Genomic DNA, 69,880 nt, shown 5'->3' with positions numbered 1-69,880 from the left:
AGAGCATAGTATTATAGAATATTATTAGTATAGAATTAGTATAGCATATTATTAGTATAGTAGAGCATAGTATTGGTATAGTATAGCATAGTATTAGTATAGCAGAGCATAGTATTATAGAATATTATTAGTATAGTATTAGTATAGCATATTATTAGTATAGTAGAGCATAGTATTGGTATAGTATAGCATAGTATTAGTATAGCAGAGCATCGTATTATAGAATATTATTAGTATAGTATTAGTATAGTATTAGTATAGCTCAGTATTAGTATAGTACAGCATAGTATTGGTATAGTATAGCATAGTATAGTATAGCATAGTATTAGTATAGCATAGCATAGTATTAGTATAGTATAGCATAGTATTAGTATAGCATAGCATAGTATTAATAGTAGAGCATAGTATTAATATAGCATAGTATTAGTATAGCTTAGTATAAGTATAGTACAGCATAGTATTAGTATAGTATAGCATAGTATTAGTATAGTAGAGCATAGTATTAATATAGTAGAGCATAGTATTAGTATCCACGATTCGGTTCAGGATTCGGCCTTTTTCAGCAGGATTCGGCCGAATCCTTCTGCCCGGCCGAACCGAATCCTAATATGCATATGCAAATTAGGGGCGGGAGGGAAATTGCATGACTTTTTGTCACAAAACAATGAATTAAAAAATGTTTTCCCCTTCCCACCCCTAATTTGCATATGCAAATTAAGGTTCGGATTCGGTTCGGTATTCGGGCGAATCCAAAATAGTGGATTTGGTGCATCCCTAATAGTATAGCATAGTATTAGTATAGTATAGCATAATTATATCTTAATTTGGATCAAGTACAAGGTACTGTTTTATTATTACAAAGAAAAAAGGAAAAAAAATTTGGATTATTTATAATGGAGTCTATGGGAGACGGCCATTCCGTAATTCTGAGCTTTCTAGATAACTGGTTTCTGGATAACGGATCCCATACCTGTACCTAATTTGTTAATTAAGAACGCTAAAGTTGAGGATATACTTCAGCAAGGTAAGTTACAGGAATCACATTCAGGGGTAATTACTGCATACTGCCCACACGCAAGAAGGATTATTTACGAATCAGGTCTGGACTGGGATTCAAAATAGGCCCTGGCATTTCAACTACCCAGAGGTCCAAACAGTCCCCCATCAGCCCACCAAATAGTGGTGGGATTGCAATTTACAGCAGCCCCTCTGGCATTTGCCAGAACCCACAGATTGCCAGTTCGGGCTTGTTATGAATGCAGTGCTTTTGGCAAAGTGCAATATTCAGCGCAAATGTACATTTTCATTATGAAGTATTTTTCCCAGAGTTTGAAGATCATTGCATAAATATTGTACTCTGCCACTTGAAAATTAGTTATAGCCAAGGGCACTGCGTCAGTCAGTGGGGCAAGTTGGGAAATGCCCCGCAAGTTGCAGGGTGACAAGTAGCCTCTCTTGGTAACTTTAAGAGTCAAATTTCCAGTATTCAAATTCAGAAATTTTGCTCTTCTAGTGCAGAGAGCCCAATTGCGTTAGGGGGTCCACATTGCTAGTGCAGAGTCCAATTAAGTCGGAGGGGGGTCCACATTGCTAGTGAGAGTGCAATTGCGCTCTCTGCACTTATGATGTAGACCCCCCTCTGGTGCTGGAAAGGTGAGCTTAGGGGTGGCAGCAGCACAAAACCACCTCAAGGTGCCAGAGGGTTAGGCATGTTTTTTGCTTATTTCATTTGTGTATGATGATTGTCACTTCTAGCACATGGCATCAGTTATGAGATTAGCGTCCAGTTCACTGAACACACGTCAGTTGTGCAGCTAGACGCAACCCACTGAGGGAGTAGTGCAGTCACTGGCAGGTCAAGGCTGGTGTTATTTCTGACTGAATGGTCATCTTTATGGGTTGCTTGCTCTGACAATGTGTCTGACGTTTCTGTAGCTTATAGAAATACTTTAGGGAAGAGCGTGGTGTACAAGCTTTCCTTTCTTATCACCTTGAGCGCATCTCAGGTCTCAGTGCTCCATGTGTATATGTGCATCTATTAAATGGGTGAGTGTAAAGACATGGTGCATTGATCACAAGATTCTCCGTAGCTCACAAGGAGTATAGCCGCTTAGAATGTGACGATACAAATGTATCTTCCGACAAAGCTCATAGGTATCACACTAAGGAACAATCTGCACTATTGTGATTGCCAAGCCAATTTGCATGACTGCTACAAAAATGACACTGCAACTGCTCAGCAGCAGAGAGAATTATCATTTCCCCTCCATGCACATGAACAAAATGGAATAAGTCAGCATTCACTAAAAGCTTTTCTACCATGCTTACACATGGAGTTGAACTATCACTGTTTTTAGTAAAGTTGATGCCAAAAAAAAAAACACCAGCAAAATGTACATCAGTAAAGCAGTCCAACTGCTGCTGCCCACCTCAATCATTATTTTGTTTGTAGAACTGCCATCAAGTAGATTGGGGCCCTAATAAAAATATATGCCCTTCCCTCACTCCTTATGCAGAAACCCAGCTCCTATCCACCCAAAACCCTTGTAAGCCCCACCACTTTTGCAAGGTACAAACTGCATCAAGTTTACATATTAAAGAGATACTGTCATGGGAAAACGTGTTTTTTTCTTTTCAAAATGCAGCCGTTAATAGTGCTGCTCCAGCAGACTTCTGCACTGAAATCCGTTTTTCAAAAGAGCAAACAGATTTTTGAATTTTGAGATCTGACATGGGGCTAGACATACTGTCCGTTTCACAAGTGCCCCCAGTCATGTGACTTGTGAGACATGTGAGATGGCGCCTACACACCAATATTACAACTAAAAAAAATACACCTGTTCGGAATTAAATTTTACATGGTAGAGTGGATTATATGCAGTGTAAACAGAGTCATTTAGAAATTAAAAACTACACCATAAAAATCATAACAGAATCCCTTTGAGTGCATTTTATATTCTGATGACAATATCCATTTAAAGGGTGTGTAGTTTAGTGGTTAGTGTTGGACTGGGTGTCCAGGGCCCATCAAGGCTGACTCTTTAAAGGGCATGTAAAGGCAAAAAAATAAAATCACATTTTTACTTTCTTTAATGAAAAAGAAACCTATCTCCAATATACTTTAATTAAAAAATGTGTACCGCTTTTATAAGAAACCTGACTGTATGCAGTGAAATTCTCCCTTCATTTACTGCTGTGGATAGGAATGGTCAGATGGTCCCTAACTGCTGAGCAGGGAAACAATCATACTTATGAACAGCAGGGGGAGCCCCCGCCTTACTTCCCAGCCATGCAGAACTCAAGCAGCTTTGTTTATGATGATCCCTATGCAGCCCAGACCACACTGAGCATGTGCACAGTCTTAGTCTTGCAAAGATGTTTAACAAAGTTACAAGATGGTGACCCCCTGTAGCCAACTTTGAAAGCATAAATTATTTGTTTGATTAGGCTTGTGGTGCAGTAAGTTCATGTTTATATTTAGTATACAAAATACAGCATTTCTAGCCTTATTCTATTTTAGACTTTACATGCCCTTTAAGGCCCACCTCCCTCACCCCCTTTTTGAACACCCACCCTCCTTCCCCACCAAATATATCACCTCTCTCCTCTTGGGCCGTAGCTCTCAGCTAGGGTGAGGGGGCAATGACCAAGCTGCAAATCTCAGACAGCAAAGTTGTCCACAGGTGTTTAGGGGCCCAGAAGGGGCTGGGGCCCGCAGGGTTTTATCCAGGTCCCACCCCAGTCCAAACCTGGTTAGTACCTTCTGTGTAACCCCAAAACGTCAGTCTGCAATGTGTTTTTGATACAATAAAGGAAAACATTTCCAGAGTGCCCTTGACTTTATTTTGAATACCTGGATTTGGGAATTTGGCCATTTCCTACAGTGAGCACCAGATGACAGTACTTCTACTTTGCAACGCTGGTGTCCTGAGTTCAATTCCTGCCAGTGTACTATCTGCAAGGAGTTTGTATGTTCTCACTGTGTCTGTATAGGGGTAATCTGCTGTGATTATAATTGCTAGCCTTAGAACCCAGGCAGCACTCTTTGTTGTAGAAAAGCTGACCCAGGGTACTAATCAAATGAGTGCTGCGCTCGTGCATGCACCTCCAGGGCAGCAACAAGAAAACCCTGGGATGAGAGAAAAGATGATGGAGTTGTTCTCAGTACTCAATGGTGGCAAGTGCACACTAGTGCTCCAATCAGGGGGTGCAACAAGTTCCCTCTATGAGAGACAGGTAAAATTCAGGGGTGGTGAGGTCCATTGTGGGCAAAGAAAAGACTGATGAACACATTTTAATAAGTCCTGTAGTCAATTATTTACCTGAAAGTGTATTGCCTCTAGTAATCACCTGATGAAGGATATGTTTATCCGAAACATTTTGTGTGAAATAAAGACACATTGAATTGTTGTGGTTATTTGAAGCTGATTTGGAAGGTTTGTGGCTGGATGGGGCTGCTACTCTGTTGGAGATACCCTGAATACAGTGAGTGAGGGATCCCCAAAATATTTGAAAAAGATTTGCCTCTAGTAATGACATATCAATAAGACAGTCAAGGTATACTTTCAGTGTGATAACAAAACCTAATTCTGTGTAATATTTCAGCTCGTGTGATGAGCTCTAAGCAGAATCAACATGCTGCAGAGAATGGCAGTTTCCAAACTATCACTGGTGGGATAATAGCATGTCATGAGTCCAGCTGAGCCTTTCTTGTGCTCCAGCCATTATTCTGCTTCTTATTTGAATGCCTTTCTAAATGCTTTAAATCATTGAGCACTGCAGGTCTACCCAGCATGAACCAGGACACTATCAAAGATCTAAAAGAAACAGGGAGAAGAAAATGCTAAATGGGTAGAAAAGATCTTTTATTTTTTTACGTTAATGGGACATGGGGCCTTTTGAAGAGTTATGCCTTTTGCAGGAAAAGCTTCCAAGATAAAAAAAAATCCAAGAAGTGTCTCCGAAACATGACGACCGCTGGGACTAATGCACAGGGGCAAGGTAAAAACACAGAAACTAATAGCGATAATTATAGGCATTCATGTCATATATATATATATATATATATATATATATATATATATGAAGATTCCTCTGTGTTCCTTGCTTTATCATAGCTGATAACAACTCCACAGGCCACAAGAAAATTCCAGCAAATATGAAATGTAAGGTAGCGAGATCTCACCGACAACTTTGCCAATGTATTCACTGGTGTTTTTCTGCACCTCTGCTTTTAGTCATGATGAAGTGGAGCTCTGTAGGTGGGAAATCACAGATGAGTCACTGATTTGTAATGTAGCAGTGAAAATAAATAGGATGACAAGCTCTTGAGGGCCTGTTAAGTCTGAATTTGTGATACTTTATAATCAAGGCTGGGAAATGAACAGAACATTTGGACGCGCATTGGTACACTTAAAGGCATGCTGGTGCTTTATTGCAAATATTTGTCATTGTATCAGTAAATAAATGGATGATAGAACTTAAATGAAAAATCGAAATAACAAAACAGGGCCCTTACAGTGGAAATATGGATATGTTCAGGAATATTAATTAAAGAAGGACAAAAGTTTTAAAGAGAATCTGGCTAGAAATTCTGTATTTTATATATATTTATTTATATATATATATATATATATAAAAACATCGTAGGAATTCCGCACACCATTACTGAACTCGATTGACCCGAGTGCTACTCACAAATTAGGAATAGATACGAAGCTTGGATACGTGGGTGCACATCAGGAGCCTTTAGACAAAAAAATAATGATAAATTAAAAATATAAACTTTTATTAGAACATTTTAAAATAGGTCAACGTTTCGGTCTCCACCTAAGACCTTTGTCAAGACCATAACAAATGTTAAAATGTAGCTAATTAAATAAAGAAAGTATACTTATATATATATATACACAGAATTACTGCACCAGCCTAAAGGCAGGCCTGGATTTACTATCCAGGTGCCCCTAGGACGACTCTGCTTGCTCCCTCCCCTTCCCCTTCCCTTCCCTGTCTCCTTCCCTTCCCCAAGTATTTGATTGACGTACAGCACCAAAACAAGAAGATTTTTGTACGCAACGGACCTGGACCTGGATAAGCGACGTTTCAGGCTACACAGAGCCTTTTTTCAAGCTTGAAAAAAGGCTCTGTGTAGCCTGAAACGTCGCTTATCCAGGTAATGCCAAATGTTCTAATAAAGGCATTTTTATCTACAAAAATCTTCTTGTTTTGGTGCTGTACGTCAGTCAAATACTTTGAAGAGGATTGGAAGGTGGCCAATCAGGGTACGTGCACCAGGCTCTATAAGTTGACAAAGTTTGGGAGCTGATTCTACTATACAAGCAAGTATCCTTCCCTTCCCCTTCCATGTCCCCTTCCCCTACCTGTCCCCTACCCTTTCCCCTCCCCTTTCCTGTCCCCTGCCTTTATGTACACGCATGCACACATGTAGAATGCGTTAATGACCCATGGCTCCAAAGTTGTCCACAAAAACTCCTTAGCCTATCACCTTGTTACGCCTTTATTTGAGTGTCAGTGGCACTAGGTTTAAAGGGGACCCGTCACCCAAAAAAAATATTCAAAATCCTATTTTATCACATTAGTCAAGCAAAATGAACTTTAATTACACTATATAAATTATCTGAATCTTGTTTCCTTCAGTCTGGGAATTCAAAATGATAGCAAACAGGCAGGAGCCATTTTGTGGACACTGTTATTAAGACAAGCCTTGTATCACCTCAGAATCTTGTTTGTGCACCAGAATGGGGGACCTGATGTCCATCCCCATGTACTGGCTACACAATTAAATGGTGAAGAGAACGGGGGAATGTGGGGAGAGCAGTGACATCTAGGAAGTGCTGAATGGAAAGTGAAAGTAATTGCTTTCCTCGCCTCTATGCCTAAGGCAGACAATATTTGATTGACAGTTGAGATTTTTAAATGAGTTTACAGCTATGAATGCTTTAATAAAAATTTTTTAGATTTCATGGTTAATTTTCATGTTTAATTTTAATATACAGTTTTTTGTGTCTGGGTGACAAGTCCACTTTAAAGTTCAGCTTTTCGATCTACTTCTTCTACTGTATCTTCTGAGTATCTCCAGTATTTCTGAACCAATGTGGGTGTGGTTGGGCAGCATGCCGCCCCCCTAAAATCCTAACGCCCTAGGCCCGGGCCTTGGTGGCCTCTCCACAAATCCGGGCCTGGTGGTGCTCACTGGTATAACCCGGGGGCCAGTGCAGTTTTCTGCTGATAGGAGCACCAGCCTGGGGTGTGAGTTAAATATATAGAAAAAAAATGTTAGGCATTTGAGGGTGCCTAACTTTTGGCACCCCCAAGTAAAGAGCACCTTCTCCTTTAATAGAAGTTCTATATATGAAAGAATGATGAGCAGGCCCAGATTTGTGGAGAGGCCACCAAGGCCCGGGCCTATGGCGGCATGATTTTAGGGGGCGGCATGCTGCCCAACCACACCCACATTGGTTCAGAAACACTGGGGATGTGCAGGAGATACACTCGTTTTTTTTAATTTCCTGTGCGCCAATTCCCATTGCTTCGGTCCTGATGATGGAAATTTTAGCAAATAAAAAGGAGGGGACAGGGGCGAGGAATGACAGTGGACCTAGGGGCGCGCACTATGTAAATCCGGCCCTGATCATGACAGACAACTTTGCAATGCCCTACAATGGGGAACTTTCTGTGTTTTTGGTGCACTGTGAGATGCACTGCAGAGGGGAAACGAGAGAGCACTGATGATTTGCAGAGAACTGTCATCTTGTAATGGAAATGAACACGGGTAACACTTGACTACAGAGTCTCTGTGGGATTGATATCAGCGACAAGGTGAAGCTCTCTCTCTTAATGCAGTGAATTAGGCCTATGATATGAGAACTGTATATTTTGCTGCACTGGGCACTGTGGGTGATGAATAAAGTTACATTGTGCAAGTCTTTGGCATAATCTATAGTTAATTCTTCCCAATCTAATACAAGTCTGAAATGCTGAACTGAAAGTGGTTAACTGGTGGCCTAAAGCAAGACATTTCACTACTTGCATTCCAGTCAATCTTCTGTAGCCTACAATAAATGTATCACCTTTTCAACCGCACCCACAGCAAATATGTCAATCTTCATTTTCCCAATGCATTGCAATAATAATGTTAAGGTACAAAGGGGATGAGATGATTGCAGGGAGCTTGATTTAAAGGGATATTGAAGCATTTTTGAAAATGATCAATGCCCCTTAAAGGCCCAACCTTTGGCCAAGTACAGGTAGTACAGAAAGGCTGTTTCCCATAGACTCCATTTTAACCAAATAATTCAGATTTTTAAAAATGATTTAATTTGTATCTGTAATAATAAAACAGTACATTGTACTTGATCCAAATTAAGAACAGCCATTCAAGCTGAAAAAGGAGAAAAGGCACAGGATACACAGCAGATAACAGATAAGCTCTGTAGTATACAATGGGATTCTTCAGAACTTATCTACTGTGTATCCTGTGCTTGAATGGCTGCCCCCATGGCTACACAGCAGCTTGTTTATATAAACTATAGTAGTACTTATCTGTTATCTACTGTGTATCCTGTGCTTGAATGGCTGCCCCCATGGCTACACAGCAGCTTGTTTATATAAACTATAGTAGTACTTATCTGTTATCTACTGTGTATCCTGTGCTTGAATGGCTGCCCCCATGGATACACAGCAGCTTGTTTATATAAACTATAGTAGTAATTATCTGTTATCTATTGTATATCCTGTGCTTGAATGGCTGCCCCCATGGCTACACAGCAGCTTGTTTATATAAACTATAGTAGTAATTATCTGTTATCTACAGTGTATCCTGTGCTTGAATGGCTGCCCCCATGGCTACACAGCAGCTTGTTTATATAAACTATAGTAGTACTTATCTGTTATCTACAGTGTATCCTGTGCTTCAATGGCTGCCCCCATGGCTACAAAGCAGCTTGTTTATATGAACTATAGTAGTGTTTCTGAAGCAAACACACCAGTTTTACCAGTGCAGGGCAACACTACTAATTTGGAGTGTTTGGTCATTTTTCCAAAGTATTCTAAAGAGTTTTTCATCAGCACAGATAGCTACACATGTCCCCTGCACAGAGTAGATGTGATTTGATTTTGCACACAGTTCAATAATTATAAATGGTTCATTTTCTCAGGGAAGGGTGTGTGGATTTTTTTTTTAATACAGATCATTGCTAGAAGCTAAGGCGTAAAGCTTGATACCACGGACCTGTGTGATGAATAAGAGAAAATCTATTAATCGAATTATTTTAATAGGAGATGTCACTTGACATCCCCACGCACCCCTGCAAGAAAGTTGTCTCTTCCCAGCCCCCCCTGACAGCCATTGTGTCTGCTCCCACTATTGTTATAGCGTTGACTTCAAACTCCACAACTGTAACAGCAGTTTTGCTTTCACATCTGTTCATGTTTGATACACGTGCGGATGATGCAACATATAGTAACAAATATACATGTAAGAATTCTTTATCCATTTGCTTGTGAAAAGTTTCATGAAAGAGATGAACTAGAAAATAACCACGATGATGATGATGATGCTGGTTACATGAAATAAAAGGAGATCTAGGCTTTCCCTGTATGTTAGACATCAGTTACTGGATTATTATGTTGGTCTGAAAAAAAACAAAAAAATGTTCGTCGACTTCAGCTTATTCTTACGCTTCTTACTCTTAATGCCCCCATTTTCTAAATGCATCTTCTCCTATTGGTGGGAGGAGCCAACAACAGCCAATCAAATGTCACCCATTGCCTTTGAAAGGGGAAATTTAAGTTGGTGTCACCCTTACAGTTTTGAGGCTACACTCACCAAACTTGAATCACATAGTTATGGGGTCAACCCAAATGAAAAGGTGATATTGGTTGGAGGCCCAAAAGTGGGAGGAGCCAACATCTGCATTGACAGTGAATGTGGAAATTTTAATTGCTGTCACTTTTACAGCATTGAGGCCACACTCACCAAACTTGAATCTCATAGTCATGGGGTCAACCAGAATGAAAAAGCAATATTGCGTGGCTGCCCAAAGGTGGGAGTAGCCAACAACAGCATTGACTTTGAATGGGGAAATTTAAATTGCTGCCATGTTTACAGTTTTGAGGCTACACTCACAAAACTTGAATCACATAGTCATGGGGTCAACCCAAATGAAAAAGGCGATATTGGTTGGACGCCCAAAGTGGGAGAAGCCAACAAGAGCATTAAATTTGAATGGGGAAATGTAAACTACTGCCATTCTCACATGTTTGATGCCAGTGTCCGCAAACTTTTCACAGTTGGTCACTGGAGGACTAAGGTTAAAGGTTGTAAAAAGTGGGCAGAGCCAACAACAGCCAATCAGATTTTAGTGAGTTCAAACCAACATGAAGTTAGTTCTAAAACTTCCCTTTCTAGTTACCTTTATTCTGGGACCATATTCAGAATTCTCCAGATGTAGTGGGGTCCCAGTCCCGATTACAATTTTTGGTATTAGTGCCTGTAGGATATTGTGATTAGATGATTGTTTTTTTGGGAAAGGTGCAATGTGCACAGAATGCACTTTATCTCATTCAAATTTGCAGCCTGCGCCTGAAACACAGCTCTTTGCAGTCCTAGAAAAGAGAACCTCACTATGGGGCAAATTTATTAACCTCCAAAAAATCGCCAGCGACGGCTTCGATCACATCACAACACTTTGCCAGGCGTAGATTCGCCAGGACAATGCTAAATCACTAAAATCCAAAGTTGCGTCCAGGGCGCCGAATGCTGTCGAAGTAGCGCTAGTTACTGCAGCAAGCAAATCTACGTTGCGCTAGCGTTGCATACACCAGGAAGTTAAAGTTGAATGGACGTATATGTTGCAGCAAATACATTACATTACACAAGCCTGGGAAACCTTAATAAAATAAGATAGAGTTGTTATAATGCCCTACACATGAGCCCAGTGTATAGTTTATGTCCCATATGTAAGGAAATGTAGGGGGGAAGCCAGTTACCCCCCAAAAAATTAAGCTCTTTTTCAACCTATTGACCTGAAAAAGGAAAAGACGCCAGCGTTTTTTGGGACTTAGAAAAATTTTCAACTATTTTTTGAGGAACTCCCATCTACTCTATTGCACTTCACCTGGTCTGAGGTGGTGAAGGCAAGTCTGGCGCAAAAGGTAATGTTCAGTAAAATCTGCATCTTAGTGAATTTGAGTAGTTACGTTCCTTCGCCAGAGCACAAATTCCCCAGGCGTAAGGGAGCAAAGTACCACTAGAGCCTATCTCTTTCGCTAGCGAAATTACGCCGGCGACCATTAGTAAATCAGCAAAGTTCCGAAATGACGTCACGCTGGCAAATTTTCGATAGCCTTAGTAACTTACCCACAGGTATTCAGTGCTGATTGAATTTACCATAGGAAGTAAACTAGGGATGCACCGAATCCACTTTTTTGGATTCGGCCGAACCCCCGAATCCTTCACGAAGGATTCGGCCGAATACCAAACCGAATCCGAACCCTAATTTGCATATGCAAATTAGGGGTGGGAAGGGGAAAACATTTTTTACTTCCTTGTTTTCTGACAAAAAGTCACGCAATTTCCCTCCCTGCCCCTAATTTGAATATGCAAATTAGGATTCGGATTCGGTTCGACCGGGCAGAAGGATTCGGCCAAATCCGAATCCTGCTGAAAAAGGCCGAATCCTGGCCGAATCCCGAACCGAATCCTGGATTCGGTGCATCCCTACAACACATAAGTTGACCTCTCCTTTAAGTGAAACAACTTACAACCATGTAAATCATTTCTTGTTATTTCCTGACAGTCACCCAGACATCTTTGCGAGCTGTGCCGTGTTGTGATACAGACAGCAACCTGCTCGAAGGAGAAGAGAGTTCTACAACACAGGTTCACAAGTCAGAAAAGGAATAGTAAACAGATACGATGGGTCATTTACAAAGTTCAAGAGTGGAGCAAAGTGCAAAACACTTGTGCCCAGGTCTGCCCTTTTCATAAATTCCAATGGACTCTATGCTCCAACATAGAGTGCAGGGATTTGCATGTGTCCCATAGTACAGAGTTGCCTGTATGTGCTAGAGGTGCATAGAGTAGCCACATCCCAGGCTCAATTGCTTTTTGAATAAGGGCACGCTTTTGCTCCTCTTGATATCTGTGAAATCACTGACAATTTAATATTATCATTCTGATATGTTATTGGAAAGTGGCTTGCAACTGCATTTTCTTTCATTAGGCAATTTTTTTTGTTTGGTTTTCCATCCCCTTTAAAGATGCACATACATGAATGTTCTAGAATGTCATAATAAAGTTTATCATAGCATCTTTACCTTGGACCCCTGGACCCGCCCCCACTTTTTTTTTTTTTTTATAAATTATCAAGGTACAATGTGGTCATACGTTTGGGAGTCACATCACCGCTACTGCAATTGTTCATTGGAATATTAGGATTGCGGGTATGGGAACTGTTATTAAGAATGCTGGGGCTTTCCAGATAACAATACCTTAAAGGGATACTGTCATGGGAAAAAAAATTTTTTTCAAAATGAATCAGTTAATAGTGCTGCTCCAGCAGAATTCTGCACTGAAATCCATTTCTCAAAAGAGCAAACAGATTTTTTTATATTCAATTTTGAAATCTGACATGGGGCTAGACATTTTGTCAATTTCCCAGCTGCCCCATGTCATGTGACTTGTGCTCTGATAAACTTCAATCACTCTTTACTGCTGTACTGCAAGTTGGAGTGATTATCACCCCCTCCCTTTTCCCCCCAGCAGCCAAACAAAAGAACAATGGGAAGGTAACCAGATAGCAGCTCCCTAACACAAGATAACAGCTGCCTGGTAGATCTAAGAACAACACTCAATCGTAAAAACCCATGTCCCACTGAGACTCCTTCAGTTACATTGAGAAGGAGAAACAGCAGCCTGCCAAAAAGCATTACTCTCCTGAAGTGCAGGCACAAGTCACATGACATGGGGCAGCTGGGAAATTGACAAAATGTCTAGCCCCGTGTCAGATTTAAAAATTGAATATAAAAAAATCTGTTTGCTCTTTTGAGAAATGGATTTCAGTGCAGAATTCTGCTGGAGCAGCACTATTAACTGATTCATTTTGAAAAAAAATTTTTTTCCCATGACAGTATCCCTTTAAGTCAGGGGTCCCCAACCTTTTCTACCTGTGAGCCACATTTAATTGTAAAAAACGTTGGAGAGCAACATAATCATGCAATAATCATGCTCCTACAGGTGCAAAATATGGAATGTTATTGGTAATTGGTAGCCCCTATGTGAACTTGCAGCCCACATGAGGCTCTGTTTGGCAGTGCAATTGGTTTTAGTACCACTAAAGCTTGCCTTCAAGCCAGGAATTCAAAAATAAGAACCTGCTTCGAAGTCACTTTGAAGTGACCTGGAGCAACATCCAAGAGGTCGGAGAGCAACATGTTGCTCACGAGCCACTGGTTGGGGATCACTAGCTTAAGTCTACTAGAAAATCAAATAAGCATTACATAAACCATATAGGCTGATTCTGCTTCCAATAAGGATTAATTATATCTTAGTTGGGATCATGTACAAGCTACTGTTTTATTATTACAGAGAAAGAGGAAATCATTTTAAAAAATTTGGATTATTTGGATTAAATGGAGTCAATGGGAATCGGCCTTTCTGGATAATGGATCCCATACTTGTACATATATAGCAGCGACAGAATAAGTGGGTGGTTTCAGCAGCGCTCTGTTCTCGAATGCTGTGCTTGGAAAATTATATACAGTGATGTCCTTGAATGCCCTATTCTGCTCATCTGTATATAAACACTTACATTTTGCTGGATAAAGCTCAGTGATCAATGTTAGGCCTGCTGAGGGTCCTGACTGCAGAATGATGTAATAACCAGCCATATGTACAGCTCTATCATTGTGCTCTCTAGGTAATACAATAAAATACAAATGCATGTAACTTTATATTTACTGTATGTAAATGTTATACTTCTTTATTTTTTTTAAAAAAAACCCTATTAACACACCATATTACTATGCAAATTGCACATTTCTTCTCTGATACTTTTGCAAAGATCCTTTAAAACGTCTTAGCAATGCCATCAGCTAATTAAAGAAAAGAGACACAAACAGCTGCCTTGATAGAAATAAAAAGGCTCATGCAGCAGTAGGTGGCAATTACTCTTCTGGGCTTTGTGTCATCAGACATGGAGACTAAACCAGCGAGGAGCAGAGGTTGCCACGGCTGCTCTACAATGGCCAGAGTATCATCTTAAAGGAAATGAACACCGTTTGTATGAGAGGCTGATGAAACAGGTAAGATAGAGAGAGGCTTGATCATTATTAAAATGGTTTTGGTTTGGAGAATGCACGGCTGAAGAGTGTTGGCCATTCACTGGTTATTGGTAATGGCCATTACAGCCAAGGAGAACAGAACTGGAAGAAGCTCTTAAAGGAACAGTAACTCAAAATAAAAGCATTTTAAAATAATAAAAATATAATGTACTGTTGCGATGTATTGGTGAAAGTTATGGGGCACATTTACTTAGGGTTGAATATCGAGGGTTAATCAACCCTCGATATTCGACCGTCGAAGTAAAATCCTTCGACTTCGAATATCGAAGTCGAAGGATTTACCGCATTTCCTACGATCGTACGATTAAATCTTTCGAATCGAATGATTCGAAGGATTTTAATCCATCGATCGAACGATTTTCCTTCCATCAGAAAATTGTTAGGAAGCCTATGGGGACCTTCCCCATAGGCTAACATTGCACCTCGGTAGGTTTTAGGTGGCGAAGTAGGGGGTCGAAGTTTTTTTTTAAAGAGACGGTAGTTCGAATAGTTGAACGATTTTTAGTTCGAATCGTTCGATTCGAAGTCGTAGTCGAAGGTCGAAGTAGCCAATTCGATGGTCGAAGTAGCCAAAAAAATCATTCGAAATTCGAAGTTTTTTTTATTCTATTCCTTCACTCAAACTAAGTAAATGTGCCCCCATGTGTTTGCTTTAGAAACACTATTACTATTACAGTTTATATAAACAAGCTGCTGTGTAGCCAAAATAAGATAAGGCATAGTCTACATAGCAGATAACAGAATGTAATAGAATGCAATGGTATTCAGCAAAGTGTATCTGTTATCTGCTATGTAACCTGAGCCTTGAATGGCTGCCCCCATGGCTACGTAACAACTTGTTTATATAAGCTATAGTAGCCTTTATGAAGAAAACACACCAGTTTAACCAGTGCAGAGAAACAGTCTATAATGTTTTATTTACTTTAGAACACATTCGTTTTTTTTAGTGTTACTGTTCCTTTAACTAAAATTTTGCCTGATTGCTCCTTACAGACAAAATATACATATACGTATAACTGTTTTGATCACATGTAAGGCTAATAGAACAGCCTGCAGGAACTTAACCTAAAGAAAAACTGGAATGTGTGCCTTATAGTGAGGTCATACTCCAAATACAGCTGAGACCCTCACCAACCCCACCCCAAATGCTGGTACAGTTATGGGACCTATTATCCAGAATGCTCGGGACCTGGGGTTTTCCGGATAACGGATCTTTCCGTAATTTGGGTCTTCATGCCTTAAGTCTACTAGAAATTCATTTAAACATTAAATAAACCCAATAGGCTGGTTTTGCTCCAATAAGGATTACTTATATCTTAGTTGGGATTAAGTACAAGTTACTGTTTTATCATTACAGAGAAAAAGGAAATCATTTTAAAAAATTTGGATTATTTGGATAAAATGGGGTCTATGGGAGACAGCCATTCCGTAATTCGGAGCTTTGTGGATATCGGGTTTCCGGATAAGGGATACCTGTACATCATTTGACTACATCAAATTACTATCTGCTTTCTAAAGGTGGCCATAGATGTAGAGATCCGCTCGTTTGGCGATGTCATTGAGGTGGGCCATATCGGGCTGATCCAATCGTGGGCCCTAGGGCCCAGTGATCGGATCATAATGCATCCGATACAGACATTTTCTTATATTTGTGGCCACTGCAGTCAATTTTGACTGCACTAGACAACTCTCTGGGCAACTCCATGGACAGACAACGTGGAGCAACTGTTGATCCTACTGTTTCCAATCAATCTATATACAGTATGTCATTAGTATTTATGAAGGGTATTGCCAAACAGGAAGGAACCTTCAGCATGTAATGTGACATTTCGGGCAACAGATAATCATACTATTTAAATTTAGTTTTGATAGATAGATAGATAGATAGATAGATAGATAGATAGATAGATAGATAGATAGATAGATAGATAGATAGATAGATAGATAGATATAGGTAGATAGATATGTCAATGTATGGCATAATTAATCCTCTTATCTTATAATAATAGAACAATCCCTGCACAACACAGGGTCTATGCGACCAAAATTTGCCTCAAAGCCAGGAGGAATTGAAAAATAAGCTCCTGCTTTGAGGCAACCAAAGCAAAATCCAAGGGGTTGGTGAGCAAGTGGTTAGTTAAGGGATAACGCCTTTTAAAAGTTTTATTGGGTTTTACAAAAACAAGCAAGATATAACATTGGTCCATTGAAGGACTATAACACAAACTTATACAGCTTAGAGAGTTAGGTGTCCTAGAAGAATTTGATCATGGAGAATACACCTAAGCTGTTATTAGAGCTAAGTAAGAAAACTAAGGTAAAACAAAACATATTAACTTAATAACGCTCAGCTAATCTTGAAAGTATAACAAGTAAGATATTATTAAAGGGATCCTGTCATCGGAAAACATGTTTTTTTCAAAACGCATCAGTTAATAGTGCTACTCCAGCAGAATTCTGCACTGAAATCCATTTCTCAAAAGAGCAAAGAGATTTTTTTATATTCAATTTTGAAATCTGACATGGGGCTAGACATTTTGTCAATTTCCCAACTGCCCCTGGTCATGTGACTTGTGCCTGCACTTTAGGAGAGAAATGCTTTCTGGCAGGCTGCTGTTTTTCCCTTTCAATGTAGCTGAATGTGTCTGTCACGGTCGGCACCCAACACCAGAACAAATGCCAAGCACCCTGGTCTCGGCTTGTGCTTCACCTGTAGTGTGACCGCCTTTGGCCTCGGGAGGAGCCCTCAGCTACTTGGATGCCACCAGGACTTATACGAGAGGTGCAAGGCTAGATGTTCTGGATAGGCAGAGGGACACGACTGTTAGCGAGAGTCTTTGGGCTGAAGGTCGTAGTACAAGGCGTTAAGCAATAGAGTAGTCAGATCAGGCCGGGTCGGGGCAGGCAGAGAGTAAACGTAGTCAGGCAGGCAAGGGTCAAACCAGGGAGTCAATCAGAAGGGTTAAGCAGAAGGAGTAGTCAGTATTCAGGCAAAGGTCAGGATCCAGAGCTCAGAATAGTCAAAAAGCCAGGCAGGGGTCACAACAGAAATCAAAACAGGTTCAAAACAGGATAGCAAATGCTCAGAGAGCTCCAGGAACAAATTCCTATCATGGGCAATGATCTACAAGCCAAAATCCCCTTTTGAGCGTTTGAATTTCGCGCCATTGCGCGCCTCTGCGCACTGACGTCATCACGCCAGCGCATCCGCGTCTAAGGAGCGGTGACAGGGCAGATAGAGGGTGTCCCCGCCGCACCCGTAGACCACCAGGGTGAGTTTCTTTTATTACAGTGTCTCAGTGGGACATGGGTTTTTACTATTGAGTGCTGTTCTTAGATCTACCAGGCAGCTGTTATCTTGTGTTAGGGAGCTGTTATCTGGTTACCTTCCCATTGTTCTTTTGTTTGGCTGCTGGGGGGAAAGGGAGGTGGTGATATCACTCCAACTTGCAGTACAGCAGTAAAGAGTGATTGAAGTTTATCAGAGCACAAGTCACATGACTTGGGGCAGCTGGGAAATTGACAATATGTCTAGCCCAATGTCAGATTTCAAAATTGAATATAAAAAAATCTGTTTGCTCTTTTGAGAAATGGATTTCAGCGCAAAATTCTGCTGGAGCAGCACTATTAACTGATTCATTTTGAATTTTTTTTTTCCCCATGACAGTATCTGCTGGAACATGTAAGTGACCACAAACACATCACAAATGTAAATAAACATTTTGAATTGAGTTACAAACTGGGATAACGCCTATGTGCCTCTCCCACCTGCCCCTCATGAATAAGCATTGTATTTATTTGGGCACCTGCATCAATTCATCTAAGGTGAAAGTCAGGGTGCAAAGTGGAAAAACATGGGAGACTGCATCCGGTTTTTGCACTTTTCAACACTACCTTACAAGTTTTAAATGACCCCTAATCTTTCTTCACAGTTGCTCTTTCTAACCTAAGAGTTGGAAGTGTACTCTCTCTGAAGGTCTTTATTACCATTTACTTTGACATGATGAACCTCTATTTACTAAGTTGGCACACACATATATCTAACTAGAATTTTGGCCCTTGCCTTTTCAGTTAAACAAAATTTCTATTTCCCTTATGAAGGTTCCTGAATGATGTGGTCCCTTTATTCCAATTCAATGTTTTTTCCTTACAACAAGTGTTAACTTTTAGCAAGATTTACCCATGAAATATAAATTTAGCTTCTGCAGCAAAGAAAAACAAGCTTAATTAATGCAAGCAGAATTTTAATCAGTGCAAGCCTATGGAAATTACCTCCACATGAAGATACTATTTAAAACATTTTCGCTGCTAAAATGTTAATTATGAGAAAGGAAGCTATATCATCAAACTGTGAAAAGTAATTTCTCCTTCCTCTAGGTTTTCATCTTCCAGTTTTCCCTATAATATAAAAGGAAAGACTTGTGAAATCAGAACAGAATCAAGTTGCTGCCTTTTCGGGAAAAACATATTTCTCCTGCAATAATAACATTGGCATTATGTACCATATTCACCAACTAGGTGGCAACCCTAGACTAGTCTCAATCAGGCCCGGATTTTGGCCTTGGGCACCCTTACAGCACTGTGGGGTTGCAGGCAGTGCTATATTAATGGGGAAAGCACAGGTCTTGTCATTGCACCAGGGTTAAAAGGGCAGAATCAGTGCCCTTTTTTTTGCACCCTACTCTGCACTTAATAAAGCAGCCAAATTATTGACAGGGTGTAGGTAGAGGCTCAGGGCTGCAATGCAAAATGTTGTGCAGGGTTACCACTCCACATACTTTATATGCCCAATGATCACCATTTCCCCATACCTTCTATACACCCATGTATCCGAATGCCTGCATGTGATATTGTGAAATTTACCTTGCTATGGCCCTTAAAGTGGACCTGTCACCCAGACACAAAAATCTGTATAACAAAAGTCCTTTTCAAATTAAACATGAAATCCAATTTCTATTTTTTATTAAAGCATTCATAGCTGCTGTAAGCTCATTTAAAAATCTCAGCTGTCAATCAAATATTGTCTGCCCCTCCTCTATGCCAGTGGCATAGAGGCGGGGCAGACAATTACTTTCACTTTCCATTCAGCACTTCTTAGATGTCACTGCTCTCCCCACATTCCCCTGTTCTCTTTACCATTTAATTGTGTAGCCAGGGCAAGGAAATGGACATCAGGTCCCCCATTCTGGTGCACAAACAAGATTCTGAGATGATACAAGACTTGTCTTAATAAAACTGTCCACAAAATGGCTGCTGCCTGCTTGCTATAATTATAAATTCCCAGACTGAAGGAAACAAGATTCAAATAATTTATATAGTGTAATTAAAGTTCATTTTGCTTGACTAATGTGATAAAATAGGATTTGGAATGTTTTTTTTGGGTGACGGGTCCCCTTTAAAGGACATGGAAAGGCTAAAATAGAATAAGGCTAGAAATGCTGTATTTTGTATACTAAATATAAACAAGAACTTACTGCACCACAAGCCTAATCAAACAAATAATTTATGCTTTCAAAGTTGGCTACAGGGGGTCACCATCTTGTAACTTTGTTATACATCTTTGCAAGACTAAGACTGTGCACATGCTCAGTGTGGTCTGGGCTGCTTAGGAATCATCATAAACAAAGCTGCTTGAGTTCTGCATGGCTGGGAAGTAAGGCGGGGGCTCCCCCTGCTGTTCATAAGTATGATTGTTTCCCTGCTCAGTAGTTAGGGACCATCTGACAATTCCTATCCACAGCAGTAAATGAAGGGAGAATTTCACTGCATACAGTCAGGTTTCTTATAAAAACTGTAGACATTTTTTAATTAAAGTATATTGGAGATAGGATTCTTTTTCATTAAAGAAAGTAAAAATGGGATTTTATTTTTTTGTCTTTGCATGCCCTTTAAGCCCAAATACCATAGCCTGGATCCTGATTAGTGGAATTTCATCTTTATTTTGCTTTGCATGCACATAGTGTTTTGAATGCTGTATAAATAATGTATTTAAGTGATGATAGTGAATATATAGGGAAGCTTTGGAGCTGCGCTTTTGATGTATTTGTGAAAGTTATGCAACTCCCAAGGTACCTTTCTATCTTAAATCTACATTTTGAAATAAGGCTGGATCTCAGGAAATGTATAAATAAATGACATGCTGAGAAAAAGAAATGCTATTAAATTGTACTTGGTCTACTGCACAAATCTAGGAGAGTTGCATGTAAAAATGACACAAATATTAGTTTCGCAGAGCAATGTTTCAATGTCACTGCTGTTATTTAAAGGGAAAAAATCTCCATTAATTGATAATGATGATTAAAGGGCCATTGGAAGACAGCAATGTAACTTTTATCTACTAACTTTTGTCTGGAGTGCATTTCCTGCAAATAATGTGACTGCACCTACTTTTAAATGGTTCTTTGTTGCCATGCTGGGGGTAATTTGATCTTTATAACAGAGTATTTTTAATGCATGGTAACAATGTAAACACTTGCGCTTGCTTGCGCTCTAGCATGTCTGATGCTAGCTAATGTATAGAGAGCAACGTCACCAAGTCGGATTACTCATCCGTGGAAGTGAAGTAGGCGGATGTGATGTCACATAACCAGAAGTATAGGAAGTGCACGAACGGAGAGCCTTTGTAAGCAATTAAACAAAAATTTAGCACACGTCAGAATCCCCTTGACAAAGGCCCCATTGGGGCTATTCTAATTTTCTTAGTAGGTGTATCCGCTCCTTGTTGTTTGTTTTTGTTGCCTAATTATATTACTATTACACTATTTTTTATATATATCTTTCTTGCTTTTGAATTTTTTTTCAGGTCAAAACTTTTTTTTCAAAGACTTTCTGCCTGGTTTTCCAAATTAAGACTCCCCTATACTGGCACAGAGATCAGCCAATTGCCAATCACCAGGTCATAGTCTTGCCCCAAGACTATGCAATCAGGTAACATAAAAGAAAATATATCCCGATTTATACATTTTGTTTGTTTTTTTTACATCATGTTATCAGTGTAAATAATTTTACACAGCATGATATAGGCCCATCAGTCTATGGAATTATCAGTAAGACCAGGGCCAGAACTAGGGGCAGAAGAGGCACCTGCCTAGAGAGCAACAATAGGGGGAGCTGGCCAGTCTTCTGCCTACCCCTAGTCCCTATTTGCTGACCTCCCTCGGGGCCTAGGGCGCGCGGTTGGCTTGGCGCTGAGTTGAACAAGACATTCCTCATCTTGGCCTGTGGTGGCCAGCTTGATTTTTATGATGTAGTTTTTATTATTATTAACTGAGTGCAGTTCTTCTTATATCTACCAGGCAGCTGTTATCTTGTGTTAGGGAGCTGGTTACCTTCCCATTGTTCCGCTGATGGGCTGCTGTGGGAAAAGGAGGGGGTGATATCACTCCAACTTTCAGTACAGCAGAAAGAGTGACTGAAGTTTATCAGAGCAGTAGAGCACAAGTCACTTGAATGGGGGCACCTGGGAATCTGACAATATGTCTAGCCCCATGTCATATTTCTTTTGAAAAATGGATTTCAGTGGAGAAGTCTGCTGGAGCAGCACTATCAACTGATGCATTTTGGAAAAAAACATCATGACAGTATTTCCTTAAGCATAGCTTCTTTGTCCATTTCTGTATCCAAATGGCCATGTGGGGTGCATATAGTGTACATATGTAGGGTATACAATGTGTCTTAAAGAGAAACTATAATGAAGAGAAAAAAAAAGTGCACATAGCTTTATCTCATGAAAAAGTGGCAGCTTACCACTGATACTCTATAAACTAATAGCAAATACTAATACTAAACCCGTAAAAAATAATATGGCTAGAAATCTCATATTTTACATACTACATTTACTGCACCAGTCTAAAGATTCTCTATTGTAGTAATGATCCAAGTCTTCACAGTTTAATCAGGAGCTCCCAGGTCTAGACTGGGATTCAAAGCAGGTCCTGACATGTCAAGTATACCAGTAACAATAAACATAAAAATACAATAAATGGCAACTTACAGCAGCCCTTCTGGCATTTGCCAGATTCCACATATTGCCGGTCTGGGCTTGGGAGTTCCCCATCTTGGATTTTGTGAGGAGTGTCTGCACATGCTCATTGTGCTCTGATCAGCTGTTGAGAAACTAAGTTAAGGGGTAGTCACAAATTATAAAGCAGAAATCAAAATAATGTCTGTCATACAGGTTAGTGTTAAACTGGAGTCTCCAGGGCCCGCTTCCTTGAGGGACAACCACCCCAGCCATGAGGATGCCCACTAAATTGCAAATCCCCCCAGGGAGACTGGAGGGACCGGACCCACCGTCCTGCTGCCCTAGGGCCGCGTGTGTGCGCATGCTCAAAATGTTTTGCTGCGACCGCCCAAAAGGAGGCCTTTGCAGGGCTCATGAGGGCTAGGGATGTCCTCGTGGGCCCCATACAAGAATAAGATTCTATCTCTTTATCTATATAAAAAGCTGGTAGATTTAGTTCAACGTTTCGGCTTACAAACTCAAGCCGTCATCAGGTCACGCATATTGGTGTGCGTGTGTACATTTCTAGGCAGCAGGGTAATTTCTGTGGCTGCTGCACCCTTGAGGATTCCATCCCCTCTGAATAGATCAGAAGAAGGATAGGTAACTCTTCTGATGTTGCTCTGCTTAGGAAAGGCATGATAGACCTCAGATGGCTTTTCTCATGTCTTTTATGACAGTATTAGAAGAGCTCTGTTTTTTATGACATGTACTCCCAACTGTAACATGGTCATAAAACTGACCAATAGGTGGCACTGTTTTTACAAAATGTATTTTATTAGCAGTTGAAAAACTGGAAAAATAGTTGGAAAAATAGCTGGAAAAGGAAAAAAAAGGTTTACGTTTCCTTTAAACAGCAAAGGTGATGGTGTTAAACAATCACTGTGTGTGTGAATACATAATTCAGACATGCAACAAAATAGATCCTCTGAGTCTACCTGTATTTTACTTTTCATTTTAGCTAAATTTAACCTGCAACTTGCATTGGTCAGAGCTCCTTAATGATTAATGGATTGGTGATGGAGGTGGGGTGTGGTGGTACTGCGTTGGGGACAACTCCCAATATAAAAATCCTTTCATACTCTTTGGCTGTAAATCCAAATGTGAATAATACAGCAGAAATGTATGAATATTTGATCAGCAAAGCTTAGAAAATCAAATCTTCAGAGAATTAAATTGACCCAAGTGTTCATAAACCAAACAAGAAATAATGGCAAAATGCAGTGTAAAGAAAGGACAGACTGTAGCATGCTTTGGTATGATGCAGAATCTTAGTCTCTAGAAAATTCTAGACGGGGAAATCATATCAGATACTACATTTTGTTAAATGTGTAATTAGGGTACAGTTAGATTTTGGAGAAATGGTTTTAATAAAACATGCCAAGCCTGTCCATGTTGCAGAAACACTACGAAATGATGAATTGGAGCCATAATATGATCACAGTTTTTGGAAGGGAAATCAAGAAGGGAACAGGAACCTGCAATCACTTAAGGTGAATTTATCTTAGAGCAAAGTGCCAGTTTGCAGATTTCAGCTTGTTAAAAGAAATGTATGGGCAATTATCCAGTTTAGCAGTGGCAGTCTGGAGCTAAATAAAGACATCTTACAAGCCTTTTTCATTTATAGATTCAGATAAATTTTGCCTAGTACAGTGTTTTGATAAAACTGGCAAATGTCTTTAATAGGTGTTAAAATTTGCATAAATGATTCCTAGCAACAATTCTGTTTTATGCAATATTAGAGCTCCTCGGCTCAATATTGTCCTATAAAGAATTACTGATATTAATAAAAAAATCCACAATTATACACTATTTGCGTTTGTTATTGTCATTTGCTCATTCATCTCAAAATAATAGTTGTAAGCCATGGAGGGACTTTGCCCTAACACAAAATCTCAAAAACAGTCAAGGGTTTCTTTAGTAGGCATACACTTCAGCGGGACCAGAATGCTAGGGACCTGAGGTTTTCCGGAAGAAGGGTTTTTCCATAATTTGGATGTTCATATCTTAAGTCTTAAATAAACCCAATGCAGGTATAGGATCCCTTATCCGGAAACCCGATATCCAGAAAGCTCCGAATTACGGAATGGCTGTCTCCCATAGACTCCATTTTATCCAAATAATCCAAATTTTTAAAAATGATTTCCTCTTTCTCTGTAAATAATAAAACAGTAGCTTGTACTTGATCCCAACTAAGATATAATTAATCCTTATTGGAAGCAAAACCAGACTATTGGGTTTATTTAATGTTAAAATGAATTTCTAGTAGACATAAGGAATGAAGACCCAAACTACGGAAAGATCCATTATACGGAAAACCCCAGGTCCTGAGCATTCTGGATAACAGGTCCCATACCTGTAGTATTGTTTTGCCACCAGTTAGGAATAATTATATCTTAGCTGTGATAAAAAAAACAAGGTACTGTTTCATTATTACAGAGAAAAAGGAAATAATATTTATGAAATCAGAATTATTTTATTAAAACGGAGTCTATGGGAGATGACCATTCCATAGTTCTGAGCTTTCTGGATAATGGGTTTCCGGGTAATGAATTCCATACCTGTATATGACCCTCAAGTGAAAGTCAATTCTTGAGCCCCCTTTTTTCCTTGAACAACTCATCAGGTCACTGATCTTAATTGAAGTTTATTCAATATACCAAACAATTCATTAATCAATAGAAAACTCATCAAGAAAAATCAGTTACACGAAAACCGCTAATCATCAGAAACCCCCACAATTCATCACGTCATATAAATCAGAAATATCGTTTATTATTTTGTAATGGTATTATGGGTATGAGACCTGTTATCCAGAATGCTCAGGACTTGGGTTTTCTGGATAACGGATCTTTCCACAATTTGGATTGTCATACCATAGGGGGGAAGTATAATAAAATTCACAAAGAGAACAAACTTGCAAATAAAAATTTGCATGTCGCAATGTAATATTCTTCATTAGGTTTTTATTGCATTGCAAATCTTAATTGCCCATTGCGAACCTTTAACACCTGCTTAAACTTTTGGTGCAAATGTAACAAACTTTTTCATTAAGAGGTTTTATTACATACACTTCGCAAACTGTAAAATTCACAATCACTATCCTACTGTCGTGTGAGGGGCAAAGTGATTGCAAAGGTAAAAATTGTTTTCAGAACATTTATTCAAATTGCAAACTATTTTTGCATTAGCGACCAATATTACATTCCCCCATTTGTCTACTAGAAAATCATGTAAGCATTACATAAAGTCAATAGACTGGTTCTGCTTCCAATAAGGATTCATTATATTTTAGTTTGGATCAAATACCTGTACAAGATACAGGTATGGGACCTATTATCCAAAATGCTCAGAACCTGGGGGTTTTCGGATAACGGAATTTTTCTGCAATATGGATCTTCATACCTTAAGTCTACTAGAAAATCATGTAAATGTTAAATAAACCCAATAGACTGATTTTGCTTCCAATAAGAATTAATTATATCTTAGTTTGGATCAAGTACAATGTCCTGTTTTATTATTACAGAGAAAAAGGAAATCATTTTTCAGAATTTGGATTATTTGGATAAAATTAAGTCTATGGGAAATGGACTTTCCGTAATTCTGAGCTTTCTGGATAATGGGTTTCTGAATAAGGGACCCCATACCTGTATTAATGTCCAAACTATATATAGTTTTCAGGGCTCGAAGTTCCCCTTTAACAATTAAGACGGATGACTAGTTGACCACAAATCGTTGTGAATTAGATACAATAGAGCCAACAGCCTCAGTAGTTTCCTTATGTTGAATATACTGCAGGCTTGCATATCTGAAATAAACTGTCTGACAAGTTAATAACATAAGCATATAAAGCAGGACAAGAGGAATTGAGAGTAGAGAGGATAGAGTGACTTCAATCCATAATGGTCATTAACCGGGAGATGTAAATACATTGAATACATTTTCCTTACCCATAGCCCTCAGTTTCCTTTTTTAAGGAAAATGTAACCAAAAAATACAAAACAAAAATGCTCTACATAAAAAAAAAAAACATTAAATGACACAATTAAATCTTTTCTGAGAATTGGTGATCAGTGCAGTAAAGTGGTCAGCAGAGCACCACTTGGTACCTCCGTTGTTCCTCCAGTCACAATGGGGTCTGAGTTTATTTTGTGCTACATGATCAGTATTTGTCTCTGATTTTGGAGGTACGGAGAGCAGCGAGGAGGTACAGTGGAGAAGGGTGAATGGAGGAACAACGGAGGTACCAAGTGGTGCTCTGCTGACCACTTTACTACAATGATCACCAATTCGCAGAAAAGAAAAGAAGAAACGTCTGTTTGCACTTGGTGGTGCCAAATGTTTGGCACGCACAGGTGATTGTATTCACTTACCTGAAACCCCGGCCCACTTACCTGAAACTGCATTGGCCCACACAGCGATCCTCTTCCGGCTTCTTCTCTCTTTAAACTTCCCTGTGCTAATGCATGCGCAGTTGAACGAAATAGCCGACTTTTTAGTTAAGGTTGGGCTTTTGGCCCTACTGCGCAACCACGTAAAGAGGCTAAAATTTGAAAGTGTGTTGCCAGAAAATGCAGAACTTTGGGCAATATTCACTTTGGTCGCTAGCGATAGCAGACAGACAACTACGTGTTTAAATAATACAGGAATTTATAAAAAAAAAATTAAAAACCAGTGGAAAAACTACAGCTCATAGGATTTCAAACAAGCAATTTCCAGAGAAGTGCTACAGAAAAGGTTAAAAGCACAAGCATCTCTTTACATTTCGAATAAATTGAGGTTTTCTACAAAACTGTGTGAAAAAACCTGAAATGTGACTTTAAACAGTTTAGTACATCATGCACATATTCTTTTGGTGTAAATACTTGTTCCCTTCAGGAATTTTACTATGGTAGTATCATAATTATACTTTCCTGCCTCCCTAACCTTGCTGTGAGGATGATTTGGGGACCTGACCAAATGCTGGACATCATTGACTAGAGGGTGAGTTTCAACTGAAGAAGAATAGAAACTCAATAATTCTCAAGAAGAAAGTAGCAGTAGAAAAGCACATCCATGTGACTACATCCGACTTGTAGGTCCAACACCATCCTACAAAATCTCCCATGGAGTTAATCCTTAGCAAAAAAACGGCACCAGCCCAGAATACTGCTTGGAGGCCACTAATGATTCCAAGCAAAAGAGAGTTTATAACCATTATATATTGTAGATCCCGTAAAATGCTAATATAAAAAAATTTGAAACAGAAATCTACCTCAGGCACCACATACTAAATCATACACTTCATGTGCCCTAGAATGTACATTAGCAAGTTCATTTGTGAACCTGGTTGGCTGCAGCTTTTCAGATATATTCTCCTGCATCTTCTTCTTCTAATTTTTGGTCATGGGCAAAGAATAACACTAAGGGGCCGATTCACAAAGGGTCGAATATCGAGGGTTAATTAACCCTCGATATTCGACTGGGAATTAAAATCCTTCGACTTCGAATATCGAAGTCGAAAGATTTTAGCGCAAATAGTGCGATCGAACGATCGAAGGATTATTCCTTCGATCGAACGATTAAATCCTTTGAATCAAACGATTCGAAGGATTTAAATCCAACGATCGAAGGAATATCCTTCGATCAAAAAAACTTAGGCAAGCCTATGGGGACCTTTCCTTAGGTTTTAGATGGCGAACTAGGGGGTTGAAGTTTTTTCTTAAAGAGACAGTACTTCGACTATCGAATGGTCGAATAGTCGAACGATTTTTAGTTTGAATCCTTCGATTCGAAGTTGTAGTCGAAGGTCGTAGTAGCCCAAAAAACACTTCGAAATTCGAAGTTTTTTTACTTCAAATCCTTCACTCGAAGTTAGTGAATCGGCCCCTAACAGCTGGCTGCTTGTGATTTAGGTTGGGGGACTTTGTATCTAGTTACTAAGTATAAAGTTACTGGAATTAACTCAAAGTTGATGGAGGGGATGTTTTTACCCCAACAATGGGGTTTAAAAACATTCTTTCTAGGGGACAATGCCCTTGACCCTCTACTCCCCATCCCCCACCTCAGCAACATGGAAAAAAAGATAATAAGTAATACATATAGAATGGACCATACAACCAAGGTGTTGGGCTTGCTCCCTGAAGTGGTAGAAAGAGATCAGTAAAATTGGCATGTTTTTTTATTTTTATTGCATTGCATTTTACCTGCTGTTGGAAAGTTCATTTGTGAGTATCACTGGCACTGGCTGACCAATTACACTTCCTATTCATGCAACACAATGAGATGAAGAGGTGGAGTGTTGATCAAACGCGCTATATCACTTTTAGATAAGGGAATATGTTGCTCAACCATGAGACCCTAAAGTGATAACAATAAAAATACATTGTCAAATCGGTATCTAATACAAAAAGATATAATACATCTGTCTGAGATTTTAATTCCCAAGATATAGCGTCCTATTAAAATTAATGATATGATTGGAAAAGGATTATACTAGTTTATCTTGAAAGAAACCTAGTGAATTGCTGATATGTTGCCCATTAAAATAGCAATTAAGTGTTGGATAAAAGCTATTTCAAGGGTGAGTGTGTTTAGGTGGGATGTAATAAAGAACACTCCTGCAAACTATCTTAGAACTCCTACTACAAGTTTTTTAATTGCTGAACTCTTCCAAATGATACTCACGCCAACCTATTGTACTCCTACTCTATTCATCTCTCCCCTTCAGTGAATTTCATTTCCATTGCTAAAAAGATTTGTCATTCTATCAACCTGGCAGATATTGAATAAAAGTCATTCTACTCGCAGAAAATAAACAAGATATATAAAATCAGGAATGTGGCGCTACAGCCGAACTACAAATGCTAATGAACCCTACCAGTCAATGGCATTATTGTGTACAATGGGGGCCTCATTTATAAAGCACAAAAGCAGTGACACTTTTCATGAAAAAAATAATTTGTACCTAGACAAAGAAGCATGTGAACCAAAATTGTGCACCAATTTCACCGAAGCCATGGAGAAGTTTTAAGATGAATTCGTAAGGTGCAACTTGCTGCACTGTTGTCACAAGGCAACCCATACTTTACACCTCCTTTGAGCACCCATTAAGTTTAGGTTAATTCTTAGTATGTATATAGAGGGGGTATAAAAAGCCATCCCACACCCACAATAAATGGCATACGCACGATTTACCAATAAATAAGAATGATGCACCATTATTGACTCATTGCTGGCATCTGGTAGTGTGTGCCAAATTTACCATGTGTTCAATTACAATGGAATTCTGGACTGTAGGTAAAAATCATGAGGCCCTAAGGGGGTTATTTATCAAAGGTTGAATAAATTCAATTTTATTAACAATTTGAATTGAGTTCTGGCACAATTTGCTGTTTTATTTATTGGCATGCTGATGGTAGTATAGGATAAAAAAATGGATCAGCGCCTTTGGAGTCGAGCCCACCAGAAACAAAAAAGGAAAATAAATGGATATTTGGGGGCCGATTCACTAACTTCAAGTGAAGGATTCGAAGTAAAAAAACTTCGAATTTCGAAGTATTTTTTGGGCTACTTCGACCATCGAATGGGCTACTTCGACCTTCGACTACGACTTCAAATCGAAGGATTCGAACTAAAAATCGTTCGACTATTCGACCATTCGATAGTCGAAGTACTGTCTCTTTAAAAAAAACTTCGACCCCCTAGTTCACCATCTAAAAGCTACTCAATGTTAGCCTATGGGGAAGGTTCCCATAGGCTTGGCTAACTTTTTTTGATCGAAGGATATTCCTTCAATCGTTGGATTTACATCCTTCAAATCGTTCGATCGCAGGAACAATCCTTCGATCGTACAATCGCACTATTTGCGCTAAATCCTTCGACTTCGATATTCGAAGTCGAAGGATTTCAATTCCCAGTCGAATATCGAGGGTTAATTAACCCTCGATATTCGACCCTTAGTGAATCAGCCCCATAGTGTAGTATTTTCAAGATGATAGTTTCACACCACGTGCTTGTATATAGAGTTTATATTGTGTTTTATTGTTTCCCCTTTTCCAGGTTCCTTTTTTATCTTCCACTTAGGGGGCTGTGCTTAATTTTACTTTACAGCATGCATGTGTGGCTTCCATCAAAGGATGGCTAAAGTGCCTACTTAAAAGACGTTTAATCTTTATATCACATATAATGCTGCTTGCTTTTCACTTTACAACATGTATGTGTGGCTTCCACCAACGAATGGTTAAAGTGCCTACTTACAAGACCTTAATCTTTGGATTGCAAATAATGGTGCGCCCCTCTCCTCTTCTCTCACTCCATGCAGTCACTCGCACATAGAATAGAGACTTATATTGTGTAATATGTTTTAATAAATATTTAAAAAAAGTTTTTGTACTCACATTTTAATCTGGTCTCACAAGCGTTTTTATAAAATTAGCTGACCTTTGCAGGTTGCCCAGTTCTTTCCTGGATAGGGGTGAAAGAGCCGGCTTCTCCTGTCCCTCGTGGCTACTTTCCTGCTGGTCAGCGTCTTGTCCCCACTGCCTGACGTGTTTCGCTGGTCCAATCAGCTTTCTCAGAGGCATGGGGATTTCCGTCGCATAATTTCCTTAAAATGCCGACCGACTACCATGCTGGTGGTAGTGCTAGTGTACCAGGTGAGTGCAGTATCCACACCTTATACTTTACTAACTATGATACATTATAGGGTGGCATGGAGCAATCAAATCACAACCACATAAAGGTATTCAAAATAGTTGTAGACAAAGATAACACCATTACTATCTCAAACCTCCAAGAGAAATTCTACTAAAAACATTCCATATAGATAGATATTTCCACCAACATTAAGGGGGTGCGAGAGGATATCAACAAGGACTTAATAGACTTGTTATCATATGTGAAAGCAAAATCCTAAAAAAGGAGGTGTTGAGGCTCCAAAGATGTGGAAAGAAAAGAATTCTGAAGGCTCAGTAGTTTAATTTAAGGGGTAATTTTGCTTTAGGATAATACAAGCTTAAAGTTAAACCTCAGACTCATCCAGTTAAGCAGGGGCGCTTCGCCAATGAGGCGAGTTGAGGCTGTCGCCTCAGGCGGCAGCGCCCCACTATGTACCAGGGGCGGCAAAAATGCCGCTCCTGGTACTTTAAGAGCCGAATTTCCAGTTTTCAAACTGGAAATGCAGCTCTTCTAGCGCAGAGAGCGCAGGTAGGCTCTCTGCGCTAGCGTCCTGGCCCTCTCTGCCGCCCTTGTGGATACTCCTGGACCCCATCAGGCGCAAAAAGGTAAGCGCACGGGGGAGGGGGGACGGCAGCAACTGCTGCTGCCTCAGGCGGCGGAGGGGCCAGGATCGCCCCTGCAGTTAAGACTAAGTAGTTGGTAGAATGAAGGGTAAACAAAAACATATAAAAAAAATGGGCAGCTGTGGCCATGATATTAAAGCAATAACCATGATTAGAATATAGAACCATAGATTGGGCCATTATCTTTTCTGCTAAAAAAACAGCAATGGTTGTCATTTAACATGATATTAAAATGTTACTGTTTTCAATTTATTCCCTTAAGTAGTAAACATAGAAGCACCAAGAACCACCCTATGTGGCTTAATACAGAAGTAAAGAAGTTATTAGGAATAAAGAGAAACTACAAGTCTGTGGGGACCAAAGCTGCATTTAATGAATATAAACACTATAATAAATGTTGTAAAACAGCGATCCAGAAGGCAAAGTTAAAAAGTGAGGAGCACATTGTGGCAGAGGCTAAGACTAACCACAAACAGTTTTTTTAAGTATATTAATTGTAAAAAGATGGGGGTTGAGAGTGTGGCTCCTTTAAATAATGGTACCAATATGGTTGTAAAAGATACTGAAAAGGCAAATGTGCTAAATCAGTTATTTTCTTCAGTGTATACAATAGAGGAGTCAGAGTTCCCAGACACACCTCATATCTGCACCTTTGGCTCAGCTCAGACTAGTTGTGAGCAAAGTACCAGGGCCAGATAGCATACACCCTCGGGTACTATGAGAGCTTAGTTTGGTTTTAGACTGGCCTCTTTTTCTGATTTTCTCAGACTTGCTTTCATCTGTTATGGAACCTATGGATTAGAGGGAAATTGATGTAATTCCTGTATTTTAAAGGGATTATGATCTCAGCCTGCCAATTATAGGCCAGTAAATCTGACATATGTGGTGGGCAAATTTTTTGAAGGCTTGTTAAGGGATCACATTCAAAATTTTGTCCTTGCGAATGGCATTATGAGCAGTAATCAGCATGGCTTTATGAAGGACAAATTTGATTGCTTTTTACAATGAGGTAAGTAAGATGCTGAACAGCAGGGGAACGGTAGATGTCATCTATTTGGATTTCGCCAAAGCGTTTGATACAGTGCCCCACAAGAGACAACTTTCTAAACTAAGGGCTATTAGGCTGAAGACGTTTGCACATGGATAGGAAACTGGCTACAGGATCGGGTACAGAGGGTGCTTGTTAATAGTATGTTCTTGGTTCTTACTTGGAGTAAGGTTCTTTGGGGCAAATTCACTAAAGCGTGAAGCGGCTAATGCTAGCGCAAATTCGCCAGCATGACGTCATTTCGTTACTTCATCGATTTACTAACGGGTGCTGGCGTAAATTCGCTAGCGAAGCGGACCTACTCTAGCGCTACTTCGCACCCTTACGGCAGGCGAAGTTGCGCTATGGCGAAGGGACGTAATTACGCTAATTCACTAACTTGCGCATTTTACTGAACGTTACCTCTTGCGCCAGACTTGCCTTCGACAGCTCAGACCAGGCGAAGTGCAATAGGGTAGATAGGGCTTGCTTCCCTATCCCAAAAAATGCTTTTTTAAGGGTGATAGGCTGAAAAAGATGGAAACATTTTTTTGGGGGTACCCTCCTTCCCCCCTACATTTCCTAACATATGGCACCTAAACTATACAGTGGGCACATGTATAGGGCAAAATAACAACACTATTTTATTTTATGAAGCTTTCCCAAGGTTGTGTAGTGTAATGTATTTGTTGCTACATATACATCCATTGTACTTTAACTTGGCGCCATATGCAAATTAGGCATCACTAGCGTAACTTCGCTTTGCTTGACGAATTAATGCTTGGGCAACTATGCTACCTTTCGCCTAACTGAGCGCAACTTCGAATTTTAGTGAATTAGCGGAGCCCTGGCGAAACTTTGCCTGGCGAAGTGCGGCGAAGACGTCGCTAGCGTATTTTCGGCACTTAGTGAATTTGCCCCTTAGTGGGGTCCCTCAGGACTCACCGTGTTTTTTTTACTGTGAAGATGTAAAATTCTCTCCCTGAATCAGTTGTGATCGATGATACATTAGATAGCTTTAAGACGGGGTTGGATAGCATTTTATCAAGTGAGGGAATACAGGGTTATGGGAGATAGCTCATAGTACAAGTTGATCCAGGGACTAGTCTGATGACATCTTCGAATAAGGAAGAAAATTTCCCCCCTCTGAGGCAAATTGGAGAGGCTTCAAATGGGGTTTTGCCTTCCTCTGGATCAACTAGCAGTTAGGCAGGTTATATTTAGACTTAAAAAGTTGAAGGACATGTGTCTTTTTTCAACCTAACTTACTATATTACTATGTAGATGAGCTTTGAGCAGAATGAAATTTCATTCTAACATTCAAGATTCAGGTGATAAAATCTCTGCAATGTATCTGCACTTTGAAGTTATTTCTACACCAGTTGAAAATGCGCATCTTTCTAATTTAACCCTTCTACCAATCTGTAAAGCTCCAAAACAAAGGTTAAACCAATGTAATATGATCTCTATATGAAACAATTATTCATCTATCTTGCTATCGAAATTAGGGAATGCAAACATTGTTAGTGGACAATGATGTACACAGCTATCTATCTGGAACTGGGCGAATATCTTTCTTCTTCAATGAAACAGGTGTCACAGAGACTTCACCACCATGGCTAGTCAGTAACTGGTTTACCCAGAAGAGCTGGTGGGCAGAAGAAAAGAAGAAGAACCAAGACTATTTGTATGTTGCTCTTCCCTAACAGTGTTGAATGTAAAATAGTTGCATTGCTTTTGTAAAAGAGACATAGATTTATTCCAAACCAAAAGATATCATTCATATATTCATTACATTTGGTATGATTCAACTCTAGACGGTGTTGCATTGTCAACATTTTGAGTTGTCCATGTGTATTGAATTTAACTACAGATGGTTCAGTTTCAAAGCACAATTACCCTCAATATTATCTCCTGGTGAGGGCTGTTTTATTTGTAGTAGCCTTTGTTTGCAGCCCTTTTTCATGCAAAGGAAGCCATATCTACTCTGTGATCTTGCTGTTAAAATTATAATTTCTACATTGCTATAGAAACGCCACAACATTCAATTCATCAGCTACACCTGCCTCTCTATTAGCATGGTAACCAACATTCAATTGAACTGTCCAGCAGCTGGACCGCTAAGTACATCACATGTGGCTTGTTCCAGTGGTCCAAACAATACACAGACCATTATTTATGGTTAAAAAATTATAATCATTATTACATATTCATGTTGCAGCTTAAAGGAGAACTATCATGAATTTAAAATGTACACTATACAGTATATAGCTTCTGTTGAAAAAAAGCATTTTCACGATTATGTATTTTTTCTTAGAATTTTGAAGATAATAGTTTTCTTTCCTACTGCATTCACTTCAGCCCTTAAACTTTCCCTTATGGAACTGGCAGCTTAGCAAGTTCACCTTCCCTAATATTTTATTGACATGTACTGTACCTGCGTATCAAGTTAGAATGGTAGTGACACATGGTTTTGTTTCTCTATGAGTTGAGAGTGGAGGTTTCTTAGGACATTGTTAGTGAGCACTGCATTTTCTAGTCTTATGAAGAAAGAGCAGGGCCCATCTCTATGGCAGCTTTCCTATAGGATTATCTTCATACATGCCCTTGATATGCTGCACACAACTGTGATGGTTGGCTGAGGAAATTGTGACTCTTTAAAAGGGGATGTTCATCTTTTGCAAATTCCTACCAAAGTGGTGGGACAAGAGTCTGACAAGAGTTCAGGATGGAGACATCCATATCCCAAAATCTATCCTCCTTGTCACATGCCCCTATGGACTGGACTGTTTCCATGGTTCGAGGTGTGATAAATCTCACATTCAAATTTACATTCGAATAGGGGGATTATAATTTGAATATGTGAATTTTGACACTCGAAAATCCAATTCGAATTTACTATTCGAATTGGCACCGAACCACTTTGTAGCCATTGACACATGCTTAATGACTTTGGCAGAAGTGACATCATGACATAGCTGTATGGAATACTTACCTTCGTTTCTCCGCTGCTGCTACCACCGCTGCTACCACCGCTGCTACCACTGCTGCTACCGCCACTTCCTCCTGCCTTCCCAAGATGGCGGTGCCCAGGGAGTCCACGCAGCCCGATTGGACGTCAGCGTCAGAATGGACTCATCGTTGCAGCTCCAGAATGGACGCAGTGTCATGACGGCAGCATCATGCCATCATCTTGTTCGTTTGGCACCAAATGAAGCCTATTTAAGGCGCCAGAACATTACAGACATTGCCCTAATATAGGTTCTACCTTGTGTGTTCCTGGGTGCGCTTTATCTTGTGATTATTGATTGTCGTGTTTGACTTAGGCCTCTTTATTGGACTTTGAACCTTTCTGCCTGCCTTGACCCTCTTGCCTGTGACAATTCTTCCTCTTCACCCTTATCTGATACCTTGAACTGTGTTGGACAGTTGTTTTCTTCTTGGTCCTCCATCCGTACTGAGTCTTCATGCCCCTTACAATAGCATGGTGCATTTCATGAGACTGTTCCCTGCTACAGGGGAAGAGGGTTTTTTCTGCGCTAAAGTTTTATGTACCATATAAAGTCGCTACTCAATGAGACAGGCCCCTGAGTACCTATATGGCAATATATGGCATATCCAGGATTTGATTCGAGATTCAGCTTTTTTCAGGCTTTTGATTCAGCCGAATCCAAGTGCCTAGCCCAATCAAACCCCTCAAATCACTTGACTTTTTGTCACTCAAACAAAGAAGTAATGCCAAACAAAGTGGCTATTTCCCTGATTTGCCCATTAACGGCAGGACGATATCAGGTTAATCCTGAATGTCCGACCTTAGGTCCAAAACAATCCGATAATATCTAAGAGAATGGGCACTGAAGGGTTGTAGGACCACATCATCTAGCCGATGCAGTCCTCCTTTGCAGGAAAAATCAAACCTGCCCGATCTATATCAGGCCCATTTTTTTTTTTTGATGCGCAAAATTTTTTTCTCCTATTGGAATTTGGCTCATCACTACTATTAACATATTCAAATAGTTCAAGGGACCTCTTCCATCGAATTCTACATGAACTCGGCAGGTTTAAGGTGGAGAATAGTCAAAATAGAACTGTTTCCAGGGTCGAGGTGTGATAAATCTCACATTAGAATTCAAATTCAAGTTGGTGCTTTAAACGGGCATGTAAAGTCTAAAATAGAATAAGGCTAGAAATGCTGTATTTTGTATACTAAATATAAACATGAACTCACTGCACCACAAGCCTAATCAAACAAATACTTTATGCTTTCAAAGTTGGCTACAGGGGGTCACCATCTTGTAACTTTGTTAAACATCTTTGCAAGACTAAGACTGTGCACATGCTCAGTGTGGTCTGGGCTGCTTAGGGATCATCATAAACAAAGCTGCTTGAGTTCTGCATGGCTGGGAAGTAAGGCGGGGGCTCTCCCTGCTGTTCATAAGTATGATTGTTTCCCTGCTCAGCAGTTAGGGACCATCTGACAATTCCTATCCACAGCAGTAAATGAAGGGAGAATTTCACTGCATACAGTCAGGTTTCTTCTAAAAATGGTACACATTTTTTAATTAAAGTATGTTGGAGATAAGTTTCTTTTTCATAAAAGAAAGTAAAAATGGGAATTTACCATTCGAACCTTAGTAAATCTGCCCCTAAGTATGCAAAAAAAATTTAAACATGAAATAAACTCAATAGAATTGTTTTGCCACTAACATTCATGTAGCTTAGTTGCCATCAAGTACAAGTTTTTATTACCAAGAAAAAGGATATATTTTCTAAAAAAATTAATTATTTGCTTATAATGGGCTCTATGGGAGATGACCATTCCTTGATTTGGAGCTTTATGGATAATGGGTTTCAGGATAAGCACCCCATACCTGTATAGTTACACAGCTGATTTGTTGGCATCAGTATCCTATAAAATACACAGTAACAGTGCTTAGTGATGTCATCAGTTATAATCAATGCCCTGTGATGATATAATGTACTGTCAGTTTTCAAAAGTAAGGGTATTAGAAGTCACTTCAGAATGCCTTTGACCTGGATAAAAGCATACAACATTCGGCCTCATACCTCTGTATGCAACTTGTTGGTGATTAATATCCTCATATTTGACAATAGATGGTACTTTATTCTCTCTCACTCTACTGTATATACACACAAACAGTAACACATTCTTCTATGACCCTATAAAGCAAAAGGGTGCAGGTTACATAACTACAAAGCAACTTATAATATGAGTGGGGTACATTATTTCTTATAATACACAGGCTTCAATAAATCATGGGATGCAAGCAATATCTCTAAGCGACATTTATATAGATAATGTTAAATTTATTGCACAATATATAGTGAATAAAGTACCCCCTCTTGTAAAATATAAGGATATTATAAGTTACCGAGGAGTTTCATGACCATATAAAAACACCGAAGGCCGAAGGAACTCCGAGGTAACTTCTAATATCCTCATATTTTACAACTGGGGGTACTTTATTTATTATAATACACAAGTTTCAGTGAGTCATGTGACAGAAATGACATCAGGACTCACCATGTATAACTGATGACATCAGAACTCACCGTTTATAAGGATATAATTTACAAGATATTCATAGCTTTTGTGTAAAAAGCTTCTAGCCGGCGGTAAGGCTTTTTGAGGAGTCACCCAAAGAAAAGGCAATTAGTCGGCGAGCGACTTAATGTCCCGAAACTTACCGTGTGCACTTACCCAAAGCTGGAAAAAAAGGCACAGGTTACACAGTAGATAACAGATAAGCCCTGTGCAATACAATGGCGTTTTATCTGTTATCTGATGTATAACCTGTGCCTTTTGTCCTTGTTTTCCATCTTGAATGGCTGCCCCCATGGCTACACAGCAGCTTATTTATATGAGTTGTAGTAGAGTTTCTGAAGCAAACACAGCAGTTTTACCAGTGCAGAGCAAGACTGTATCATATTTTTATTACTTTGATACACATTCAGTTTTTGATGTTACTGTTCAGTTAGAAACAGAGGAGTTGGGAGTCAGAGGTGATATAAAATGAGGAGTGGAATCATTTATATACCTACTCCAGCACTGACAGTTAGTGACAAAATGGTGACATGTTTATGTACCTCAGCCAGGGACCTGTCCATTTAATAACATTGTGATTTCCCTCAGCACAGCTACCAGCAACTCCACACTATTCAAACAGATGTATCTGAGCGTTCCACAAAACCCAGAGCCCAGATTAGACATCCCTTGTCTAATAATTACATAATGTTCCTAGAAATAACGCGTCCACGAGACAAATACCTTCCCCAATCCCCACCCTGCCTTGTAGCATTAGGAAAAAAAAAAGTCACCCCCCCATCCCCGCGCTATGGATTAGCCCTCTCTCCTTCCTTCTAACCCCACCCTCTTGACACATTCACGCGACCAGCCAGTGACACTGCAGCGTCGAGGAGCGTCCCCGACAATCCCCACGCGCACGAGCACCCCACCCACCGTGTCCCGTCTGCCTCTGCGCGTGCTCGAGGAGGAGGGGCGGGGAAATAAGTAGACGCAGAGACTCAAATGGGCGGTCATTATGCCACCCAGTCAACGGTTCCCATAGCAGCGCTTGACGTCACTCTCCGACCCCTGCTCAGCGATTGGAGGAAACCCCGTGCATCAGTTAGACTTGAGCGCTCGGAAGGAGACTGGACTGTGCTAAATCGGCAGTCAGTCACACACGGAGACAGCTAGACGCGCGTCCAAGCTCGGGGATTCGACTACCTGCCGTCTGCGGTTCGTGTTCCCTTCCGCCTATCACAGGTACAGCAGCGGGAAGGATCATTACACCTGCGGGGGGGGGGGAGTGGGTGAGGTCAAATACGGGCGGGCCCTGGTAATGGCGGAGAGGAAGCGGCTCCCTGCATTGTTCATGACAGAGATGGTATATGCTGCAATGGGGGAAGGGGATGAATTCATATTGTTCGCGTTAATTAATGTTCTTTCATTAGGGTTCTGTATTTCACCCCCTTTTTTGTTCAGGGTGACGGGGAGGTGCCTCGTTTCCTCCTCCTTCTCTCCTTATTCCCTAGAGCCTCCTTTACAGCCCCATATATGGCTGCCACTTACATGTCTCTCTAATACTAATCTGCAATAAAGGATTCTCATTGATTCTGAGCATTTCTATGATATCTGAACATCTGCTGATCTGCATTTAAATGAACCCTCCTCCCCCCCCTGAGGTGAGATGCTGTGGGCGGTGCTGACTGATTAATATTAGACCCCTCCCCCCCAGGCTTGTGCAGGGGGACCCCCATCTTCTCTAAACGTGACTCCTGAACCACAATGTAGGCACTGACCCCTTTTTAAATCTATTTAGATAGATTTACCCATTTAGATTTAAAGGCACAGTATAACATGCCCTTAGTCTATTCTGCACATGGATATTCCGTTCAATGTCCATCTGTCTCGAGTGACTGGCGGGAGATGCCATATTAGTATAAAGTGTCATCCACAATCCTCAGAGAGTCCACTATTGAAAATGGTGCAGTCTGCTGAGTCCAACATCCCTTGGCTAAATGTTTATGGTACAAGCCGTGCCTAGCATGTCGTGCCTTTGGAACAATATATTTTTTTTTGTTATGGGGGGAGCTGCTTTTGTTTAAAAAATAAAAATCAATTATTGGCCATTGTAATAACCGCTTTAACGCAAGCAGATGAATAGGCAACGATCCACACTTCAGCTCTGTAATGTGCAGTGCAAATTCCGGTTGGTATGTGTGTGTGCCCCTGGAGATGTAGCAGTGATGCATGTACCCTCCCCCATGTTGAATTGATAGGAAAAAAGGCTGCAAGAGAAGCAAGCATTGCAGTACAGGTGAGGCTGCAGCCTCCTCCCCCTCTCACTAATAAGCCTCTGGGGAGGAGGGGAGGGATCTCTTGCCATCATCTGCTGCTCGGCCACTGGCAGCTGGACTAGGTAACTGGCAGCTGACAGTTTCTGCGTGGGATATTGGTCTCACTGTTTGCTGGTAGATAGGGATTAATACATTCAGCCTGTAACTGCTGTTAATGTAAAGCTCCCGGTATTCATTGTCGGCTAAAGGCTGTATCTCTGCAATGGTCGGAGGGCTAAGGCTAACGTTCACAACTAGGATCAAAAACACCAATGGGTAAAAAGCAGTAAGTCTTATTCGGTCTCAAAGTGAAAAACTCACCAGTTTAAGGAAGAGGTCCAGGTGCACCTCCCTGAACCTTCAGCTGAGGGAGCGGATAATCTCTCTTGTTTTAAATATGTTGCGGGAAGAATAATATGCAGCCTATGTTGATACGAAACGCGTCAGGTTGTGTCCTAGTGCTCTTCAATAAAGTAAATACCTTTTAACTGAAAAGCCTTCCTGGAAGGTTGGTTTCTAGAAGTGTCAATCTCTACATACGGTTCACGTTCACAACTGTCGGCCCACGCGGCTGTAATGGACAGGCAGCTGCTCTTTCTAACACCATGACAGGTGGCAAAAAGTAGTTTGAAGAAAAGGTATGGGAATATCTAGGGATCCCTTAAAAGTTTTGAAGTGTTTTTGTGACTTGCAGTCTAATATTCCTGAAGCCCATGCAGAATATGACATGGGAACTGCTCAAATGATAGAGTTAGTTTTACCAGAATCTCTCCAGGGTGACTGTTTCAAGGCCACTCCTCTACAGTTTTTGCAGGCCTTGTTGCATTGAAAGCTTGATTTAAAGCACCCGCCCCATAATCCATAATATAGTGAATAAAGTACCCCCTCTTGTAAAATATAAGGATATTATAAGTTACCGAGGAGTTTCATGACCATATAAAAACACGAGGCCGAAGGCCGAGTGTTTTTATACAGGTCATGGAACTCCGAGGTAACTTCTAATATCCTCATATTTTACAACTGGGGGTACTTTATTTATTATAATACACAAATTTCAGTGAGTCATGTGACAGAAATGACATCAGAACTCACCGTTTATAACTGATGACATCAGAACTCACCGTTTATAACTGATGACATCAGAACTCACTGTTTATAAGGATATAATTTACAGGATATTCATGGCTTTTGTGTATTATAAAGGCATAAACCACAGGCTGTACCTTGTTTAAAATGTACCCAGATCATGTCCGTTCAACGTTACCCCTTTAGTTAACTGCTGAACTGCCACTTGCTTTTGAATTGGAAGCAGCATTCTAGCCGGTTCACTGTAAGATAAGAAATGTAGATAAAACAAAGGTTTAACGTGTCTCTTATCTTCACATGTTAGACGTTGTACCCAGACAAGGAGGAAGTATGGCTAAAAAAAAAAAAGTATATTTTTCTAGGCTGGCATATAGGCTTTCTAGAATTCTCTCCCCACCTTCGTTACACGCTTGATACATTTGAGAAAGGGAGGTGTTCGCTCGTGCAGTGCCCTGCAAACTCCTTAGTCACCAGCTCTCAGAGGTGGCAGACGTTCTATCGATTTGTGGTTGAAACTCATCGCTGATCTTTATTAGCAGGACATAATGTGAAACTGTTCCTTAGTGCATAATTCATTGAGCGTGTGAAATAATGTAATTGTTGTGTGGAACATGGTTCTTCTGTTTTCTAGCACAGGCGGATATCCATGTAATATAGATCAGACAAGTTTAGAATGTATCTAAAAGTATGGATGATGCAATAGAGCAGCCTTTAACCAGTAAACTTGGATCCCTTTACCTGTTAAAGGACAAGGAAAGTTAAACTGAAAAAGTAGGCTAGAAATGTTGTACATAAGGTTTTGTGCTTCTGTACCAGCCCAAGGCAACCACAGCCCTTTAGCAGTAAAGATTTGTGTCTCCAAAGATGCCCCAGTAGCTCCCCATCTTTTCTGCTGATTCACTGCACATGCTCTGTGCTGCTGTCACTTACTGAGCTTAGGGACCCACTCACAATATACAGTACACATAGAATAGAAATGTCACAATAAAAGGCTGATTAGTAATTAATACAGATAATTACTACACGGCAGCACAGAAACCAGTGCAATTAGCATCAGAATGTAATAATCAAACCTGTAGCATCAGCTTATATTACAGACCAACCTCATTTTCTGCTGGATAATTAGTGACGAGCCCTAAGCTTAGCTTCTCAACAGCTGCTCAGAGCCCACTGAGCATGTGAGTGTCACAGACACTTTCCAAGATGGTGACCCCCTGTGACAAGTCTGAAAATTTAGGCTGGTGCAATAAGTTCAGAATATAAAACATGGCATTTTTAGCCATATTCATTTTTAAGATTTAGTTCTCCTTTAAACACATGCTGTTCTTGAAACTTGCAGGGGGCCCACAGCCTGGACATCCCCGACTTAAACTCTTAGAAATGAAAACTAGTTGCTGTCTGTAAATTGTTCTATCATCACCCCAATGCTGTTAGATTGTGATCTACGGGCTGCCTGTTTCTCACTCGCTCTTGCATGAAAAACTAGACAGGTAGTACAGACAGGGTGTGGCCCTATATCCCTTTTAAAGAGAGGGTGGCTGTAAAAATGATTCTTGCTGTCTCTGGGAAAGCAGGCGTCCATTTGTGACTATTAAAGGGGTGGTTTACATTTAAGTTAACTTTTAACATGTCATAGAATGGGTGATTCTAAGCAACTTTTCAATTGGCCTTGATTTTTTTTTTTTCTATATAGTTTTTGAATTACTTTTCTTCTAAATCTTTCCAGCTTTCAAATAGGGGTTACCGACCCCATCTAAAAACAAATGCTTAATAAGGCTACATATTAATTGCTATAGGTACTATTGTATTACTCTTTCTATTTAGGCTCTCTCCTATTCATTTTCCAGTCTCTTATGCAAATCAATGCATGGTGGCTAGGGTAATTTGGACCATAGCAACCAGATGAAATTGCAAACTGGAGCGCTGCTGAATAACTAATAAGCACTAACCTCAAAAGCCACAATTAATTAAAAAAAAAATGAAAACCAGCTGCAAAGTGTCTCAAAATATTACTCTATACATCATACTAAAAGGTGAACAACCCGTTTAAGAATGCTGTCTGCTGGGAAAAACTCTCAGCTGAGCTCAGAGACAGAAGATTGAAATGTACTGAAATTGTCCCCATGTGACCTAGTACTGATCTTTACTTAGGAAAGTGGACTCATGTTGCCAGGCAAATATTGGCCAATGGATCATAGGTACAGTATTAGGCTAATGCCACACTTAGCGGACCGTGGCCTACATACTTATGGGGTTCGCTGGCAATATCAGCCATGTGTGTCTGCAGGCAAGGATGGGGTTCTCATTGGCTTTTCGACTTGTATTTATCCTCCAGCTAAGGCCCACTGTGCGTGGCGTTAACATTAGATTTTTTTTTTGGGTTGTTTAAAAACCTGTTTAGCTCCCCATAGACGCGACAATTCTTCTTGCCGAACGACTGATTTTAGGGAAGTCCAACCAATCCTTCGAAATTATCGTGTGGTTAGTGGGATTCGAACGATCGTACATCTTACGATTTTTCGGCCGATATCTGTCAGGAAATTGATTGGCCAGGTCAAAAAAATCTTTGTCGGTCCCAGTGCAATCTATCTATGTTTGCAGGGCCAAGCAGGCAGCTCCCCTTTGTTTTCCTGGCAAATTGGACTTTTTAGTTGATGGGTCAATTTGTACGATCATTCCGAGAAAATCGTGGTCGCACGATGAGGATCGGATCTTTTAAAAATCTCAACATCTATGGCCAGCTTTACTCAAAGTGCTCAAAATGACCCTGTCTGCCATTACCTTTTGGGCAGTGGAAAATAATCTGCTGTGTTGCCTGCATCAAAATCCACTGAAATACCTTCCCTTTTAAAACACTAGCTCCAGTTTGATGGAAAGCCAGCTAACTTTTTTTTTTTTGGGAGGCCAACACTCAATTGGGGTGATAAAAAAAAAAAAAAAAAAAAAAAAAAAAAAAAAAACTGCTTGCAAATAGTGGCCAGATTGAATAAAACTCGTGGTCCCATTGCTGCAAGGAGTTCTAACCGCTGAGCTTTTGGTTGTAGTTTTGGTAAAATGAACCATGAACATACAGGTACATGGAAGATGAGAAGGCGGCAAGAATAGAACTGGTAGGACATGACATTTATCTGCCGCCTTGTTTGTGGTACAGGTATGGGACCTGTTATCCAGAATGCTCGGGACCTGGGGTATTCCAGATAATGGATCTTTCCGTAATTTAGGTCTGCATACTTGAAGGGGTTGTTTACCTTCAAACACTTTTTCAGTTCAGTTAGTTCGATAGATCACCAGAAAAATACTTTTTCCAATTATTTTCTGTTTGTGAACATTTGTCTAATGTTGAAGTTTAAAGTTTTATTTTTCACCTTCTAAACCAGCTCTGGGGCGGGGAAGGAAATAATTGGAAAAGTATTTTTCTGGTGATCTATCGAACTAACTTAACTGAAAAAGTTCTAAATTGTTACATTTAGTTGATACATTTGTTATCTTTGTCCCCATTGAGCAGAATCCTTGTTTCATTACAGGCAGCTGTTGGAATTGATACAATAGTTGCTAATATTACAAAAAATGTTGCTGAGAAATGTATCGATTAATTTGTATCAACTAAATGAAGCAAATTGTAACCGTTCCGAATCTGCTGGATCACTGAGCTATCAGACTGAAACACTAGACAAACATTCAACTTTAAACTTACATTTTGGCGAAAACGGTAAAAAGTAAAAATGGAAAGCAATTGGGGGGGGGGGGGAAAGTCTTTGTTTAAGGTAACATCTGAAAGAAGTCTTTCAGTTGAACAACCCCATTAAGTCTACTAGAAAATCATGTAAAGATTAAATAAACCTAGTAAGGCTTATGGCCTTTCCATAATTAGGAGCTTCCTGCCTTAGGGGTTTCCGGATAACTGATCCCATACCTGTATTTGGGTTGAAGAGGATTTGTTTGAAGCAGAACATGGGTAGTGGAGATGGAGAATGTGAGTTGAAGGGTGTTTAGAAATAATTGAGTTAGGTACAGAATGAGTTAAGAGGTGCTCTAATTCAGGCAAAAGGTACATAGACAAGTTCTAGAACTGTAGCAAAAAGGTTAGAGATGCCAATATTAAGAACTTGGGTCAACAATTAAAAGGTCTTTTGCAAAATACAGGATTCTTGGTGCCCTCTGCAGTAGCCTGGCCTGATGCTTAGGGCACTGGTATAACCTACAGATTTAGCCCCTCCATGTGATCTAAATATTCGCGGCATCACTACATTGCGTTTTGCAAATATTGCGTGCAAATATTCATGCCAGTGGTATTGTGACTTTTTACTTTGACAAAGCTCTCAGCAACCCTACTGACCACTCCTACCGAAAAAATAAAGATTCATTGACATCAGTCCCTGCCCCTAGAAAAATCTAAAGTTGATAAAATCTTGATGACTTTGCCTAAGACTTGAGTTGGCAGCATATTGACCCATGTATGGTGCCTGCTGATCAGCCAGATATCCAGTCAGACAAAAAATGTATTGGCACATTTATGCAGTCCTTTCCTGGTGGATGTCCATAGGACTCCCATATGATCCAATCGTTGGCCAATAAGCCATCATGAAGGTTGACAAAGTTGGGTTGATCTGCCTAATCTTTATGTATGTTATAGACTGGCCTCTAATTCTAAGCAACTTTTAAATTGGTTGTCCACTATTTTGGATTCGGACGAAAACTGAGCCAAATCCTAATTTGCATATGCAAATTTGGGGTAGGAAGGGGATTTTTTTACTTCCTTGTTTTATGGTAAAAAGTCACGCAATTCCCCTCCCCACTCCTAATTTGCATATGCAAATTAGGATGCGGATTCAGTTTGACCGAGCAGAAGGATTAGACAGAATCTTGCTGAAAAAGGCCAATCCACATACTGGATTCAGTGCATCCCTTGTTTTTAAATTATTTACCACCTTCTTCTGATTTTTCTTCTTCTGACCCCATCTAAAACAACAGATGCCCTGTAATGCTACATATTTATTATTTCTACTTTTTATTACTCCTCTTTCAATTCAGGCCTCCCCTATTCATATTCCAATCTCTGATTCAAATCAATGCATGGTTGCTAGGGCTATTTGGACCCTAGCAACCCGATGAACTGGAGAGCTGCTGAATAAAACGCTAAATAACTCAAAAACCACAAATAATAAAAAATGAAAACCAAGTGCAAATTGTCTCAGAATATCACTCTCTACATCATACTAAAAGCTAACTCAAATGTGAAAAACCCCTTTCTAGGAACATTAACACCAAAAAATGAAGATGTTTTAAAGGAAAGACAATATAATGTACTGGTGCCCTATCTGAGTTGGACTAAAATTATAGTGTAAGTTAAAGGAACAGTAACGTTTAAAAAAAAAAAAAAGCGTTTTAAAGTAATGAAAATATAATGCAGTGTTGCCCTGCACTGGTAAAACTGATGTTTGCTTCAGAAACACTACTATTGTTTATATAAATAAATCATAAATAATTGATTGCTTATGGTTATAATAACTGTTTATCCCAGTGCCCCCCCCCCCAGGAAATATTTGCTCTGCATTAGTGATGGTTGGGCTGGCCCAATACTGTGCAGGTTCAGGCTGATCTCGCTGCTCATTTTGTGGGTCGATCAGGCTGATCTTACACTGCTGCAGAGTTGCCAGGTCTAACTTTCAAAACCAGCCCAAAACTAGCCGAGGCACTTCAAAAGTAGCCCAAAAATAGCACAATATGTGCAGTGTCAAAAAAAAAAAAAAAAAAAAAGGCTAAAAATAAAATTAGAATGCACCTAATCCACTATTTTGGATTCATTCGGATTCAGTTCGGCCGGGCAGAGGGATTCGGCCGAATCCTGCTGAATCCCGAACCGAATCCTGGATTCGGTGCATCCCTAGTAAAAATACACCTTTTTCAAATTGTCACTGTTTCACAAATTTTTCCATGAAGCAAAATGGCACTGATTTGCCCGTAACCAGGGGTGTAACTACAGAGGGGTCCCAGGAGGTATAGGGGCCCCATAAGGCCTAATACATATACAATTTCAATAAATATTGGTGAAACAGGTCAACATTTTGGTGGCCACTGGAAAATGCGAGAATGGGAGACTTTGGGTACAGGGCCCAAAATCTGGTAACTTCTACACAAGTTGACCCCATTGCATGCTGGGTATTGTTGTCTTACATTAAAACTTGGCAAACTGTTAAACAAAAACTACATTACCCAACATGCATTGGGAGACACAGGCTTGGCACATTAGGGCAAGAAAATCTTTGGCTGGTTTCCAAAGCACAAACCAGCCAAAGGCCTAAAAAATAGCCCAAATGGCTAGTATGTACTTTATGGGCTTTAAATTTGGAGCCAAATTTTCCTGGAAAACCGCCAACCTGGCAACCATGGACTGCTGGCTTCCAGTTTTATAGACCCTCTCCCGCCCCTTTTGTGACATCATTGGCGGCTCGGCACATGTCTATAAATGAGATGGGGAGGTTGGTCAAGTATAACTCGTCCCGCACATCACTACTCTGCATTTAAGGGCAATGGCACACAAGGTATTTCTTTGCTTGATAGAAGTCATTATCCCCACAGGTGATAAAATACCCAAAATTACCTTTGGGTTTCACCCTGGAATTGACAAGACTAAGACACCTGAATTCTGATGTACGCGATGAAGTGTTCTAAGGGGAGAAGTTTGCACCCACTTTATAAAACTGAGAAAGCGGTAGAAGGAAATTCATGGGAGTGACACTGCCCAGCTCTTTCCAAGCTCGTGAATTGAACATTACTAAGTGGAAATCCAGATGCTTTAGCTTTGAGCATTTCAAGTAGTAGCCTGACATGACTGCAGCGAGCTTTTCCCTCTGGGCGTGGTGACTATTTGCTCTGTTCTTGTTTGTACATGTTCAACTGCGTCCGTTGCATTTAACTATCTCTGTCTTGCCTCTAAAACTTCAGCTGCTGATCTGGAACCTGGCTCCTTTCTGCCTCAACTACTAGTCTCGGTCCTGACAGTATCTCTGGGAATTTTTCCATGGTAACCGTCAATTTTTATAGAACTTTTTGACTGGCAGTTGGCCCTGTAATAAATTCAGTCCACCAGATTGTTCTAATCTCTCAGTTTAAGATGCCCATAGACTTCCCTTTGTAATGTAAAAATATAGGTATGGGACCCTTTATCCAAAATGCTCAGGACCTGGGTTTTTCCTTTTAACAGATCTTTCAGTAATTTAGATCTTCATACCTTAAGTCTACTAGCAAATCATGTAAACATTAATTAAAGTGGACCTGTCACCCAGACATAAAATCTGTATAATAAAAGTCCTTTTCAAATTAAAACATGAAATCCAGTTCTTTTTTTATTAAAGCATTCATAGCTGTTGTGAACTCGTTTAAAATTCTCAGCTGTCAATCAAATATTGTCTGCCCCTCCTCTATGCTTAGGCATAGAGGCGGGGCAGACATTTACTTTCACTTTCCATTCAGCTGTCACTGCTCTCCACACATTCCCCCGTTCTCTTCACCGTTAAATTGTGTAACCAGTACATGGGGATGGATATCGGGTCCCCCATTCTGGTGCACAAACAAGATTCTGAGATGATACAAGGCTTGTCTTAATAACAGTGTCCACAAAATGGCTCCTGCCTGCTTGTTATAATTATGAATTCCCAGACTGGAGGAAACCAGATTCAAATACTTTTTTATAGTATAATTAAAGTATATTTTGCTTGACTAACATGACTAAATGGGATTTGGAATCATTTTTTTGGGTGATGGGTCCCCCTTTCAACTCAATAGGGTGGTTTTGCTTCCAATAAGGATTAATTATATCTTAGTTTGGATCAAGTACAAGCTACTGTTTTATTATTACAGAGAAAAAGGGAATTGGGATAAAATGGGAGTCTATGGGAGACCATCTTTCAGTATATCAGCTTTCTGGATATTGGGGTTCCATATAAAGCATCCCATACCTGTGTATAAAACAAAGGCTTATATGGTTAAAGGGATACTGTCATTTTTTTTTCAAAATGAATCAGTTAATAGTGCGGTTCCAGCAGAATTCTGCACTGAAATCCATTTCTCAAAAGAGCAAACAGATTTTTTTATATTCAATTTTGAAATCTGACATGGGGCTAGACATATTGTAAATTTCCCAGCTGCCCCAAGTCATGTGACTTGTGCTCTGATAAACTTCAATCACTCTTTACTGCTGTACTGCAAGTTGGAGTGATATCACCCCCCTCCCTTCCCCCCCCCCAGCAGCCAAACAACAGAACAATGGGAAGATAACCAGATAACAGCTCCCTAACACAAGATAACAGCTGCCTGGTAGATCTAAGAACAACACTCAATAGTAAAAACCCATGTCCCACTGAGACTCCTTCAGTTACATTGAGAAGGAAAAACAGCAGCCTGCCAGAAAGCATTTCTCTCCTAAAGTGCAGGCACAAGTCACATGACATGGGGCAGCTGGGAAATTGACAAAATGTCCAGCCCCATGTCAGATTTCAAAATTGAATATAAAAAGATCTGTTTGGTCTTTTGAGAAATGGATTTCAGTGCAGAATTCTACTGGAGTACTGGTGCATTTGAAAAAAACAACATGTTTTTCGATCACAAGATCCCTTTAATATGCATGTTCATCAAATGACTCCAAACAATATCCATGTATTAGTTGTCTAGGCAGGTTGACTAGTTTAATTTGTAGCCACTCCAAAATAGATCAGATGGGGGGGGGGGGAAAAAAGTTTAACTTAAACTTTATTGTAACCAGTCAACAGACCTGCATTGCCTGAGGTATTTCAGGTGATAACCCCTTAATCATTGGCTTATGAATAGTTTAATTTGCCTATGCCCCGTGCTAGTGTATAGCATATTGTCTGATGTCCCGTCCCCCCGCTCCTCTTCACTTCTTGTTGCTTCAATTGTTCAGGCTGTCTGACCAAATAGAGCAATAAAAAGTTGACTGTTCTGCGGCCCATTGAACTGCATCTCTCTCTGTTTGCTTGTGTAAGGCCACCTATAGTCATGATACTGAAGCAAGAAGACTGGGCAGATCTCAGATGCCCATGGGTTTGTTGTCGCCTAGTTTTTAGTCAAGCTGTTCTGCTGCTGCTGCTACAGGTATGGGATCCATTATCTGGAAACCTGTTATCCAGAAAACTCTGTGTATAATAAATAAAGTGCCCCTTGTTGGAAAATAGGAGGATATTAGAAGTTACCTTGGAGTTCCATGACCTGTATAAAAGCACTTGGAATTCGACCTTGTACTTTTATACGGTCATGGAACTCCTCAGTGACTTATATCCTTATATTTTTTCAAATAGGGGGTACTTTATTCACTATATATGTGCTCTCTGTAATTATAAGAATGGGATCTGTTATCCAGAATTCTTATGTACTCGTAATTGTGAAGACATTCTTCTACAATCCTCCGCATAAGCGTGGGATTTCTATACAGATAGGCCATATGTTCTTTGCAGATTGATGATGGCATTGAACTCATGGTCCTCTTCCTCCACAAGAAGAGTAGAACTGTAATGAAATCTTCCCACCTCATTAACAAGCAGGAGGCTGGAACCCACCATGGGCCCGTATTGTAGCCTGTGAGAAAGGAACTGCTGCTGATTTACTTTTATTTGCATATTAAAAAGGGTGAGAGTGGTGGTCTCTCTTGCTCGAGGGCAGGAGCTCCAGATGTTTAACCATCTGCTTTCCTACTCCTCACCGCTACAATATGTTGCCCTTTTTTTTTTCTTTTTTTTTTTTTTTAAGATCAGAATGCTTTTATATAAAAATACATAACATGGGGATGCACATTTATAAAAGGTTGAATTTATGTGAATTTTTTTAAACTATTACATTTGAATATACTCGAAATTCGACTGGGGAGTTATTTATAAAAAAAAGTGAATATTTAATACTCTGACAAATTTTACCTACTCGAATCGAAATTGAGTTTTTTTTTTTCCTCTGTGCGGGCCGATACAATACCAGGGTATTGGGTCGGACGGGTTCGGGCTGACCTCGCACCCTCCTTTCCGGGTCGCGGGTTGAGCTCTTCTTGCTGCTCTCCCCATCCGAGACCTTCCAAATGCCGACTTCCGGGTTGTTTTTATAGACACGCGCCTCTCGCCCCGCCCCTTTTGTGACATCATTAGTGGGCTGCACGGGTCTCTTTTATAAAAGTGCCGGAAATTGGGCGCGGGTGGTGGAATGTCGGGTTGCGGGAGGGTCGGGGAAAAACCCGACCCGCAAATCAGGAAGGCTGCTAACATGTCCAAATTGGTCCCTGGACCTCTCCCATTGACTTATACATGAACTCGGCAGGTTGTTGGTAGCGAATAGTCGAATTTAAGTTCTTAAAGGGCCAGAGTGTGATAGATCTCAAAATTCGAATTAAAACTCAAATTGAGTTTGGATAATACACCAAATAGAATTTTGATGATAAAAAAAAAAAAATTTGAAAATCTCAGTTTTCAATTCAACCCTTAAAAAATCTGCTCCTCAGAATTATTTAGGGAAAAAATTCTGCCTGTGATGGGATTTTCATGGAGAGGCTACTAATTCACAAATGCCAGTGTAATGAGGAATTAAAACTACTAGAAACAACAATTTTATGTTGACCCAACTTCTGTGAAAATCTAGAGAACGGGTGCTAGGGGAGAGAGTTCAGGCAAGAATTGCTGCATTTACAACTACTGCCTTTAAGAGGGGGGGGGTCACCTTTAAATTAATTTCTAGTATGGTATAGAATGAAAAGTTGCTTAGATCTGGTCAATCAGGCTTCATTATTTTATTTTTTTTAGTTTTTGAATTATTTGCCTTCTTCTTCTGACTCTTTCCAACTTTCAAATGGGGGTCACTGACTCCATCTAAAAACAAATGCTCTGCAAGGCTACAAATTTATTGTTACTTTTTATTACTCATCTCTTTTTTTATTCAAATCAGTGCATGGTTTCAATGGTAATCTGACCCTAGCAACCAGATTTCTGAAATTACAAACTGGAGAGCTGCTGAATAAAAAGTTAAATAACTCAAAATCCAAAGATGATGATAAATGAAAACCAATTGCAAATTCTCTCAGAATATCACTCTCTACATCATACTAAAAGCTAACTCGAGATGAACAACCCCTTTAAGCTGGCAATAGACGCAAAGATAGTCGTATGAATCAAAGAGTCTTTGGGAGACGGCTATTTCGTAATTCAGAGATTTCTGGATAACTGGTTTCCGGATAACTGGTCAATACATGTCTATGATTAGTTTTGTGAAAGGGAGTGAGCAATGGGACATATTTCCCCTTGCTAGTCTTAGAACTAACTTTGATACCATAGACACACACAGACTCTGGGATTGTCCAGAACTAATTCGTTTTACAGTGTATTGATTGTGGGATAAATTCAGGAAATCTATGTAGCTCTGCAAAGAATATGTAAGCTCAGTGTGGTCAGCAGCCTGGTTGGTTTAAACATCCGTTCTGATGTTTTAAAGTGGACCTGTCACCCAGACACAAAAAGCTGTATAGTAAAAGTCCTTTTCAAATTAAACACGAAATCCAACTTCTTTTATTAAAGCATTCATAGCTGCTGTAAGCTCATTTAAACATCTCCTCTGTCAATCAAATATTGTCAGCCCCTCCTCTATGCCATGGGTATAGAGGTGGGGCAGACAATTACTTTCACTTTCCATTCAGCACTTCCTAGAAATCGCTGCTCTCCCCACATCCCCCGTTCTCTTCACCAGTTAATTGTGTAGCCAGTACATGGGGATGGACATCAGGTCCCCCATTCTGGTGCACAAACAAGATTCTGAGATGATACAAGACTTGTCTTAATAACAGTGTCCACAAAATGGCTCCTGCCTGCTTGTTATAATTATGAATTCCCAGACTGGAGGAAACAAGATTCAAATAATTTATATAGTGTAATTAAAGTTCATTTTACTTGACTGATGTGATAAAATAGGATTATGAATAATTTTTTTGGGTGATGGGTCCCCTTTAACCCATGTTATTTACTGATCTTGTGTACATCTCAGATACACGCTGATGGGCAACGTTTCAATATATGTTCATTTTGGTAATTTATAGAATGTAAGTGTAACTGCAAATGAAAGCAGTTTTTATCCTTCTTCTGTCCTGACTGTTGGTGTAGAATCTGCTATTCTCCAGGTTTACTAGCTGGCGCTTTCTAGTAGCCATACCGTAGACCAGGGGTCCCCAACCTTTTTTTTTTAAACCTGTGAGCCACATTCAAGTGTATAATAATGTTGGAGAGCAACATAAGCATGCAAAAAGATCCTGGGGCTTCCAAATAAGGGCTGTGATTGTGCATTGGTAGCCGCTATGTTGACTTGCAGCCAACAGGAGACTCTGTTTGGCAGTACACGTGGTTTTTATGCAACTAAAGCTTGCCTTTAAGCCTAGAATTCAAAAATAAGCACCTGCTTGGAGCCACTCCAAGGGTTTGGGGAGCAACATGTTGCTCTCGGGCTACTGGTTGGGGATCACTGCATTATATGATCCCTTTAAATAAAGCAGTTACTGTCGAGAGGCACTACTATGACCTTCTTAACTCTCTTATACTACCATAGAGTATTGATTCATTACTTTTTTGGTATTTCTGATTATCTTCTGCTTCCTTATACATCTTGCATATTTTATACTTCTAAGTATATTTTACTGGTACAAGCTCAGTGGAGCACAATGGAAACACCTGGATATTGTACGTGGAGTATATACTTTCCTGTGATGGAATAATTTTTTTTTTTTTTAGATAACATCTTTAATTGCCTTTCTCTTTTTCTTTCTAGAGTCCTAGCCATGGATAAAAACGAACTGGTTCAGAAGGCCAAGTTGGCTGAACAGGCAGAGCGGTACGATGACATGGCTGCTTGCATGAAGAGAGTCACCGAGGAGGGAGGTGAACTGTCCAATGAAGAAAGGAACCTTCTCTCAGTGGCCTACAAAAATGTAGTAGGTGCACGTCGGTCGTCCTGGCGGGTGGTGTCTAGTATCGAGCAGAAGACGGAAGGAGCCGAAAAGAAACAGGAGATGTCCAGAGAATACAGGGAGAAGATTGAGGCTGAATTGAGAGAAATCTGCAATGATGTTCTGGTAAGAATTTTTTTGACCTATCATACTTGAAAGCTTAAAGGGCAACTATTGCGAAAATGAAAATTTAATATAAGCTTCACTGAGATAATAAACTTTCAAAATACAATCCATTAAATATTCTGTACTGTTTCTGAAATAATCAAGTTTATATTCCTCTCTCAGCATCTGTTTCTCTTCATTCAGCAGTTGGGTGTCAGATATTCATTCACAGATCCAATATATCTAATATAGGGGGTCCTTTTGCCCAGAAGATGTATTAGAGCTCACTCTATTAAAATCACCAGACATCATGTCTCTCTACATGCAGAATTTGTGCAAAAGGCAGTGATTTTGTTTGTACTGGAATCAGTTATTTGAGTGAGCTCTAATTCATCTGCTAGGAAAGGAGCCCCCCCTACTAGATATATTGGATCTAACTGTCAATGAATATCTGACACCCAACTGCTGCATGAAGAGAGAATGAAGAGAAACAGATGCAAAAAGGATAATGAACATACTCGTGATTATTTCGGAAACGATGCAGAATTTTTAATTGTATTTAGAAAGTTTCTTATTTCTGTATGATGAAGCTCATTAAATGTTCATTTTCACGATAGTTCCTCTTTAAGGATAGTAAATCGTTTTCAATTTATGAATATACTCTGTTCTGATAGAAGTATAACATGGTGGCTGGGTAAATGTCTGGGGCTGCTGATTAAGTATGACCTGGTCAGCTGCTAGTCTTTGCTCAAAGAAAATTATGTATTAATTACTATACACCTATTACTATTTACTATACACACATGGATCAGAATAGTTTCTTGCCCTGCAAAAATTTTGGTTATAGAGTCTGAATTCTAAAATACAGTCCACAACCATAATTGTTTTTAGATGTATAATTTTATGCTTGTTGGATCTGATCTGAAAAGCACTGCCATTAAAATAGCATAACCTCTTCAGTGTTTAGTAAGAAATTAGTCTTTAAAATAGATTAACATTGGTCAGTGCATGCCCATATAATGGCCAGCGGGCTAGTAAATCAGCTTGCTCAACAGTTTTATTCTGCAGTCCCATAATTACAAGGTGGCCCTCAAGGTCATACATTTTTATTGTCCAATGGGAGCAGGCGTTGCATCATGCAGCTTGTGTGGGGGTTGGTAACTGAACCCTGCAGCTGTATGTTTCCAGTATTGTGCTGTGTTAACAGCCTATACTTCAATATGAGCTTGGTTCAGATTATTATGGGAGCAGGTATATGCCTGAAGTGGTCTCTTAAAGGAAAACTATACCCCCCCCCCCCAAACAATCTAGGTCTCTATTAAAAGATACTGAGTAAAACAGCTCATGTGTAAAACCCTGCTTCATGTAAATGAACCATTTTCATAATAATATACTTTTCTAGTAGGATGTGCCATTGGGTAATCATAAATAGAAAATTGCCATTTTAAAAAATAAGGGCCGCCCCCTGAGATCGTAAGATTCACTGTGCACACATACAAACCACATGTAAGGTCACATGAGCCAATTAACAGACAGAGTTCTGCCTTTTGCTTCCTCACTTCTTCCTGTTACAGTTAGTGTTGTAGTATTTCTGGTCAGGTGATCTCTGAGGCAGCACAGATAGAGTCACGAAATGGTGGTTCAAGGCAAGAGATGTAAAAGGGCAATATTTATGTAAATATATATTCCAGTTTGGTAAGATTCTTTAATATGTCATTCAATTTGATATAAACTATCTGTTGCTTAAGTATTCATTTTGGGGGTATAGTTTTTCCTTTAAATGAGTGTGATTACTGGATCCCAATAGTGTGATACTGTTTCCCCTTCACTGTAATAACCTTCCTGCCTTCTGTTCTGAATCAAGTGCTGTTGCCCATTGCTTGGGAATATTTGCATTAGGTCAGTGGTTTTGGGATTTTTAAAGTCAAAGTCCCCCTTAAATTTCCAACGTTTGTTCAGGGACCCCTTAGATGATAAAGTTACACATATATGACAACACGGCTGTATTTGAAGAAGTATCTAGAACAATATAAAGGGGGTCGAATTTCGAAACTTAAGGTTTTTTTTTTTTTTTGTACTCTGCTCGAATGGGCGGTTATTTATGGAAAAAAACAAATCTAATATTCGATCTAATAGGAACGACTTGAAAATTTGAATTGAATTCGAATAGTAAAAAAACCTCGAATGTCAGGAAGGCAATTAACCTCTTCAAATGGTTCCACCCCTGCCATTGACTTCTACATGAACTCTGCAGGCGGCGAATAGTCGAATTCGAACTTTTTCCAGGGTTGAGATCAATCTCGCATTTAAATTTGAACTTGTGTGTTTTGAATTTACCTTTGAACCGTAGCAAATCTGCCCCTAAGTGTTGTTGCTCATCCTAACTAGGGATGCATCGAATCCACTATTTTGGCCGAACCTCCCAATCCTTCGAGAAAGATTCGGCCCAATGCTAATTTGCATATGCAAATTAGGGGTGGGAAGGCGAAAGCCTTTACTTCCTTGTTTTGTGACAATAAGTCGTGGTTTCCCTACCGGCCCTAATTTGCATATGCAAATTAGTATTCAGTTCAGCCTTGCAGAAGGATTCGGCCGAATCCTGCATTCGGTGCATCTCTAACCGTAACTGAGCCTCATTATGCGCTTCCGGAATATCTTGTGCTTTGGAACCACGACTCAAGGGTAAGTTTCAGCGAGAGCCATTTAACCCACAAGCAAGTTCTGAGGATTATGGACGCCTGAAGGATATCCCCTAAAATAGAGCTGTGTTCTCCCCAGGAAAAAAAAAAATGCTGGGGGAAAAAATAACCTGCAGTGAAACTGAGCGAAGTCGAAGAATTCCAGGCGAGAACACTGTAGATGGAGGACAGAACAACAATATTCAGATTCCCTGGTCAGCAACGTCCCAGTGCTGCAAACTAGCTATACCAACTACTGCACCTGTATGATCACGTTTAACTCTTTAATAAAAGGAACAAGCCATTCCGGATAACAGATCCTTGGTGCTAACTACACGGTTCCATTCTTATAGCCGTCAATTACCATGAGAGAATACCCAATATTTCTGTGTATTTTACAGGATACAATTTAATGGCGAACTATCGCAAACATTTAATTTTAATATAAGCTTCCAAATATACAATCAATTTAATATTCTGCATCAATTCTGAAATAATCAAGTTTCACTATCCTTCTCTCAGCATCTGTTTCTCTTCATGCAGCAATTGGGTGTCAGATATTCATTGACCGTTATATCCAATATATCTTATAGGGGGGTTCCTTTCCTAGCAGATGAATTAGAGCTCACTCAAATAACTGATTCCAGTACAAACAATGTAACAAAATCACTGCCTTTTGCACAAATTCTGCATGTAGAGAGACATGATGTCTGGTGATTTTAATAGAGTGAGCTCTAATACATCTTCTAGGCAAAAGGAGCCCCCCTATAAGATATATTGGATCTAACTGTCAATGAATATCTGACACCCAACTGCTGCATGAAGAGAAACAGATGCTGAGAGAGGAATAGTGAACATAAACGAGATTATTTCAGAAACAATGCAGAATATTTAATTGATTGTATTTAGAATATTTCTTATTCCAGTATGATGAAGCTTATATTTCATTTTCACAGTAGTTCCCCTTTAAGGTTGCCCTTGCTTTTGTTTTTCGGTGCGCAATGTTGTGAACATAATTGTAATCATTGCTACTTGTGTTTATAATGAAAACACTGCTACCTGCCCTGCATCAGACATAACTCTTAACTCGTGCACCCACCAGTCTGTGTGTTTGGTTGTGGTACGCTCCATGCATGACTGCCCACTCATCTGAAGTAATTCAGCAGCATTTTGGGCACCACCACTTCTCGACAAGAATTCTATTGGTCACATTCTTTCGATGCTTCAAGTTTTAAACCACGTAACCCCTTTATTATTCGTAATGATGCATCACGCTAAGGCCTTTGTTTGAAGAAACAAGAAATGTGTCCTCTGGTCTAAACACGACCGATCCAATGACCTAGGGAAAAGTGATCCGAAAATACTCCTTAATCAGATTATGACATTAGGGTTGTTTGACGTACATCTTTACGCCACTCTCATCGGAAAAAGTGTCTGACATTCCGACAGCTTGATCAACTGAAATCTCCCATGTTTTATGCTTTGATCTCGGCCAGAGCATCACAGACCCATTTTGGATATTGTAATGCACGTGTTATTGTTTTGGGTTTAGCTGGGGTGTATCATCACTTCTGTGCCTGGGCTGATGCAGCTGCAGTTTGCATGAACCAGTACTTGCCAGTAGGGATGGGCGAATTTTACCCGTTTCACCTCACCAAACATTTGCCTCTGGCGAAAATTCACCGAAATGCATTAGTCTATGGCCGACTATTTTATTTTTTTTTGATTCACATTTTTTTTCCCCCTCCCATTAAAGTCTATGGGCGTCATTTCTGCGGCGAAAACATTTGCTCATCCCTACTTTCCAGCTGTCTAGTTCACGCCCAAAATGAACTTTGGATCAGGGGGTTGTACCTAAAAAATGTTCTCTCCAGGCTTGTCCGTATCCTGGTGTGAAATCCCTTTCAGGTGACGTGGTGAATGGCAAATCGTGGTTTAGTTTGAGGCAAAGAGGGTGTGGGGCTGTAAATGCTGGGTGCCCTATTAGGCCTGTGCAATTCCAGATGAGCTGCCACCCAAAAAGATGTTTGGGGTTAAAAACTGCCTGTTTTATCTAGGAATCTGAACCATGCATAATGCCTGTCCAAAGTCCAGCCTTTTGCCCTTTTTCATTAGATTATTGTATTTTGGGCAGTTTTATTTGAGCCGTGTCAATTAAGAGATTGTGCTGAACATTGTTTTTACTCATTCTATCGATGTAAAAAAGATGTTTTTTGTTATTTCTTGAGCTAAACAGGGAAACAGAAGCTACTCCATGTGTTATTATTCCTTGTGAGGTTAATATTTAGATTTAGACTCCTCCTTACAAAACAGTCACAACAAAGGGTGTCGGGTGGGGTTGTATACTGGTAATCCAATTCTCCAACTAGCAAAGGCCAAACATGGAGCAGTTTGTTTTCCTGTTTGTTTCAAGAAATAACAAAAACATATATAGTTTTTTCTAATTAAAACCATATGCAAAAGTATTTTCAGCACCCGCCATACTCATTAAACTGGGAAGTTGCTATGAGCAATAGGAAACAACTTTTTATTAGAGCAAAAACATGGCATATTTAAATTTTAGGTGCAGATACGAAGATTTAAAGGAACGGTAACAATTAAAGCAATGAAAATATAATTTACTGTTGCCCTGCACTGGTAACTGGTGTGTCTGTCAGAAATATTACAATAAATTGTGCTTTATCGGTTATCTACGATTTATCCTGTGCTTGAATGGCTGCCCCTGTGGTTACCAGCTTATATAAACCATAGTAGAGTTTGTGAAGCAAACATACCATGTTTCACCAGTGCAGGGCAACATTAAATTATATTGTCACTACTTTAAAACACTTATTTATTGGTGTTCGTTTCATTTCATGTACATTCTATTCACATGGTGAATATGAAATAATGTAGTTTTAGTGAGGGTTACTGTTGGCTAGGAATGCACCGAATCCACTAGCTTGGATTAGGCCGAATATTCAGTCGAATACCAACCTGAATCTGCATCCTAATTTGCATATGCAAATAAGGGGTGGGAAGGGGAAAAGATTTTTTACTTCCTAGGTTTGTTCCAAAAAGTCACGCAATTTCCTTCCGTGCCCCTAATTTACATACGCAAATTAGGGTTCGGCCAGGCAGAAGGATTTGCCCAATCCTGCTAAAAATGACTGCCCGAACCAAATCCTGGATTCCATGCATCCTACATTTGGATGGCAGGGCCCCCCTAAACGTGAGTTGCCAACTACAGAAGGGAGGAGGGGAGCACAGGTGGCTGCATCTTCTTCCAGTGACAGCATTTTGTTCCCTTATTGGTCACAGAATTTCAAGTCCTGGTAAAGCTGCATGGTGATTGGATGAGCTGGAGAAGTTCAAACCTCAGCTATCCAATCCCTGAGCAGCTCAACCGGGACTTAAACTCAGTGACCAATAAGGGAAAGGAATGGACAGAAGATACCTCCCCTTGTGCTCCCACCCTGCCTTCCCTAAATCAGAAACATTCAGAAAGCAGAGGGCCTGTCTAATCAATAAATTGTGGCGTGGCTGGGCCCCCCTTACCTTCCGGGCCCCCTGTCCCCCCCATGATGGCTGCCCTGTAGGCATAGCTGGGGGTGGAGACATAGCCATGCCCACTGACGGAGCAAGGAGGGCTTGTGTGCATTAGAAAACTTGGTAACGTCAGACCTGGGGGGGAGAGCTTGTTTTTGGATGTCATTTAAAGGACCAGTAGCATCAATTTTTACTTCATTAGTATACAATGGAAAAAAAACACAAAGACAAATTAAACTTGGAAATCGGCAAGTCTTTATAAAGAAATAACTTACCAAAACTCCACTTCCGCTCCTCTTCAGAAAAGGCGACAGGGCGACGATCCATCGCGCGGCACTCCATTTCTCCTATATGTCCTATAAGGAAGGCAGGGAGGGGAAATTGAGTGACACTCAATGGATCGCTTTTTCTGAAGAGGAGCGGAGTGTTGGTAAATTATTGCTTAATAAAGACTTTCAACGTTTAATTTGTCTGATTTTTTTTTTTCTTTGTATACAGTTGTATAAAAATTATATAACTGGTCCTTTAAACAGGGAATGGGGTGCTGATTTTGCATATGGCAGTGTGGTGGGGCTATAATTATTCAAGGATCCCAATTTGTCTTTGTTCAATGTCTAGGGCAGGTCTGTGCAGCTGAAGGGGTCATGTGCTATGGGCCAACTTCAGCCTGTAAAAAGGTTCCATATTTGTTCCTGGTCAGGGCTGTGCATCTGTCCTGCAGCTCTCCCTGTGCATCGCAACTGTCACCTGTCCTACGGCCTAGTCCTGATTGTAATGACCATGCCTTTGTGAGAATGTATTGTGACTCTGGTTTGGAAGTGATTGGGCGAACTGGGATTAACTAGTGGAAGCAAATTCAAATGAGTGTCCTATTTAAAGGAACAGTAACACCAAAAACTGAAAGTGTTTTAAAGTGATGAAAATATCATGTAGTGTTGCCCTGCACTGGTAAAACTGATCTGTTTGCTTCAGAAACACTATTATAGTAAATATAAAGAAGCTGCTGCAATGGCAGAAATTGAAAAACAGCTATATGGCACAGGATAAATAATGGATAACAGATAACACCATTATGTTCTACAGAGCTTATCTGCTGTGTAACCTGAGCCTTTTCTCCATTCAATGGCTGCCCCCATTGCTACACAGCAGCTTATTTATATGAACTATAGTAGTGTTTCTGAAGCAAACACACCAGTTTTATTAGTGCAGGGCAACACTACATTATATTTTTATTAGTTTAAGGGTCATGCCACACAGGGCGTTTTGGGGAGATTTGGTCGCCTGGCGACTAATCGCCTCGTTTTCCTCGAGGAAACTTCAGAAAACGAATCGCTGCATGTGATTAGCGTCTGTTTTATTTTCCATTTTAGCCGGCACATGAACAGGGAAGGCGTTTGGGGAGATTGGTCGCAGCAAAAACGAGGCGATTAGTCGCCAGGCGACCAAATCTCCCCAAAACACCCTGTGTGGACTTACCCCAAAACAATTAAATTTTTTGATGTTACTGTTCCTTTAATCATCCCGAATTGTTTGCTTGTATGAGAGTGTATAGAAAATTAGCCGCTCTCAGTTCAAGTGTTGTTACAGCAGGGGAAAGAGATAAGGAAGAGACATTGGCAAGTTAAAAGATTGCACTGCTTTCAAATTCAAATGATGTAAAAGGCAAGGGCTATTTGTTTGAAGAGACTATAACAGTACATCATGATTGGCACGATCATTTTGGAGATAGTAGCTTGTTTTCCATTACTTTGTATTTCCAGTGCTATTTGCCTATACATTTGGACTAGGATCATTGGCAGCTCGCTGGGCTCTTGGAAGTGTCCTGGCAGTTACAACTCGCTAAGTTTTATCACATCTCCTAGCGTGACTGTCTTTTTTTTTTTTTTTTTTTATTCGGACCCAAACATTGGGAATATACCAAATTATAGTGAGAAATGAATGTAATTTTTTTTTTTTTTTTTTTTTTTAAGCCTTTGTCATTGACTTCTCATTAAACAAAGGAACCGCCGTGGCCAGTAGAAAGTTGATAGGAAATGGTATTGTTATAAATGTTATTTCTGGAATCAAAACAAGCCGTGCAGAGAATATAAACAGCCAGAGAGCTGCTAATAGCCATTACATTTACATATAACTATTGCATGTTTCGTTTATACTGGAAATTCGCTTAGAATTATATTTTCTTTATTATACACAAGTTTTTGGGTAAAGTTCTCCTTTTGTGAATGCTTCTATTGAAAGCCCTTTGTGCCAATTATTTTAATGAAAGAGATGTAAGGTCCATTCCCTCCATGTTGGCTATGAGAGAGGAATCCCTGACACCTGCCAGAAGCACAGACTTTGTGTTTGTTCCATAATGTGTTTTAACCTGCATTTGCCTTTTGCAGAATCTTCTGGACAAATTCTTGATTGCCAATGCCACGCAACCAGAAAGCAAAGTTTTCTATTTGAAAATGAAGGGAGATTATTATCGTTACTTGGCTGAAGTAGCTGCCGGCGATGCAAAGTCAGGTAGGTTTTGGCATTGCTAAATCATAATCATTTATCAAATTCACTATATGTAAGAAAAAAAAAACCCATTTATTTATATATATATATATATATATATATATATAATAAAGTACCCCCTCTTGTAAATTATAAGGATATTATAAGTTACCGAGGAGTTTCATGACCATATAAAAACACGAGGCCTAAGGCCGAGTGTTTTTATACAGGTCATGGAACTCCGAGGTAACTTCTAATATCCTCATATTTTACAACTGGGGGTACTTTATTTATTATAATACACAAATTTCAGTCATGTGACAGAAATGACATCAGAACTCACAGTTTATAACTGATGACATCAGAACTCACCGTTTGAGGATATAATTCACAAGATATTCATGGCTTTTGTGTAATATATATATATATATATATATACACCTATACCGATTTTCTTTACATTAACGCGATTCCGCCTAAGTTGCTTCCCACATTTGTAATCGCATGCCAGTTATCCAGCACCGCTTGTCTAGTATAGGACAAAAATGCCTGTAAAACTGTAATGCCCTAAAATGATGCAATAAAGGCATTTTTATTCTATAACAAGGTAAGCGTTGCTTTTCCATTCTGGATTTTGTGTATTTGCCAAAGAAAAGTGGCCGTTGGGGGAACCTGCACTACATAAAGGTTCAAAGTGTTGTGGCGACTACTTTCCAAAAACAGAAAGCGGGTTGGTGGTCAGTACGTAGAAATATAGAATTATGTCCAATTCCTTATAGTTGCTCCGTGCTGCAACTGAATCGGTGAACAATCCAAAGGCAAAAAAAAAAGGAACTCCAGCAGATTGACTGCAGAAATTTTATTCCAGTTTGTGGTAAAACATGTTTCGGGGTCAATAACCTTTATCAAGTGAACTTTTTTTTGTCGACTACTTTGTACCACAATAGCTTGCCATTGTCATGTACCTCTGTACTCCAACTGTCCGTTAGTGCCCATCTTTTACTTATTTCTCTTGTTTATGTTCTGTACAATTTCATCACCTGTTCTAGGCCAAATACCCCACGTTTTGCAGTCGCCATAGGAGGCCAGGCAAAATTGGGGTTTGATATCGGTATGTTAAAGGATTCAGTACGGGTAGTTCCCACATTAAATACACCCAATTTACAACTCACACTTGCAAACAAAGCCGTTTATTGCCAATAGATTAGCCACAATAGTGCAAGCTATAACGCTTTATTCTGCAGAATACTTTTCCATACCTGAATAAACAGGTCTAGAAGCTCTCTCTCTCTCTCTTTAGGGTAGTAGTTGCCATATTAGCTTGGTGTGACATCACTTCCGTTCTGAGTCTCTCCCTGATTACTCATAGCTCTGGGCTCAGTTTACAGCAGGGAGGGGGGGAATGGAGGGGAGAGGGGCAAACTGAGCATGCTCAAGCCCTAGCTCCTAGTCCATGTGTACACAACAGAAGGAAATGATGTGTTTCCTTAGACAGAGAACTCATTACACACAGCCTTAATTTGATGGTTTACTGGTGTATTTATTAGGGATGCACTGACTCCACTATTTTGGATTTGGCCGAATCCTCTGCCTTAAAGCCCATTGGGGAGATTTTTTTTATTTACAGCAAATGTATGTAAAGCTGGCCATAGACGTGCAGGTATACCTTCAATATCAGACGAAAGATCCATCTGAACCATGCAGATTAAATAAAGTAGTAAAAGAACAAATCAGACAATTTTCTGCCCCTGACAACAATCGTACGAACGTTAAATCCGACAAAGACTGGGTACAGTCACCCATTGATATTGTCGGATCAGCAATACATGAGAGATATTATCATTAGCCGACATAAATCTTCTAACCTGTCTGATGGACTAAACTGTGTGTGTGTGTATATACATTATACACTTTTTTTTTTTTTAATGCACAGCCCAGTTACACTGCATTTTTTTTTATGTATGTGTTTAACTGATGGATCCACCATACCTCTCTTTTTTGTGTGGGGTGTGTGTGTGTGTGTGTGTGTGTGTATATGTGTGTGTGTATATATGTATGTGCATTGTGCCTATTTTGAAATTTAATATTTTTCTATGTTTTTGAAATTCTAAAGCACTATTTGGACCTTCCCCCCCCCATTATCAGGGCAATTTGTTCAGCGCTTCTTATCTGCTTTTGAATGAACCCCCTCCCTTTTCCTAAGCTCCAGCCTTTGAGCAGCTTATTGTCTGGGGGCTTCTCAGTGCACTAATGTTTATCAGCTTCTCCGTTGCTCCTCAGAACCAGGAAGTGAAATGAAGTGCCAAAGTAAAACTGGATTAACTTCAAATTCTTAACCAAAACAATAGCCAAAAAAGTGTGTTCAGAGCAAGCCCTATTCATTCAGCTCATGTCGGAGTGTATACAGTCTCTTTAAGTATGTTTATTGCACGCACCTTTTCTGTGTTGGAATATAAGGATTTAGGCCTCAAGCACACGGACACATTCGGGGGGAGATTTAGTCGCCTGGCAACTAATCGCCTCTTCTGCGGGGCGACAATCTCCCCAAATTGTCTTGCGCCTGCTGTAATGACAAAACGCTAGCTCCAATGCACTCGCGGTGCTTCAATTTCCGAAGTCGCCCGAAGTTTCCTCTTGAGGCAACTTTGGGCGATTTCGGAAATAGAAGTGCCGCGAGTGCATTGGTGCTAGCTTTTTGTCATTATAGCAGTTCGGGGAGATTGTTGCCCCACAGAAGAAGTGATTAGTCGCCAGGTGACTAAATCTCCCCGAATCTGCCCGTGTGTTTTTGGGAATATCCGAGCATATAGCTTATTCCTTTATGTATAAGTTGGTTCCGCATGTACACTTACAGGAATGTTCATACAATCTAACATGTCAATCTGTATTACTAGATATCGTGGGCCAGTCACAGAAGGCGTATCAAGATGCTTTTGACATCAGCAAAACTGAAATGCAACCAACACATCCAATCCGATTGGGTCTGGCCCTGAACTTCTCTGTGTTCTACTATGAGATCCTTAACTGTCCAGATAAAGCGTGTTCTCTGGCCAAGACTGTAAGTGTTTTGTTTCTTGCGCTGCCGGTGCTTTACCAGACACATGAGGAAATTCTTCATCCACAATAACTTCTGCTTTTTCTGCAATTTCAGGCTTTTGATGAAGCCATTGCTGAGCTTGACACTTTGAGTGAAGAGTCCTACAAAGACAGCACATTAATAATGCAGTTACTGAGAGACAACTTAACAGTAAGTCCATGGACATTTGCTTTCATCTCTATGTGAATAGAGCATCCTGTAAATTATATCCGTATATAGTGGTGTCATCTGTTCTAATACTCCTCACTGATATCATTTCTGTTACAAGACTTGCTAAAACATCTGTATTATAATGAATGTACCCCCGTTACATAAATATAAGGATATCACCTTGGAGTTCCATGACTTGTGTAAAACCACTTAGAACTCCAATAAGCATTTCAATATTTACTATATCTAACACAGGAGTCAAGAATATCCTGTAAATTCTAAATGGTGCTTAGTGATGTCCTCGTTTATGATTGGTTCTAAGTGATGTCATTTTTGAGGGCTCTGAGCAGCTGTTGAGAAGCTAAGCTTAGGGGTCGTCTCAAATTATCAAGCAGAAAATTAGGTTTGTAATATAAGATGATGCTACAAGGCTGATTATTAAAGGGATACTGTCATGGGGAAAAAGTTTTTCAAAATGAATCAGTTAATAGTGCTTCTCCAGCAGAATTCTGCACTGAAATCCATTTCTCAAAAGAGCAAACAGATTTTTTTATATTCAATTTTGAAATCTGACATGGGGCTAGACATATTGTCAATTTCCCAGCTGCCCCAAGTCATGTGACTTGTGCTCTGATAAACTTCAATCACTCTTTACTGCTGTACTGCAAGTTAGAGTGATATCACCCCCTCCCTTTCCCCCCCAGCAGCCAAACAAAAGAACAATGGGAAGGTAACCAGATAGCAGCTCCCTAACACAAGATAACAGCTGCCTGGTAGATCTAAGAACAACACTCAATAGTAAAAACCCATGTCCCACTGAGACACATTCAGTTACATTGAGAAGGAAAAACAGCAGCCTGCCAGAAAGCATTTCTCTCCTAAAGTGCAGGAACAAGTCACATGACCAGGGGCAGCTGGGAAATTGACAAAATGTCTAGCCGCATGTCAGATTTCAAAATTGAATATAAAAAAAATCTGTTTCCTTTTTTGAGAAATGGATTTCAGTGCAGAATTCTGCTGGAGCAGCACTATTAACTGAAAAAAACATGTATCCTGATGACAGGATCCCTTTAAATTCTGATGCTAATTGCACTGGTTTCTGTGCTGCCATGTAGTAATTGTGTATTAATTACTAATCAGCCTTATATTGTGACATTTCTATTCTATGTGTACTGTATATTGTGAGTGGGTCCCTAAGCTCAGTAAGTGACAGCAGCACAGAGCATGTGCAGTGAATCAGCAGAAAAGAAGATGGGGAGCTACTGGGGCATCTTTGGAGACACAAATCTTTACTGCTAAAGAGCTGTGGTTGCCTTGGGCTGGTACAGAAGCCCAAAACATAATGTACAACATTTCTAGCTACTTTAGTTAAGCTTTACTTCTCTTTTAAGGGAAGTGCCAGCACAAATTAGCAGGATAGCGATTACAATCATCCCTCAATAATTCCCTTTTTTGTCAATGCTTACTGGTCTGGTGGGAATGAGCACCACTATATATGTAGCATGTGTGGATACAGCAATGCCTGCTGGTTGGTTAAGAAATGGCAATTGTAATGAATAACCCAAAAAACTGAATACAGTTGTAATATTTTGTATTAACCAATTTTTAATCTTCTGTTTTAGTTGTGGACATCAGACACCCAAGGGGATGAAGCTGAACAAGGAGAAGGAGGGGAGAATTAATCCGCCTTCCTTTTTGTCTGCCTCATAAAATTTACACAATAGACCATTCGTCATCCTTACTGTCCCACAAATAGGTTTTGTTTTTTTAATTTTTTTTTTTTTTATTATTTTGTTTACAATTACGGTTTGTTACTTTTTTTTTTCTTTTGGACTTCTATATTTCCCATGTGGTTTTTGTGTTTAATAATAGGGAATAGAGCCAGTTAATATTTGGGGGAAATGATCATTGTCTTTTTTTTTTTCCTCTTAAGGTGGCCAATCTAGGGATGTTGAATTTTTATACATGTTTTAAGTGTTTTGGCGTAGTACTTCTGGTACTCTGTGGATCCACCACAAGCCCCGTGTTTGAGCAATTCTAATGGAGCAAAGCATCATGGAAAATAAGGGATGATCTGCAGGGGTGTTTGACCTCGGCCTCCCCCTTCAGCTGTTATGGAGCTGCCTATACTATAGAGTGGTAGGCCTGTAACAACTGAAGGAGGATATCCCTGTTATAGAGCTATGGGCACAGACTTTGACATTCCTAAAGCGCATGGGTGCAGGGAAGCTGCCTCATCTTCCGCTAAAGCTTTTATACCCTCCTAGTCTCTGCCTGTCCTTTTTACTGAATGTTCTCTCAAAAAAAAAAAAAGGCAAGTCCCTGTCCAACCAGTAGCCATGGAGGAAGGACCCCATAACGGTCACAACCCCAATTCCCTAAATCTTCTGCTTTTGTTAAAGTTGCTATTCTCCATCTTATCTGTAATTTAATTGTTTCAACAACTTAAAGATCAAAAGGAAAAAGTACTTGACGCGTTAAACTCTGTGCTCGGTATCCATATTTTCACTGTATATCTGGCGCTGCAGAAAAAAAGGAAAACAAACCCTCCTATTTAACTTTCAGTTTTATTTTCGTTTTTGATACTTGCCTAACATGCATGTGGCTGTAAAAAAAAAAAAAAAAAATAGAGAAAAAAAAAAAACAACCTAGTTACCAGGGGAATAACTCGAGATGATGGCTAGCTTTTGTTTAATGTCTTACGGAAATTTTCATGAACAATCCAAGCATAATTGTTAAAGAACATGTGTAATAAGTTGATGTAAGTGGAATAAAAATTTTATGAATGGATTTTTTTTTTTTTTCAACTATTTACACTGTCATTTTAAATATCGGCATCGCTTTCTTTCACCTCGGAATATTGAATATTTTAGAAACGGGGGAGAAAAAGGGCAGATAACAATGAACTGGGTCGGGGGTTACTTTTAAAGGAAATGATTAAAGCTGATAATAATACTCTGTTGTATGTCACGTCATTTGTAAATGTCTCAGCTGGAAGATACACGTCTCCTGTGTGATTCAGTAGCCTTAAAGGGATTCTGTTGTGATTTTTATGGTGTCGTTTTTATCATCGTTGTTTACACTGCAAATAATTCACTCTACCATGTAAAGTTTAAAGGTGGCCATATACGGAGAGATCCGCTCGTTTGGCGATGTCGTCAAACGAGCGGATCTCTCTCCCATATGCCCACCTTGAGGTGGGCAATATCGGGCTGATACTAACAAATGGGAACGGG

General features: G+C 39.9%; 1 protein-coding gene across 1 annotated transcript; it reads left to right on the top strand.

Annotated features, from left to right (window-relative positions):
- The first annotated feature begins 39,310 nt into the window (after positions 1-39,310).
- Positions 39,311-69,271, top strand: ywhaz.S (tyrosine 3-monooxygenase/tryptophan 5-monooxygenase activation protein zeta S homeolog). Its single transcript, NM_001086648.1, is given in 6 exon segments — positions 39,311-39,464; positions 54,425-54,728; positions 63,298-63,421; positions 66,292-66,455; positions 66,549-66,644; positions 68,267-69,271. Coding segments are annotated over 5 exon segments (738 nt in total). The 5' UTR covers positions 39,311-39,464; positions 54,425-54,434; the 3' UTR covers positions 68,327-69,271.
- Positions 69,272-69,880: the final 609 nt, after the last annotated feature.

Source organism: Xenopus laevis, chromosome 6S (assembly GCF_017654675.1).
Source record: "Xenopus laevis strain J_2021 chromosome 6S, Xenopus_laevis_v10.1, whole genome shotgun sequence".
In the NCBI taxonomy this organism is placed as follows: Eukaryota; Metazoa; Chordata; class Amphibia; order Anura; family Pipidae; genus Xenopus; species Xenopus laevis.
The sequence above is the reverse complement of the archived record's forward strand: the minus strand, read 5'-3'. Positions and strand labels throughout refer to the sequence as shown.